Raw genomic sequence first — 72,089 nt, 5'->3', positions numbered from 1 at the left:
ATAGTGCCCAAGGTGAAAGTGCTCATGGTGACAGTGCCCATGGTGATAGTGCTCATGGTGACAGTGCCCATGGTGACAGTGCTCACGGTGACACTGCCCATGGTGATAGTGCTCACGGTGACAGTGCCCATGGTGACAGTGCCCACGGTGGCAGTGCCCACTGTGACAGTGCCCACGGTGACAGTGCCCACGGTGATAGTGCTCACGGTGACCGTACTCACGGTGACAGTTCCCATGGTGATAGTGCCCAAGGTGAAAGTGCTCATGGTGACAGTGCTCATGGTGATAGTGCTCATGGTGACAGTGCCCATGGTGACAGTGCTCATGGTGACACTGCCCATGGTGATAGTGCTCACGGTGACAGTGCCCATGGTGACAGTGCCCATGGTGACAGTGCCTATGGTGACATTGCTCACGGTGACAGTGCTCATGGTGACAGTGCTCACAGTGACAGTGCCTATGGTGACAGTGCTCATGGTGACAGTGGCCATGGTGATAGTGCTCACAGTGACAGTGCCCATGGTGATAGTGCCTATGGTGATAGTGCTCATGGTGACAGTGCCCATGGTGATAGTGTTCACGGTGACAGTGCTCATGGTGGCAGTGCCCATGGTGACAGTGCCCACGGTGGCAGTGCCCACGGTGACAGTGCCCACGGTGACAGTGCCCACGGTGATAGTGCTCACGGTGACCGTACTCACGGTGACAGTGCCCATGGTGATAGTGCCTATGGTGATAGTGCCCATGGTGACAGTGCCTATGGTGATAGTGCTCACGGTGACAGTTCCCATGGTGATAGTGCCCAAGGTGAAAGTGCTCATGGTGACAGTGCCCATGGTGATAGTGCTCATGGTGACAGTGCCCATGGTGACAGTGCTCACGGTGACACTGCCCATGGTGATAGTGCTCACGGTGACAGTGCCCATGGTGACAGTGCCCATGGTGACAGTGCCTATGGTGACAGTGCCCATGGTGATACTGCTCAAGGTGACAGTGCTCACGGTGACAGTGCCCATGGTGATAGTGCCCATGGTGACAGTGCTCATGGTGACAGTGCCCATGGTGATAGTGCTCACGGTGACAGTGCCCATGGTGACAGTGCCCATGGTGATAGTGCTCACGGTGACAGTGCCCATGGTGACAGTGCCCATGGTGACAGTGCCCATGGTGGCAGTGCCCATGGTGATAGTGCCCATGGTGACAGTACCCATGGTGACATTGCTCACGGTGACAGTGCTCATGGTGACAGTGCTCACAGTGACAGTGCCTATGGTGACAGTGCTCACGGTGACAGTGCCCATGATGATAGTGCTCACGGTGACAGTGCCCATGGTGACAGTGCTCACGGTGACAGTGCCCATGATGATAGTGCTCACGGTGACAGTGCCCATGGTGACAGTGCTCACGGTGACAGTGGCCATGGTGATAGTGCTCACGGTGACAGTGCCCATGGTGATAGTGCCTATGGTGACAGTGCTCATGGTGACAGTGCCCATGGTGATAGTGCTCATGGTGACAGTGCTCATGGTGACAGTGCTCATGGTGATACTGCTCAAGGTGACAGTGCTCATGGTGACAGTGCCCACGGTTATAGTGCCCACGGTGAGAGGGCTCATGGTGACAGTACCCATGGTGATAGTGCTCACGGTGACAGTGCCCATGGTGACAGTGCCCATGGTGATAGTGCTCACGGTGACAGTGCCCATGGTGACAGTGCCCATGGTGGCAGTGCCCATGGTGGCAGTGCCCATGGTGATAGTGCCCATGGTGACAGTGCCCATGGTGACATTGCTCATGGTGACAATGCTCATGGTAACAGTGCTCACAGTGACACTGCCTTTGGTGACAGTGCTCACGGTGACAGTGCCCATGGTGACAGTGCTCACGGTGACAGTGCCCATGGTGATATTGTTCACGGTGACAGTGCTCATGGTGGCAGTGCCCATGGTTACAGTGCCCACGGTGGCAGTGCCCACTGTGACAGTGCCCACGGTGACAGTGCCCACGGTGATAGTGCTCACGGTGACCGTACTCACGGTGACAGTTCCCATGGTGATAGTGCCCAAGGTGAAAGTGCTCATGGTGACAGTGCTCATGGTGATAGTGCTCATGGTGACAGTGCCCATGGTGACATTGCTCATGGTGACACTGCCCATGGTGATAGTGCTCACGGTGACAGTGCCCATGGTGACAGTGCCCATGGTGACAGTGCCTATGGTGACAGTGCTCACGGTGACAGTGCTCATGGTGACAGTGCTCACAGTGACAGTGCCTATGGTGACAGTGCTCATGGTGACAGTGGCCATGGTGATAGTGCTCACAGTGACAGTGCCCATGGTGATAGTGCCTATGGTGATAGTGCTCATGATGACAGTGCCCATGGTGATAGTGTTCACGGTGACAGTGCTCATGGTGGCAGTGCCCATGGTGACAGTGCCCACGGTGGCAGTGCCCACGGTGACAGTGCCCACGGTGACAGTGCCCACGGTGATAGTGCTCACGGTGACCATACTCACGGTGACAGTGCCCATGGTGATAGTGCCTATGGTGATAGTGCCCATGGTGACAGTGCCTATGGTGATAGTGCTCACGGTGACAGTTCCCATGGTGATAGTGCCCAAGGTGAAAGTGCTCATGGTGACAGTGCCCATGGTGATAGTGCTCATGGTGACAGTGCCCATGGTGACAGTGCTCACGGTGACACTGCCCATGATGATAGTGCTCACGGTGACAGTGCCCATGGTGACAGTGCCCATGGTGACAGTGCCTATGGTGACAGTGCCCATGGTGATACTGCTCAAGGTGACAGTGCTCACGGTGACAGTGCCCATGGTGATAGTGCCCATGGTGACAGTGCTCATGGTGACAGTGCCCATGGTGATAGTGCTCACGGTGACAGTGCCCATGGTGACAGTGCCCATGGTGATAGTGCTCACGGTGACAGTGCCCATGGTGACAGTGCCCATGGTGACAGTGCCCATGGTGGCAGTGCCCATGGTGATAGTGCCCATGGTGACAGTACCCATGGTGACATTGCTCACGGTGACAGTGCTCATGGTGACAGTGCTCACAGTGACAGTGCCTATGGTGACAGTGCTCACGGTGACAGTGCCCATGATGATAGTGCTCACGGTGACAGTGCCCATGGTGACAGTGCTCACGGTGACAGTGCCCATGATGATAGTGCTCACGGTGACAGTGCCCATGGTGACAGTGCTCACGGTGACAGTGGCCATGGTGATAGTGCTCACGGTGACAGTGCCCATGGTGATAGTGCCTATGGTGACAGTGCTCATGGTGACAGTGCCCATGGTGATAGTGCTCATGGTGACAGTGCTCATGGTGACAGTGCCCATGGTGGCAGTGCCCATGGTGATAGTGCCCATGGTGACAGTACCCATGGTGACATTGCTCACGGTGACAGTGCTCATGGTGACAGTGCTCACAGTGACAGTGCCTATGGTGACAGTGCTCACGGTGACAGTGCCCATGATGATAGTGCTCACGGTGACAGTGCCCATGGTGACAGTGCTCACGGTGACAGTGCCCATGATGATAGTGCTCACGGTGACAGTGCCCATGGTGACAGTGCTCACGGTGACAGTGGCCATGGTGATAGTGCTCACGGTGACAGTGCCCATGGTGATAGTGCCTATGGTGACAGTGCTCATGGTGACAGTGCCCATGGTGATAGTGCTCATGGTGACAGTGCTCATGGTGACAGTGCTCATGGTGATACTGCTCAAGGTGACAGTGCTCATGGTGACAGTGCCCACGGTTATAGTGCCCACGGTGAGAGGGCTCATGGTGACAGTACCCATGGTGATAGTGCTCACGGTGACAGTGCCCATGGTGACAGTGCCCATGGTGATAGTGCTCACGGTGACAGTGCCCATGGTGACAGTGCCCATGGTGGCAGTGCCCATGGTGGCAGTGCCCATGGTGATAGTGCCCATGGTGACAGTGCCCATGGTGACATTGCTCATGGTGACAATGCTCATGGTAACAGTGCTCACAGTGACACTGCCTTTGGTGACAGTGCTCACGGTGACAGTGCCCATGGTGACAGTGCTCACGGTGACAGTGCCCATGGTGATATTGTTCACGGTGACAGTGCTCATGGTGGCAGTGCCCATGGTTACAGTGCCCACGGTGGCAGTGCCCACTGTGACAGTGCCCACGGTGACAGTGCCCACGGTGATAGTGCTCACGGTGACCGTACTCACGGTGACAGTTCCCATGGTGATAGTGCCCAAGGTGAAAGTGCTCATGGTGACAGTGCTCATGGTGATAGTGCTCATGGTGACAGTGCCCATGGTGACAGTGCTCATGGTGACACTGCCCATGGTGATAGTGCTCACGGTGACAGTGCCCATGGTGACAGTGCCCATGGTGACAGTGCCTATGGTGACAGTGCTCACGGTGACAGTGCTCATGGTGACAGTGCTCACAGTGACAGTGCCTATGGTGACAGTGCTCATGGTGACAGTGGCCATGGTGATAGTGCTCACAGTGACAGTGCCCATGGTGATAGTGCCTATGGTGATAGTGCTCATGGTGACAGTGCCCATGGTGATAGTGTTCACGGTGACAGTGCTCATGGTGGCATTGCCCATGGTGACAGTGCCCACGGTGGCAGTGCCCCCGGTGACAGTGCCCACGGTGACAGTGCCCACGGTGATAGTGCCTATGGTGATAGTGCCCATGGTGACAGTGCCTATGGTGATAGTGCCTATGGTGATAGTGCCCATGGTGACAGTGCCTATGGTGATAGTGCTCACGGTGACAGTTCCCATGGTGATAGTGCCCAAGGTGAAAGTGCTCATGGTGACAGTGCCCATGGTGATAGTGCTCATGGTGACAGTGCCCATGGTGACAGTGCTCACGGTGACACTGCCCATGGTGATAGTGCTCACGGTGACAGTGCCCATGGTGACAGTGCCCATGGTGACAGTGCCTATGGTGACAGTGCCCATGGTGATACTGCTCAAGGTGACAGTGCTCACGGTGACAGTGCCCATGGTGATAGTGCCCATGGTGACAGTGCTCATGGTGACAGTGCCCATGGTGATAGTGCTCACGGTGACAGTGCCCATGGTGACAGTGCCCATGGTGATAGTGCTCACGGTGACAGTGCCCATGGTGACAGTGCCCATGGTGACAGTGCCCATGGTGGCAGTGCCCATGGTGATAGTGCCCATGGTGACAGTACCCATGGTGACATTGCTCACGGTGACAGTGCTCATGGTGACAGTGCTCACAGTGACAGTGCCTATGGTGACAGTGCTCACGGTGACAGTGCCCATGATGATAGTGCTCACGGTGACAGTGCCCATGGTGACAGTGCTCACGGTGACAGTGGCCATGGTGATAGTGCTCACGGTGACAGTGCCCATGGTGATAGTGCCTATGGTGACAGTGCTCATGGTGACAGTGCCCATGGTGATAGTGCTCATGGTGACAGTGCTCATGGTGACAGTGCTCATGGTGATACTGCTCAAGGTGACAGTGCTCATGGTGACAGTGCCCACGGTTATAGTGCCCACGGTGAGAGGGCTCATGGTGACAGTACCCATGGTGATAGTGCTCACGGTGACAGTGCCCATGGTGACAGTGCCCATGGTGATAGTGCTCACGGTGACAGTGCCCATGGTGACAGTGCCCATGGTGGCAGTGCCCATGGTGGCAGTGCCCATGGTGATAGTGCCCATGGTGACAGTGCCCATGGTGACATTGCTCATGGTGACAATGCTCATGGTAACAGTGCTCACAGTGACACTGCCTTTGGTGACAGTGCTCACGGTGACAGTGCCCATGGTGACAGTGCTCACGGTGACAGTGCCCATGGTGATATTGTTCATGGTGACAGTGCTCATGGTGGCAGTGCCCATGGTTACAGTGCCCACGGTGGCAGTGCCCACTGTGACAGTGCCCACGGTGACAGTGCCCACGGTGATAGTGCTCACGGTGACCGTACTCACGGTGACAGTTCCCATGGTGATAGTGCCCAAGGTGAAAGTGCTCATGGTGACAGTGCTCATGGTGATAGTGCTCATGGTGACAGTGCCCATGGTGACAGTGCTCATGGTGACACTGCCCATGGTGATAGTGCTCACGGTGACAGTGCCCATGGTGACAGTGCCCATGGTGACAGTGCCTATGGTGACAGTGCTCACGGTGACAGTGCTCATGGTGACAGTGCTCACAGTGACAGTGCCTATGGTGACAGTGCTCATGGTGACAGTGGCCATGGTGATAGTGCTCACAGTGACAGTGCCCATGGTGATAGTGCCTATGGTGATAGTGCTCATGGTGACAGTGCCCATGGTGATAGTGTTCACGGTGACAGTGCTCATGGTGGCAGTGCCCATGGTGACAGTGCCCACGGTGGCAGTGCCCACGGTGACAGTGCCCACGGTGACTGTGCCCACGGTGATAGTGCTCACGGTGACCGTACTCACGGTGACAGTGCCCATGGTGATAGTGACTATGGTGATAGTGCTCATGGTGACAGTGCCCATGGTGATAGTGTTCACGGTGACCGTACTCACGGTGACAGTTCCCATGGTGATAGTGCCCAAGGTGAAAGTGCTCATGGTGACAGTGCCCATGGTGATAGTGCTCATGGTGACAGTGCCCATGGTGACAGTGCTCACGGTGACACTGCCCATGGTGATAGTGCTCACGGTGACAGTGCCCATGGTGACAGTGCCCATGGTGACAGTGCCTATGGTGACAGTGCCCATGGTGATACTGCTCAAGGTGACAGTGCTCACGGTGACAGTGCCCATGGTGATAGTGCCCATGGTGAAAGTGCTCATGGTGACAGTGCCCATGGTGATAGTGCTCATGGTGACAGTGCCCATGGTGACAGTGCTCACGGTGACACTGCCCATGGTGATAGTGCTCACGGTGACAGTGCCCATGGTGACAGTGCCCATGGTGACAGTGCCTATGGTGACAGTTCCCATGGTGATAGTGCCCATGGTGACAGTGCCCATGGTGGCAGTGCCCACGGTGTTAGTGCCCATGGTGACAGTGCCCATGGTGACATTGCTCACGGTGACAGTGCTCATGGTGACAGTGCTCACGGTGACAGTGCCTATGGTGACAGTGCTCATGGTGACAGTGGCCATGGTGATAGTGCTCACAGTGACAGTGCCCATGGTGATAGTGCCTATGGTGATAGTGCTCATGGTGACAGTGCCCATGGTGATAGTGCCCATGGTGGCAGTGCCCATGGTGGCAGTGCCCACGGTGATAGTGCCCATGGTGACAGTGCCCATGGTGACATTGCTCACAGTGACAGTGCTAATGGTGACAGTGCTTACAGTGACAGTGCCTATGGTGACAGTGCCCATGGTGATACTGCTCAAGGTGACAGTGCTCACGGTGACAGTGCCCACGGTGATAGTGCCTACGGTGACAGTGCTCATGGTGACAGTACCCATGGTGATAGTGCTCACGTTGACAGTGCCCACGGTGACAGTGCCCATGGTGATAGTGCTCACGGTGACAGTGCCCATGGTGGCAGTGCCCATGGTGATAGTGCTCATGGTGACAGTGCCCATGGTGACGGTGCCCATGGTGGCAGTGCCCATGGTGACAGTGCCCATGGTGACAGTGCCTATGGTGACAGTGCCCATGGTGATACTGCTCAATGTGACAGTGCTCACGGTGACAGTGCCCACGGTGACAGTGCCCATGGTGACAGTGCCCACGGTGATAGTGCTCACAGTGACAGTGCTCACGGTGACAGTTCCCATGGAGACAGTGCTCACGGTGACAGTTCCCATGGTGATAGTGCCCATGGTGAAAGTGCTCATGGTGACAGTGCCCATGGTGATAGTGCTCATGGTGACAGTGCCCATGGTGACAGTGCTCACGGTGACACTGCCCATGGTGATAGTGCTCACGGTGACAGTGCCCACGGTGACAGTGTCTATGGTGACAGTTCCCATGGTGATAGTGCCCATGGTGACAGTGCCCATGGTGACAGTGCCCATGGTGGCAGTGCCCACGGTGATAGTGCCCATGGTGACAGTGCCCATGGTGACATTGCTCATGGTGACAGTGCTCATGGTGACAGTGGCTATGGTGATAGTGCTCACGATGACAGTGCCCATGGTGAAAGTGCTCACGGTGACAGAGCCCATGGTGATAGTGTTCACGGTGACAGTGCTCATGGTGGCAGTGCCCACGGTGACAGTGCCCACGGTGATAGTGCTCACGGTGACCATACTCACGGTGACAGTTCCCACGGTGATAGTGCTCACGGTGACCATACTCACGGTGACAGTTCCCATGGTGATAGTGCCCATGGTGAAAGTGCTCATGGTGACAGTGCCCATGGTGATAGTGCTCATGGTGACAGTGCCCATGGTGACAGTGCTCACGGTGACACTGCCCATGGTGATAGTGCTCATGGTGACAGTGCCCATGGTTACAGTGCCCATGGTGACAGTGCCTATGGTGACAGTGCCCATGGTGATACTGCTCAATGTGACAGTGCTCACGGTGACAGTGCCCATGGTGACAGTGCCCACGGTGACAGTGCTCATGGTGACAGTACCCACGGTGATAGTGCCCACGGTGACAGTGCCCACGGTGACAGTGCCCATGGTGACAGTGCCCACGGTGATAGTGCTCACAGTGACAGTGCTCACGGTGACAGTTCCCATGGTGACAGTGACCACGGTGACAGTGCCCATGGTGACAGTGCCCACGGTGATAGTGCTCACAGTGACAGTGCTCACGGTGACAGTTCCCATGGAGACAGTGCTCACGGTGACAGTTCCCATGGTGATAGTGCCCATGGTGAAAGTGCTCATGGTGACAGTGCCCATGGTGATAGTGCTCACGGTGACAGTGCCCACGGTGACCGTGCCCACGGTGACAGTGCCTATGGTGACAGTGCCCATGGTGATACTGCTCAAGGTGACAGTGCTCACGGTGACAGTGCCCATGGTGATAGTGCCCACGGTGACAGTGCTCATGGTGACAGTACCCCTGGTGATAGTGCTCACGGTGACAGTGCCCACGGTGACAGTGCCCACGGTGATAGTGCTCATGGTGATAGTGCTCATGGTGACAGTGCCCATGGTGACGGTGCCCATGGTGGCAGTGCCCATGGTGGCAGTGCCCACGGTGATAGTGCTCATGGTGACAGTGCCCATGGTGACATTGCTCACGGTGACACTACCCATGGTGACAGTGCTCATGGTGATAGTGCTCATGGTGACAGTACTCATGGTGGCAGTGCTCACGGTGACAGTGCCCATGGTGACAGTGCTCACGGTGACAGTGCCCATGGTGACAGTGCTCACGGTGACAGTACCCATGGTTATAGTGCTCACGGTGATATTACCCTTGGTGACAGTGTCCATGGTGACAGTTCCCATGGTGACAGTGCCCATGGTGACAGTGCCCATGGTGACAGTTCCCACGGTGACAGTGCCCATGGTGACAGTGCCCATGGTGATAGTGCTCACGGTGATAGTGCTCACGGTGACAGTGCCCATGGTGACAGTGCCCATGGTGATAGTGCTCACGGTGATAGTGCTCACGGTGACAGTGCCCATGGTGACAGTGCTCACGGTGACAGTGCCCATAGTGATAGTGCCCATGGTGATAGTGCCCATGGTGATGGTGCTTACGGTGACAGTGCCCATGGTGATAGTGCTCATGGTGACAGTGGCCTTGGTGACAGTGCTCATGGTGATAGTGCCCACGGTGACAATGTTCATGGTGACAGTGTTCATGTTGACAGTGCTCATGGTGTCATAGCCCATGGTGATAGTGCCCATGGTGATAGTGCTCATGGTGACAGTACCCATGGTGATAGTGCCCATGGTGACTGTTCCCATGGTGACAGTGCCCATGGTGACAGTGCCAATGGTTGATGTTCGTGCCATTTGATGAGATGGGAACCACGTTAGTAAGAATTGGTTTCCAGTACATTTGTGTCATCACTATCTTCCTGTTCCCTCTGTTAGGAGTTTCCTTTGATCTCTGCCTTTTCCTCACTGATCACAGCCAACCATTGATCCTTCTCTGCTCTAATTCCCCAGAGAATTATCATCTGACTATATCATTTGACTATTTGGTATATCTAATTTGGGTAAGCTCTACCAACCATTTGGGGCACTGGAGAGGTTTGTGCTTTGGGGATCATGGACATTTGATTCCTTCTTTTCCATCCAGTTATGACTATCGAGGAGAGAGCTAGAACTTGGGGTTAGAGAGAGTATCTATCCATAGGCCTAGGATGATCTGACTCAAGTAGAGATAATTCTTGGTTTGCTCTGATAATGCCCTTTACCACCATTCTCAAAAACCCAGCCAACCTTTGTATTTCTCTTTCCTATATCTGTACAATACACTTACTTCCGAAACACACACATACACCTATCATACTCTATTACCTCCCTTCTTATTTTTCCTTACTTTCCAGAATGTGTCCTTCACTCCGTGATCCCTGGATCTTTGCTAAAGTTCTTTAACAAGAGTACCACCACTCTCCCCACTTCCACGTATTGAATTCTATTCATCCTTTCCACATGAACTTTGATCGTAGTTGCTCTAAGAATCCTTGCAGATCTCCCCATCATAATTAACCTTCATTCTATAGTAATTTGTTTACATATCTCTTGGAGCACTTATCTCAATGTTCTCAGTCATTTGTGTGTGGGCTATGTAGTCTGATAGTTTGGGACCTAATAGAGGACAACAGCCAAGTCAAACATATCTGTACATTTGAGAACTAGCCCTTTGATACAGCCATGATTGGCATTCAATCAAATAGTGTGAAATTTAAATGACTATCTCCCAAATGACAGTAAAAGCACATATTAAGTGTTCACTATTTTTTTATTAAGTGAAATTTCACTTTTATCCTTATCATCTTGGAAAATTTATTATTTTATTTTCTAACTCAATATATTATTGCCCCGGAAAATGGCAAATGTAATGCATTGACTCCTTCCCTTGGAAGAGGCTACATTGTGCTGTAGTAAATACTGATGAGTGTAAATATCTGTAATAAACAAGGATAAATGGTACTGCTTGGAATCAAGTCCACAACTTTGGTTGTCTAAAGTAAGCAACAGGAAAAAGGATATGGCAGGGAATAAAACTATATGTGCTCTTCATCTAACACACGTAATCCCTCTCAGAGTCGCTATTTTTCCTACTTAACAACAATTAAACAACACAGAAAAGTGTGTGTGTGTGTGTGTGTGTGTGTGTGTGTGTGTGGTGTTGGCACAAGGCTTAGACTAGAATGCTAAGTTCCCTGTCGCCATTAACATGCTATTTTAATCTTATTCATGGAAAGTAGGGTTCTGCATCTTGTCTCACTTCAGTATCTGCTTTGTGACATTAACAATTCCAATAACATTGAATCTCTGAGGCAAAGTTTTTATTTAACATTTTATAATCATCTCCTGCAGTTGGTGTCTTCTCATATCCATACACTTTCTGAGTTGCCAATAAATACTAAATGCCTAGGAGTAAGGACATGTCAAAATCTGTTTGGAATGTAAATAGCACAAACATAGTGATGTCAACTTGACATAATGCACTAGCTATGATTGCCCCTCATTTTTCAACAAATTCAAATATTTGTTTCTTCTCACTCTCTTATTTTGGTAGCATCCCATATCAAAAGGTTTTAAAACATCTAAAAGTGCTGGGTAGGAGGACTGGATTACTCTGAGAAGCCCATCCAAATAAGAATCCACTTTCCTTACCCATGACGAGCTGGTGAATACAGGTAGTTCACATTCGTGTGGAAGGAAAAGGCTCTTTGAACTTTATTTCACATGGCCTCCCTGCTCCATGTGTGAAGTGATTTAATACCACTGCAGCAGGCAAACAAACACAGCATCTTCAGTTGTTACAAATTGATCATCCAACAGATTTTGATAAATCACTATAACCTATGTGTCATGGAAATACTGAATGCTGAATATGTTTAAGCTACTACATAATTCACTGAAATATATCTGGTATGCTAATGCTAATATGAATTTTGAATTAGCTCTAATGAAAGAACAATTATTTGTTCTTTTTCATCTTTTGCAACTTGTCTCCATGTGATGCATTGTCAAAGTAAACCTTGCAAGACAAAGAGTGTAGAAGACTGCCTAGTTTTCTTCATTTTAAGAAACAAAATAATTTAGAAAATATTTAAGCCCATAGCACTTAGATAATCAAGGTTATGTCAAGCAATTAAGTACCATTTAGAATTTAAGCCACTAGTAAACATCTTTAGTGTCACTATAGTGATGCCCATACCCTAGGCTCTCAGATAATGGTGACAATTTAGGAAAGATGGCACTTACAGGAGCCTTGCATTGTCCATTTTTGAATGGGTAAATTTAATGGGAAAAATTAATGTAACGTCAAAAGTGCTGTGTAAGAAGGTAGGTCATTGTTTTCCTGAAAAACACTAAGGTAGTTATGATTGGGATTTTTAAATAAAATCCTAACATAATCTCTGGCACTTTGAATGTCATGAAACTGCCTTAACAGAAAGAAAGTGGATGGAGAAACTTGTGGGAAATGGCAGATGTATGATCAATCTTTTTTTAAAAATTTTTATTTTATATTGGAGTAGGGTTGATTTATAATGTTGTGTTAGTTTCAGGTATACAGCAAAGTGATTCAGTTATACATACACATATATCTATTCTTTTTCAGATTCTTTTCCCATATAGGTTATTACAGAATATTGAGTAGAGTTCCCTGTGCTATACAATAGGTCCTTGTTGATTATCTATTTTATGTAGAGTAGTGTGTATATATTAATCCCGACCTCCTAATTTATCCCTCCCCCCCACCTTTCCCCTTTGGTAACCAAAAGTTTGTTTTCTAAGTCTGTGAGTCTGTTTCTGTTTTGTAAATAAGTTCACTTGTATCATGTTTTAGATTCCACATATAAGTGATATCATATGATATTTGTCTTTCTCTGTCTGCCTTACTTAGTATAATAATCTCTAGGTCCATCCATGTTGCTGCAAATGGCATTATTTCATTCTTTTTTATGGCTGAGTAGTATTCCATTGTATACATGTACCACATCTTCTTCATCCATTCATCTGTCGATGGACATTTAGGTTGCTTCAATGTCTTGGCTATTGTAAACAGCGCTGCATCGAACATTGGGGTGCATGTATCCTTTCGAACCATGGTTTTCTCCAGATATATGCCCAGGAGCGGGATTACTGGATCATATGGTAGCTCTATTTTTAGTTTTTTAAGAAAGCTCCAACATTGTATAGAGGATATTTTACCATTATTTTGAAAAATGAGCCACATGGCACAGAGGGGAAATATATATTCTCATTTTTAGTTAAATAAAGCTGTAGGCTTGGGTTTGAATATATAGTTATGAACAATTTGGGCACCCTTGACTTAATTTGTAGTAGAACTAAGGAACTCCCTTCATCCAATATCAGTAATTTTCAGGATAGATAGCTGGGATATTGTCTATAGAATATAAGTTTGGTGAGTAAGTAGAGTACTAAAGAGATTAATTTCCCTGAAGCACTCCCATCTGTGATATACACTTTGGGATATAGGATGAAAATAAATAGATGGATGATAGATAGATAATCTCTAACACTTTGATAGATAGCCCAAGGATTAGTTGTTTATCACTGATCCTTACAATCATCTCAGGATAGGCTTGAACAACAGTCTATATATACCTAGTGAAAAGACCCATGGTTTCCCGAAGATGTCTGTGGTTTCCCCTGACTTTGTATTCCTCCTTATTACTGAGTTGGTTCTGCTTCAAGACCATCTTACCATACCCCTTTTTCTGTCTTTGATCTATACTGGGACATCCCAGATGTGGAATTTAGTCCTGTAATTTCCACACAGAGCTTTTGTGTGATTTAGCAGATTTTCCTAGACATCTGGGGAAGTCACAAGATGTTTCAATTGTAACAAAGCAAACAACCTAACATGGTGTATTTAAACATCGCTGTTCTTAAACGTCCTTTGGCCACTCTGTTTTGGGGTATAATGTAAGTGATTTTTTTTTTTTTTACTGACTTCAAGCCAGAGAAAGGTGACAAACAGGGACATTTGGTTTACTCCCCACCAGTTAAATAACAGTTACTCCTCATCAGTGGGGCAGAGCATGACAGGCCTCAGCAGCTCCCTATGTGAACACCAGAGCAAGCAATTCATAGTAACCTGCAACAGCTAGCTTTCTGAAAAGGATGTGATAATGCCTTTTACAGTTATTTCATAAGGGAAAATTGCTTTGATATACATGTTTTTAGATTACATTTGTTTTTCCAAGTGTGCAATCTTTTCATAAGTCATTGTATGTACGTGTATTTATATGTGTGTTTAGAAAACATAACCTGTTAAAACTGAAGCAAAACAATGTAAATAGCTCGTGAAGATAAGATTTAAGACTTAAGAGCAGGCATCTTTGCTTTTTTCCCTCTCCTTTGATGATTAGACTAGCTAGAAATTTTTCTGTTGTTGTGGTTTTCAATAAATAGCTCTTGCACTTATTTATTATTCAATTTTGTATTTTCATAGCCACTAATTTTGGCTTTTTTTAAACCTTATTATTTACTCATTCTCATCTTAGATATAGACTCCTTTTTTCTCACCTTAGTTAAATGCTTATTTATTTTCATCCAGTTTCTCTTAATTAATAAGAAAAACATTAAATTCCATCAATTTTAATATAAAGTATTTTCACATATTTTTAAATATTACATAATTGTAGCTTTCATTAACTCTGACATGTTTTCAATTGTATCTTTAAAACTCAGGAAGTTTTGTGTTGTTTATTTGCTTGAATCTTTATTAATTTCTATTTGTATTATATTGTGGTCAGATAATATGACCTATACAGTTTCTGAATTTAGGTATTTATTGAAGTGAGGTATTTTTCTAGCTTAATGTTGATCTTTTTTTATAAATGATCCTTGAGGGTTTGGGAAAGAAGCTATATTTTCTATTTATTTGGCAGTGTTCTATGCAGCTATTAAATTAACCTTATTAACTTTATTTCTTGTATCTTCTATAATTTTTTTTTTTTGCCTAATTGGTCAGAAAATGACTGAGATAGATATGTTAAAGTCTTATACCATAGTTAGGTTTTCATCAATTTCTCATATTTTTGACATAATTTTGTCTTACATATTTCAGTGCAATCAAATTCAACTGTGTAAAAGATTCATGGTTTTTATCTTTTCATTAATATATTTGCTCATTCACTGCTTTGACATTGAATTCTAATTTTCCTTTTCACAATAATGTGACCCCTACTGTTTCAGGGCCTGTGCAGGAAAAAGGTAGTGACACAGAAGCAGAAGCTGAAAAACCCAGCTTTACTGAAGTAAGGAAGGATATGCAGGATTTCTTGACATTGAAATGCTATTATTTTATTCAGACAATTTATGTCAGGTCCCTGACATTGAAGCCCCCAGGGATGGGGGAAAGTAGAGATCTTAATAGTCTGAGGGAACCTAAGGAAAAGGCCAGGTTATTTGTAGGCCAACACACCCACTGTCAAAGTGTGGAGAAGACAGGTGTATTAGTCAGTTTTCTGGAGAAACAGAACCAAAAGGAGGTATATGTATATATACATATATATATATATCATGGCTCATATGATTGTGGAGGCTGAGAAGTCCTGACATCTGCAGAGTGAGTTGGCAAGCTGGAGACCCTAGAAAAACAATGATGTAGATCTGTTCCAAGTCCAAATGCCTGAGAATCAGAAGAGTCAATGGTGTAGTTCCAATCAGAAGGTTGGCAGGCTTGAGAAACAAGGAGCGCCAATATTTCACTTTGAATCCAAGGCAGGAAACAGTAGATGTCCCAGTTCAATGGAAGTCACATAGGAAGAATTCTCACTTACTTGGGGGAGGGTTAGCCTTTTTGTTCTACTCAGACCTTTAACTGATTGGATGATGCCCACCCACATGAGGGAGGGCAATCTGCTTTACTCAGTTTATCAATTTAAATGTTGATTTTGTCCAAAAAACACCCTCATAGGCACACCCAGAAATAATATTTGACCAAATATCTGAGCACCCTATGGTCCATTCAAGTTGACACATGAAGTTAACACAATAGGTATAAGCAGGATAGCAGTAACTTCTAAAGGAACCCCTTCTGGTTCCCAGGAAATTGCAGTATATATGGGGTGAAACCTGAAAAGAAACAGAAATGTAGCGGTCATGTTACCCAAGAATTCAGAAGTTTAAGCAGTATCCAAATAATTAAGTCACAAAGATTAAGTTGTATAGATGATAACAGTCACAGCTCTTTATCAAAGCCTTTATCACTGCCCTTTATCACAACTTGGGGACTCAAAGTATAGTCTGTAGTTCACCATTGAGATTGTTGTAAGAATAGCCACGTCATGGTTTAATGTATCAGGAAGGAGAAGCTCTCCTTGGTTTTGCAGAGACTAAAAGCTGCACAGGTGGGGCTGGCAAATGCCACAACATAGGATACATGTAATGTGCTACTTTGCCATGTGCAGATTTTGCTTCTCCCCTCCCTTCCTTGTTTTTCTTTCTTTATTGTGCCAACTGAGTTACTTGAAGAATCCATAAGACAGCATCCATGTGGTCTTTTTTTAAAATGATAATGAGAATGATAAAATTGGGAAATGTAATATCAAAATATTTTGCAAATCCCAAAAAAGAAAAAAAAAAAAAAAGACAGCATCCAAAGTGTAGTGCCTCTTGCAAAGAAAGAACTCAAAACTTACTAGTTTTCTTTTTCTTCACTACTCTCCCTCCCTTCACTGGCCATCTAGCAGTGCCTCCTGTTATTCCCTGCCTCTTCATTCCCAGGCTAATGTGGTGAGAGATTGCAACAAGGGTATGATATATCTGAACTGAAATACATTTTCCTTTGGTGAACTCTTGCCATGACCTGAATTTTCTCAAACTACCCATTTAGCTGTATCTGTGTTTTAAATGTTATTTTCTTGAGGGAACTTACAACAATTTTCCCTGTTCTCTAGCAATCAACAGTATTTGTTCAGTGCACATGTATGAAGTACTCTGGGCCATATTTCATTGTAGATGCTGAGAATACAAAGATGAATAAATTGGATCCCTGCCAATAGGGAACTGGGTCTTGTGAAAGTTTAAAGACATTCCTTTCCAATATTGTCTTTGGAAGCCAGAATTTATTTTTAACAGTTGACATCACCAAAATCTTAGTTTTCCAGCTTCACTTAAAAGTTCTTACCAAATGAAATCATACATGACCATGGAAATCCTGAAAATGTACTTGAAAGTTTCAGAACAATCTTTCTTTCTCAAACAAGATTGTGAGCATTTCTTCAACTGGAGACTAATCCAGAATCCAAATTTTAGAGGCCCAGAATTTTAATTATTACAAACCAAAATGTGTTGCTCTCCCAATATTGTCTTTATCAAATCTTTTGGTACTTTTGCTTCCAAAATATTGGTAGTTTAATTATGAACTAAATTGAAACATTACAGATGTGGCCTTTCATGTTTAGAAATTCACTTTGGATTGGGAAATTTAAAGAAACATAGTTAGATATATTTAAGGAGAAGTCATGAATTACTGTTAATTTGCAACACATGCATGATATAACAATACTCTTAAATAGCTGCCATATTTGTACTGTATGCCAAATACCATCCCGGGTGTACGTCATCCCATTGAATTATCACAGGTAGCCTGCCAGACATCCCAATTTTACAGATTGAACAGCTGTGAGGGAAATTTGTTCAAGCTGTGTCATTTTTCACTGAAGAAGTTATTTTATTCTGTATTGTCTCTTATGTAATGATGACCATATTATTGATATTGATATACTATATTCAAGGTAATGTCAAATTTTATGAGACATGTGGAAAAATGCTATTTGGATATAAGAGACTTTTTTCACTCTCATGGTGAGTGAAATAGCCACTGAGGAAATCTTATGGGGTCTTATGGGGCCCTGAAATATCTAAGCAGAGAAAACAAATGCTTGATAGAGTACTATAAGTGTATTTTTTTCCTGTGAATTACATAACAAGATTTAGCAGCTTGTTTAAATCTGAAAGACATTTGAAGCCATTTTCAACAACTGTAATGTGATCTTAAATACCTGTGATTCCTGTTGGTGACAAAGTCACAGCTACTCCATTTATAATGTAAGGAAAGACTGAATTTCAGTTAAAGTTTAATGAAAAGAAAGATGGAATTGTTCCTGTCTAAATTCATAAACACCAGGTAAAGAACCCCTACTCTAACAGAAGTCATTGCAATGAGGTGATATAAAGGAAGAATTGGGAAAGAAGGCAACTTTGGAGCCACTGAGGGTGTTGTAGCGGCCTGGGTGTATTATCAATACCTCGAGGAAGACACAGAAAAATGGCAGCTTGATGACATTGAGCTCATCCTTTTACAAATGCGTAAGTTCTTTCAAACATGGATAGCATCTGCATATTTTTTATATTTAGGGTTACTAGTTCTGAGATATTTGTAGACTTCATCTATTCTAATTGTCTTTTTAATTTACAGGATAGTACTATAATGAACTTCAACAACTTGTATGTATCTGATTCATACTATCAATATGAATTGAAAATATTAAACTGAACAATATAAATTCATTTTCATGAAGTTTGAAATTAGAGAATTAAAAAATTTAGTCTTCACATCCACATTTATATCTGGAAATGGAAGACCTCACACATCATTTAACATTTCATATACCTTTCCTATAAGTTCTCAGTCATGTTATTTAACATGCTGAGCAGCAGTGTTACTGGTGAAACTGAAATTTGCAACAGCTTATTTTTGTTGAAGACATAATTTCCACTACGCTTGATAGGTACTCCTTCGTAAACTTGCCATCTGTATGTTTTGATGCCTGTGATTTTATTTTTTCACTTAACAGCCTTTCACAGAGGCATTATTTATTTTAGTTGCATTAAAGAAAGTTTAAATCGCAGTCCCTTTTTCCAGTTCACCAAGTTTTCCATCACGCATCTCTTCTGTACACCAGTCATATTTCTTAAAATGGTTTGATTCTGAAGATGTCTTAAGCCATATTCTTTGAACACAGATTTAGTTTATTTCCATAGTAAAAGCTTATGCCCAGCCCCTTATAGCTTATCATTCTGTCATTCTCAACATGAGGCTTCTATCTTGTGGTCCATGATGGCTGCTCCAGGTCTGTATTCATCTCTTAGGGCTACCATAATAAATTACCACAAACTAGGTGGCTTAAACAATAGAAGTTTATCCTGTCACAGTTCTGGAGGCTGGAAGCCTGAAATCAAGGTGCAGCCACCCATCCTTCCTCTGAAGACTCTAGAGAAGAATCCTTTTTAGCCTCTTTATGGCTTCTGGTGGTTTTCAGCAATTTTTGGCATTTCCTGGCTTGCCACTTGAGCTACTCTGATCTCTGCCTCACTTGTAACATGGCCTTCTTCTTGTGTCTATATCCAAATTTCTCTCCTTTTATAAGGACACCAACCATTGGTTAGGGCTCACACAAGCTAGCATGACCTCATTTTAACTTGGTTACATCTTTAAAGACCCTATTTCCAAATAACGTCACATTCGCAGGTACCAGGGGTTAGAACTTAAATATTTCATTTAAAAAGTTTAAAAAAATATTTTAATGAGGTGAATGTCACATAACATAAAATGAACCATTTTAAAGTGAACAATTCAGTGGCATTTAGTACATTCAGGATGTGCAACCACTATCTCTGTTTAGTTCGAAAACATTTCCATCACTCCAAAGTAAAGCCCCTTACCCTTTAAGCAGTTTCTCCCAATTCCTCCTAGCCCCTGGCAACCACTAATCTGCATTCTGTTTCTATGGATTTATCTATTCTGGATATTTCATATAAATGGAATCACAAAGCATGTGATCTTTTGCATCTGGCGTGTTTCACTTAGCAAAATCTTTTCAAGGTTCATCTACCTATATAGCATGTATCAATACCTGCTTTTAATGGCTGAAAAATATCCATTGTACAGATATAGTTTTGTTTATTCATCTGATGGATATCTGGGCTGTTTCTACTTCTTGGCTATTAAGGACAGTGCTGCTATGAACATACATGTAGATATAATTGAGTTTTCTGTTTTCAGTTCTTTTGAGTGGATTTCAGGGTCGTATGGTATATTCTATGTTTAACTTTTTGAGAAACTGCCAAACTGTTTTCCACAGCAGCTGAACCATTTTATATTCTCACCACCAGTGAACTAGGGGTCCCATTTCTCTCTGTCCTTGTCAGTATTGGTTATTTTCTGTTCTTTTTTATAGCCACCCTAGTGGGAATGAAGTAGTACTTCATTGTTCTGATTTGCATATCCTTGGCTATTAACTCAAATACTTGTGTCAGTTCTGAGTTGGTCTCCATATCATTTATTAACTTGAATTTCTATTTAGTGAGATTAAACATCATTTCAGATGGTTAATGGTCAGTTCTATATCTGTCTTGTAAATTTTCTGTCCATGTATTTTTCACATTTTTCTATCAGATTTGGGGTCTTTTGTCCCACCATTTTTTAAAGTCTTTATGTATTAGTGATATTAGCCTATTATTTAGGATATATGCTACAAATATTTTTCCAAGTTTGTCAGTTATCTCTGAGTTTGAGTTTGTTATGTTGTGTTATGCCTTAAATTTTTAAAGTAGTATAATATATCAATGTACCTTGCGTGAGTAAGCCACTAGTAACTTCCAGGAAGTTACCGGTCCATAAGAAACCTAGGAAAAACCCACTAAGGCAAAAGGACACGTGCTAAGGTGAAGAGCATAAACTAGGCAGCCCTCTATTAGAGTTAGGAACCTAGGCCAAAATCTGGAATGAGAGACCCTTTACCTAGTGAGCTAAATGGATAGGACTTATTCACAAACTGTCTTCCAAGAAGCTGGAAGTTTGTTGTATAGCTATTCATGAAAATGACCCCCCAGTGTCCCTCCTCACAAGAGTGAGATAGGCTCTGTTTCTCCAGGAGAAGAGGGAGGTAGTGTGTTCACAGTACCAGCAGTAAAATAAGGTGGGAAGTGTGTCTGGTGGCTGAGGAACCATACTGAGACGTGCTTTTCACAGAAGGCTCCCATGCCTCTGGTTAAGCCAAGCCCTTCCCTGGGTTTGTTCCTAAGTCTTACGTTGTAGTTTCCTGTAAGAAAACACCCAGTACAACTTCCAACATGGGCATATTTTCCTCTACTCACCTATAGTGGTAAAATCCAAGTCTCAGTATTACACCTCTGAGATGAACTCAATCCCCTAGATTTGAAACAAGATGAGGATACCCAGTAGAACCAGTTTATTCACTAAGAACTTTGATAACCTAAAGAGATTTCAGTCTGGAAATAGAAAACTGGGGAGAACTACGTGAACAGAGGGAAAAGGAGGTGGGACAGAAAAGTTCCCTGGTAGGAGCTGAGAAGTGTAAGTTCTTCAAGGTGTATAAAAGGGAGTCATAGAAGGGAAGTAGGGTGATTCAAATTTCCACTTAAATATGGCCACTTTGTCTTAGAGGGATTTTAGATAAGACATCCAAAATAATAGACAATGGTGAAGGGTGGGAGAGAACAGCATGAACCACTAGTGGAGGTGGCCAGTGGGGAAAGGCATGGGGGAAACATTCTCTCCCTGCCATGTGCACTACCAGAATGGAACCAGGGGAGATAAGAAGAGATGGCAAGTCGCTTTGGGATGCATCTTTAGAGGGTGCTAAAGAAACGCCCTCTCCATCCAACCAGAGCATTTTGGCTTCCCCGACACCTCAACCCCTCCACCACCAGCACCATGGAGGTGTTGGGAGCAGTGCTTTGAGATGTCTAGCCACCCCAGGGCTACCACTGGCTGGAGCAATGACTTGATGACCAAACAAAGGGTAAGGGTAATTGATCCTCTTTGACTTGGGAGGGGTATATATAGGAAAGATAGGAGCCCTGGGATAGATCACTGCTTGCCTTCAACATGGATGAGGTGTGTTGCAAATTGGAGGAACCTAGCACAGATACTGAACAGCCAACCACAAGCACAGAACAACCAGCCTCTAGCATGGAACAACCAACCAACCACATGTGTGAAACAACTAAGTGCAAGCTCAAAACAACCAGCCCCTAGCATGGAACAACCAACCACAAGTGGAGAACAACCAGCCACAAGCCCTCAAGAGGTGAAGGAGAGGATGATCCCCTGTCATTCCAAGTGCAGAGAAAGTGCCAAGGTCAGATGACCCTACCTATGTTCCTCCTCTTCCTTGCATCCCCTACCCCAGACGCCTACGCTGTCCGTGCCAGGCACAAACCCCCTCCTCAGCCTGCACTCCATGTGAAGCCCCCTCCGCACCCAGACTCCATCTTCTTCCCCCAAACTACTGCTGTGCTCCGTGCTCACCTGTTGCCCCCCGCCCCCCGCCCAGTGCGGAAGGTAGCCAGGTGGGTAGAAATGTCCCTGCAAGAGTGTGCAGTCCCCAGATCCCCTGCACCATCTATCACCTGTTCGAGAAAGCGCACGAGAGAAACAAGGGCAACGACATCCGACTGTTACCTCCAGCTGATGAGCAGAGGAATCAAAATCAGAGAGCACAGCTCCAGCCGGAGCAGAACCGAGACGCCGCGGACAGCCCGGCCCGGCCCAGAGCCGCCCTGTGTGTAGAGACGCCTGGACACCGTCCCAGAGCCGCCGTGTGTGTAGAGAGGCCTGGACACCGGCAGCCGTCTGCTGCGTCCCCAGAGGAGCCCGCGGAGAAGCGGCCACCCCTGCAGACACCAGAGTGTGCGCCAACAGCGTACACAGGTGGCGATGGTTGAAATAACATCAACAAGATCTGAAAAAGAGATGTGTGTGTGTGTGTGTGTGTGTGTGTGTGTGTACGTGTACGTGTGCCAGTTCTCTGTTTTGGTGGGGAGGGGGGAGGGAAGGGAGGGGCAGGTGTGTCTGAGGGCTGGGAGAAGGGTCCTGCCGAGTCAGGGGCCAGACCTGCAGGCCCACAGTTAGCCAGACATGGGGGATAAAGATGAGGTGAGGACTGAAAACTGCAGACAGATTCCTCCCGGACACTTTATCCCATGGGCAGGAAGAAAAGGATTTGGAGTTTGCATGAATGAGTGTATGTGTGTGGGAGGAGGCGCAAATATGGAATGGGATGGAGGTTTGGGAAGGCATCAGAGTTCAGATTGCCAGAACCCAGATAAAGAAGACTGTGATGTGTGTGCGTGGCATTCCCACCCACAAATGTCACATTGTCTCCAGGCCATCTACCTCATAGTGGTATTTGTTGCTTCCCACCCTGTGCTGTAAGCAAGGACTAAAAAACTCATCCCACTGAAAGTTACCAACGGCACAGCATCCTCATTGACTAAAGGTATTTGGAGACCACAAACCCAACACTGATGGGGCCACTTTCTTGCTAAGATACCTGGGGTGATCAGTAGCCTCCCAGGAAAGGGCAGAGTGGTTTGCCCCTGGAGCCGGGGAACAGTCTGCAAAGAATTTTAATATAAGAATTAAACCAAGTAAAAGCTGGTCCTGTTTTTATCATCACCTCCATACCATGACATTTATAAATAATGTCAGTTACTAAATACTCTTCTTCCCCCAAGTCTTTACTTTTGGGGGATGGTGGTGAAGGGGTTTTAATATCAAGTGTACCCGCTTGGCTGCCTTCTGCATGGACAGCGTAGGCGTCTGGGGCGGGGGATCCATGAGGAAGAGGAGGAGCATGGGTGGGGTCATCTGACCTTGGCACTGTCTCTGCACTTGGATTGACAGGGGGTCATCCTCTCCATTTCTTGAGTCCTTGGGGCTGGTTGTTCCCCACCTGTGGTTGGTTGTTCCGCACTTTGAAGGGGTTTTGTTTTGACTCATATCTGGATTGAGGATTGAGTTAATCATGTTCCTCGAGTTAATTGTTCAGGACCCTCTCCTGTTTCTTCACTATCTGTTGCCCTTTATTTCCACTCCTCAGCCCCATTCTCCTAGGCAGTCATTCTAATTTATTTGATGCATATTCTTTCCTGTGCATAGGAAACTAAACCAGATGCCACAAACCTGGCAGTGATAAGACTGCTTTCTTGCTAAGAAACTTTGGAGGAGAGTGGTGGCCTCCCAAGGGTGAGGAGTGGGAGTGGTCCACCCCCCTCCATGCAGGCAATAAAGGAGAGCATTGTAGAGAATTTTAAAGCAAGACTAAAACCAAGTAAAAACCAGTCTTCTTTATCATTACCATACTCCAGCATTTCTAAGTAATGCCAGTGATGAAATAATCTCCTCCTCCAAAATATTTTAAAACCAGCTTTATTAAAATACAACTGGCATACAATAAACTGCACAAAGTATACAATTTGATTAGTTTTGACCTATGTATTCACCTGTGAAACCTTCACCAAAATCCAGATAGTGAACATATCTGGGTGTTTCACAAGTGCAGGTGCCACTGGGAAAGGACCAGAGAGAGTTTCAGGGAAAGTCCAGTGTATTCCAAGTCATATCTAAGCTCCAGGCACACCTGGAGAAGAGTTGCTACTCTCACATCCCGAATTTCTGTCCACACCTTGCATGTGTGGTGCTACACACACCTGATACTGTGGTTCACTATCAGTTCTCCAGTTTTCAAGAGCATTTAACGTTGCCTGAATGTGTAAGATTTTTCTATTTTTTTTAGTAACACATAAGTATTTGAGAATTGTTTTTCTCATATCCCATTTTGTGAGTGCCCCAATTTTTTCTATGTTGATCAGATTTTGTTTGAAATTTTGCTTTCATATGAACACTCAGCAGAAAACTACTTTTTTCCAATTATCTAGTAACAAAAATCTTTGATTTGTAGTTTTAAAGATTAACGCTCAAAGTTCTCCTCGTAACTGCCTTGATGTTTAGGGTTGTTCTCTTAATTTTCATTTGCTTTTTTGTGTTTTTTGTTTTTACTTTTGCACTGAAGACCATTAAATTTGATTTTGTTTTGCTCAGGAAAAAAAAAAACTCAGAAGTTTCCTCATGACTCCTGGTAATCCTCTTCTGCCTCTCTCTCCAACTCTATCTTTAAGCATCCACTGATCTGCTTTCTGTCACCATGTAATAGTTTTTATTTTATGAAACTTTATGTCAGTGAATCAGATAGTATTTACTATTTTTGTCTGGCTTCTTTCACTTGACATAATTACTTATGTAATTCATCCATATTGTTGTGTGTATCAATAGTTTACTCTTTTGTCTGCTGAGAATTCCACTGTAGGGATATATGAAAACCTGTTAATGGATATTTGGGTTGCTTCTATTTGGGGGCCCCAAAATGAAAAGATGAAAATATGAGTATTTGACTATCACAAAAAATGACTGCTAGTGGGAATGGGGTTTCTTTTTTGTAGAGATGAAAGTGTTCCAGAATTAAATAGTGGGATGGTATCACAACCATGTGACCATACTGAAACCCACTGAATTATACATTGTAAAAGGATGAATTTCATGGTGTATGAATTATATGTCAAAAAAATGAATACTCTTTGAATTAAATATTTCACTTACAGATGTTTTTAAAGAAGATAACTATTCATGTGTCCAAAAATTATGTGCAGGGATGATCACTGCAGTCTTTCTTCAATACTGAAATATTTGAAGCAAATAATTGGGACTGGTTTAATATAATCTGTATGTATCTATAATATGAATGTATACAGCATTAAAAAAAATAGACACTAAATTTAGTTGCCATTTATGGATCATTTGTTAGTGGCAAGCCAACAGAAATTCATCAAAATGACCATTTTAGTGTTCTTACCAGTTTATGGTCACAGTGGTTTCTATTCTAAGTAAGCAGATATTGGCTGTGACTCTGGATTCGCCTGTCTTTCCAGACTTCTGGATGACTCTCACCTCAGTTTTCTGATGGATCCAAGAGAAAAATCATTGATTTTCAGTTTGTCCAACTTTCTTCTTGCTGTAAATACAGGTCCATTTGGGCTGCTGTAAGAAAAATGCCATGGACTAGGTAGCTTGTAAACAACAGAAAATTTATTTCTTATAGTTCTGGAGGCCGGAAGTCTGAGATCAGAGTGCCAGCATGGCTAGGTTTGAGTGAAGGTCCTGTTCCGGGTTGCAGACTGCTGACTTACTGAATCTTCACCTGGTGGAGAGCAGAGAGGGGAAGCAAACTCTAGTAACTCTTTTAAAGGGCACTAATCCCATTCATGAGGGCTCTGCCCTCATCTAATACTAATTACCTCCCAAAGGCCTCACCTCCTAATGCTATTACACTGGGGTGTAGTGTTTCAACATATGAGTTGGAGGACACTCAAACATTCAGTTTGTAACATTCTGCCCCTGTCCTCCCCAAATTCATGTGCTTGTGGCATGCAAAATACATTGATTCCACCCCCCAACCCCCAAAAGTCTTAACTTGTTCCAGTATCAACTCTAAAGTCTGAAGTTCAAAGGCCCATCAAAATGTCATTTAAATCAGATATGGGTGAGATTCAAGGTAAGAGTCATCCTGAGACAAAATTCCTCTCCAGCTGTGAATATAAGAAACCAAACAAATTATATGTTTCCAAAATACAATGCCGGGGCAGGCATAAGATAGACAGTCCCATCTCAAAAGGGAGAAATAAGAAAGAAGGAAGGAGTGATGGGTCCTAAGCAAGTCCAAAATCTAGCAAGACAAACTCCATGAGATCTTAAGGCTCTAGAATAATTTTCTTTGGCTCCATGCTTTGCCCTTCAGGCCCACTGGGGCAGCAATCCTGCCTTCTGGGCACACTGGAACAGTTGTTTTGCCTTTTTCGTATAAGCAAAGCAATGCCCCTTCCCCCCTTTTGAAACTGAGGAGGCAGACCTAATGATCTCTGAATCATTTTCAGGGTCATTCTCTTTTTTTGAAGAATAGCACACATGTTCAGCCATATAGCTCTATGGTCCTATCCTGTAAAAGCCAAGAAGTTCAACAGTCTTCCTTCATTCCTTCTCATCTCCTTCCCTTTCAGTTCAAAAATGGCAGATTTCCTCCTGGGGTAGCTGATAAAGTATGCAATTTATACTCAGACTGATTTTCCTGTCAAATGGTCACTTGGCCACACCCTTAGTGTTCTCATTTTTTGCAACATGGATAGGCTGAGAATTTTCCAAATCTTTACATTCTGCTTCCTTTTTAAAAAAATTGACGTATAGTTGATTTACAATATTGTGTTAGTTTCAGGTGTACAGCAAAGAGATTCAGTTATTTTTTTCTGATTATAAAAACCATTACAGGTTATTACAAGGTACTGAATATAATTCCCTGTGTTATACAGTAAATCCTTGTTGCTTATCTATTTTATGTATAGTCGTTTTTATCTGTTAATCCCATACCCCTAATTTGTCTGCTGCCACTCCCTCTCCCTTTTGGTAACCATAAGTGTGTTTTCTATGTCTGTGAGTCTATTTTGTTTTATATATAGATTCATTTGTATTATTTTTAGATTCCTTATATAAGTGATATCATACAGTATTTGTCTTTCTCTGTCTGACATACATCACTAAGTATAATATTCTCTAGGTCTATCCGTGTTGCTGCAAATGGCAGTCTTTCATCTTTTTATGGCTGAGTAATATTCCATTGTGTGTGTGTGTGTGTGTGTGTGTGTGTGTGTGTGTGTGTGTGTGTACACTACATCTTCTTAAGCCAGTCGTCTGTTGATGGGCACTTGGGTTGCTTCCATATCTTGGCTATTGTAAATAGTGCTGCTATGAACACTGGGGTGCATGTATCTTTTTGAATTAGAGTTTTCATTTTTTCTAGATATATACCCAGGAGTGGGATTGCTGGCTCACATTTTCAGGTTTTTAAAGGAACCTCCATACTGTTCTCCACAGTGGCCACACCAATTTCCATTCTCACCAACAGTGCAGCAGGGTTCCCTTTTCTCCACATCCTCTCCAATATTTATTACTTGTAGGTTTTTTGATGATAGCCATTCTGACTTGTGTGAGGTGAAATTCTGCTTCCTTTTTGTTTAACAATTCTATCTTTAAGTCATTTCTCTTTTCTCAATTTTTGCTATAAGCAGTCAGGAGGAGCCAAAGCAAATGAATATATTTCAATAATAATAATAATAATCTTCCTCTGGTGTTTTCAAGACAAAGCTTTGCAAGTTTGCTTTCACTTAGTATTTATTTTTGGTAATTAATAAAAACTTTATTTTTATGCTAGCAAATGTTATATATTGTGATTTGCAAACTCTTAAAAATCACATGAAACAATCTTGCAAACTATTACATTTGAGATAGTTTGTCAAACATGTTAACCTAAGTGTGCTTACTTGCTGTAGGCATAATCTGTAAATGGTTTAATTTGTATGCAATATTCAGCATAGTTTAGAGGAGAATCAACTAATTGTAGTTTGTAATGGATTAAAGTCACAAATATTAATGTTTTCTCTTTTATTATTGAAATATACTCATTTGATTTCATTAGCATGATTTCTATTTTCTCCTTCACTGACAGTTGTGTAAATTAAAACATTAATTAAAAGAGATGGGGACTTCCCTGGTGGCACAGTGGTTAAGACTCCATGGTCCCAATGCAGGGGGCCTGGGTTCGATCCCTGGCAGGGGAACTAGATCCCACATGCGTGCTGCAATTAAGACCCGGTGCAACCAACCAACCAACCAACCAAATAAATAAATAAATAAATAAATAAATAAATAAATAAATAAAAGAGATGTAACAGCAGTTTTGAATTTATTAGAGTTTTAAGGGCATTCGTTCTCTCCCTGAAAACAAAACATACACCTGGAATTCTAGAACAATTTGTTCTGATTTCACAGTTGCACTTATGGAATTCAATACTTTAGAAAATTTGGCAATTTCCATAATATTTGGATTTGCTTTAATAATATATTTTTAATAATTTTTTTTTTTTTGCCATAAATGTCCTTTCATGCAAATCCATGAGAAAGTAATCCTGGGGAGAAATATTCTTAAGAAATAGTCTTTTGTTAATTATACTTCAACCATTCTTCTAAATCTCAGAAGCCAAACAGTGTTCCAGCATTACCCCTGAACATATATTTTATTTAAATAATTAGTTTACTTTTTAACAATTTATAGTATTGACTTGACAAGCCAATAATTGCACTCTGGCAAATAACTGTTTTATGAATGGAGAAGTTGAGTTCTGCAGAGGTCAGTTGCTAGTAACGGAGTTTGTCCATTTTTTTCTTCTGAATACTGAAGCAGGAGTTAGATTGCACCTGTGTGTGAGGATTTTGAGTGAAGCAGGATGATTAAATGAATTTTTTGAGCACCATTTAGCAAGATTGACTTCAGTTATAGTCACCTCTTCTCAGATGACAGGGGCTGGTTTTGGAGAACTAGGAGTCTAACAGAAATCATTGCAGGCATCTGGCATACATATAAGTACAAATTAATATGTGCCATACAAATTATTTTGCTATATGGAGTTAATATTTTGAGTTGCAAATTTTGCAATTTTGTTGATTTATGCTCTTATTTTTATTATTTACTGCCTTCTGCTTATCTGGGTTTAATTTGTTCTTACTTTTGTAGTTTCTTAAGGTGGAACTTTTGATCAAGTTTTCAGATATTTTTATGTAGGACTTTAATGCTTTAAAATTTTAAATTAATTACTGCCTTGGGTGAATCGCTCACAAATGTTATGTTGTGTTTTCCTTTTCATTCATTCCCAAAATGCTTTCTAATTTTCCTTTTGATTTATTCTTTGACTCTGGTTATTTTGAGGTGTGTCGCTTATTTTTCCAAGTATCTGAGTATTTTCTTGATTTTTGTCCATTTCGGAATTCTATTTTCATTCTTTTGTTGTCAGTAATAATATTTCGCATGACTTGAATTCTTTTAAATTCATTGAGCTTTTCTTATGGCCCAGAATATTATCTATACTGGCAAATGTTCTGTGTACACGTGAGTAAATGTATGTTCTGATGTCGTTGGCTGAAGTGTTCTATAAATGTCAATTAGAGAAAAGTGGTTGAGTGTCATTCAGGTCGTCTACATCCTTACTGATTTTCCTTCTAACTGTTGCATCTATAACTAGAAAAGGAATGTTGAAGTCTCCAAATAAAATTGTGGATCTGCCTATTTCTTCTATCGGATCTATTATTTGAAGCACACACACGTAGAATGACGTCTTGGAGAACTAATCCTTTTATAAATAGGTTAATATCCCTTTTTATCTCTGGTAATATTCCTCATTCTGAAGTCTACTTTGTCTGATATTAATATAGCTACTGCATCATTCTTTAGATTTTTAGTGCTATATATTTTCCATCCTTTTACTTTTAATGTATCTATCTTTATTTGAAAAGGATTTCTTGTATAGAACATATATCTGTGTCTTGCCTTTTGAAATCTAGCCTATATTTTACTTTGTGTTTTAGGAGCTTTATACTTAATGACATTATCATTATGGTTGGATTAAAATCTACCATCTTGCTAGCAGCTGTCTTTTTATTACACCTACTCTATGTATTATTTTTACTCTCTTTATGCTTTCTTTTGGACTGAGTATTTTTTATTCTATTTAATCTCCACCTTTAAGCAGAGGTCAACAAGCTGTGACCCATGGACCAGCTGTCTGTTTCTACATAAATAAGGTTTTATTGGAACACAGTTAAGCCCGTTCCTTTACATATATAACACTACAAAGGCAGAGTATGTAGTTGAACAGAATTATATGGCCCGGAAGTCTAAAATATTTAGTATCTGGCCTTTTAAAGAAAGTTTGCCAAGCCATACACTACTGAGTTGTTGCCCTAGGGTTTAAAATGTGTCCCCATGATTAATCTTCCCTTCCAATTATACCTTAAAATTATATTCAAATAATATTTGACTTCGGTAAGGAAAGACCTTCGCCCGCGGGTGGAGGCTGTCTGGAGCGAGCCGTGACCCCAAGGCCAGTAGTGCAGGGCACCAAATACACCGGCGTGCGGCGGCTCCATGTCCACATGGTCCTGATGTCTCATCAGCTCAGGCCGCTGGGGCCCATGGCATCACCTACTGCGTGATCCTTGGCAAGCTCTGTGGGGGGTTCTCAGCTGCTGCCGGGGAGGCAGGGGTCCACCGCAGTACCTCCAGGTCCCAAGGCTAAGTGGTGGCCAGAGCTGGTGGGGAGCAGGGGTTGGGGTGGGGGCAGCTGCAGGCTCCTGTGTAGCGGGAGGGCAGGCTGCACCCACACACACACGCACACACACACGCACAGTGTGTATACCCACCAAGTGGTGAGGGCTGTGGCTAGTGGCAGGGCTGGGTCCCTCTGCAGTGATGCAGGCGGCCGGCAGAGCGCAGGTGCACAGCCGCAGCTGCTGGCTTCAGGTGAGCCCAACGGTGCAGGCCAGGGATGGGACCCAGGGCGGGACCCAGGTCCACAAGCAGCTCTGTGACCTTGGCTCTCAGCCCGGGGGCTAGGCTGACCTTTTGCACACTCATTGCTGTGGAGGCTGCACCTGGCTGCCGGCGTGGATCCCGGGCTCCAGCGGAAGGGGAGGGAAGGGAGCGGGAGGGCTTCCGGCAGCTGGTTCTGCAAATGCCAATCCGGTTGGTGCGGTGAAAACCTCAGTGGCTAATCGGCAGGGGTTCCACGGCTGCTGTGCTGGCCATTGGTTTCTACAGTGGTGAAGGCTGCTGGCGTCTTCTGCAGAACGGTCGGCTGGGGTCTGTGGTGAGGTCCTCAGTGATGAAGGCTGAGTGGGTCTGCAACGTCCACAAGGGCTGTCGAGGTGCGTAGCAGCACAGGCTGCCGGGGTCGTCTGCAGAGCAGGGCATTGGGAACCACCCTCCCACTGCCTGGCTGATACAGGTTACCCCCGCCCTTCTTCCTTGTTCCTAAATGTCTCAGCTTTGCTGGTCTCTGGGTGAGGGGACACTGAAGTGAGTCCTTTGACCAGTGCCATGAAAGGCTGGGGAAGTGGGTCACTCACCCGCTGTCCTTTTCCCAGCAGGGGAACTGTTGAGCCCGGGGGTTCATTCTTGGTGCTGGGCACTGCTGACCTGGGAAATAGGAAGATGCAGGCAAAATGAAGCTGTTCTTACCCTTATTGTGCAGTTCTTCTCAGATTTTTTTGTTCCACTTTGTTGCTGAATTGTTCCACTTTGTTGCTTAAATTCACTCCTGATCTCTCCCACGTGTATTTTCTTTCACGGGATAGCTGTCTAGTGTTGATCTTTGTGGGAGGATGGAGGCTGGGGTCTCCTACTCCACCATCTTGGTGACATCACTCCCTGGTTCCTAGAGATCTTGATCACCTTTCTTCTCTAGACAGTATCATACTGGACCATTACATTGATGACATTATGCCAACTGGAACTTGTGGGCAAGAAATGCAACTACACTAGACTTACTGTTAAGATAGTTGCATGTCAGAGAGTGGAGGATAAATCTGGCTGAAATTCAGGGGCCTTCTACTTCAGTGAAATTTCTAAGGAGCCAGTGGTGTGGACCATGTGAGAAATCCCTTCTAAGGTGAAAGATAAGTTGTCGCATCTGGCCCCTCATGCAACCAAAGAGGAGGCACAATGCCTCGTGAGCCTCCTTGGGCTTGGAGGCGACATTTTCCTCTCGTGGGTGTGCCGTTCCAGCCTATTACAGTAGGGCCAGAAGAGCTGCTCATTTTGAGTAGGGCCCAGAGCAAGAGAAGGTTCTGCACCAGGTCCGGACTGCTCTGCCACTTGGGCCACATGATCCAGAAGATGCAATGGCCCTTGAAGTATCAGTGCAGAGAGGGATGTTGTTTGGAGCCTTTGACAGGCCCCTAAAGGTCAGTCACAGTGCAGGCCTTTAGAATCTTACAACAAGGCCCTAGCATCATCCACAGGTAACTCCTTTTGAGAAACAGCTCTTGGTTTGCTACTGGGCCTAAGTAGAGACTGAATTCTTGACACTGGGACACCAATTTACCAGGCAGCCTGAGCTGCACAAAACTGTATGCTCTCGGACCCACCAAGCTATAAATCTGGGCGGACACAGCAGCACTCCATTATCAAATGGAAGTGGAATTTATGTGATTGTGTCTGAGCAGGTCACGAAGGTACAAGTCAGTTACATAAAGAGAAGTGAACCAAAAGCCCATGGTCCCTACTCTGAGTATAACGCCTTCTCTCTCCCAGCCTGTGCCTGTGACCTCATCAAAGAAAACTAAACAAAATCAGTGATACCAGGTCAACAATTGGTATCACTACCTCAAAGCTTCTGCTCTGAGCCACCAATAGGGTAAGGTTATGTAGGGCAAGACCCTCCCCAGTTTTTCCACAACTAAGTCTTGTTCTCCAAGACTTGGTCTATTTCTTTGATTTAGAAGAACACCTAGATGTTGCCTTACATCAGTATGGAATCGCAAAGATACCCATATCCAGAGGTGAGAAGAAACCCAGTTGTTGCATCTCCTAACAGCTCCTTGGTCTGCCTTTTTATTCAGTCACATATAGTGTCAGCCATAACTATAAGTTACAGAATACTGGTGTCAGTTCTGAAAGGGACTCCTACAACTTAGTTCCTGGAAATATCACTTTCTGTCAAAATAGGTTACTTCTCTGGGTTCCTTCCATGTATTCCATGGCTCTCTAATAGGACCTTCTACTGTGGAATACCTACTCGGTTTTCATTGTTGATGAAGTTTGTTTTTCCTATTTGTATATTTATGTAGTTGATCAACGATCATTTCAGGAGTAGGGAGTTGTGTAATTATGCTCATGCTTATACTGCTATCTTAACTCAGAAATAATGTTGCCCTTTGTTATTTGAATCAGCATGCCATTTAACTTCTCTGTTTGTGTGCTTTGGTGTGTACCTTCTAATCCATAGGATTAGATGAATGTTTTTTCCATGCTCCATGACAGTGTTCAGTCTATGTCCAATTATATAAGTACTAGTAGAGTGGACAAGAACTTATCTGTTAGTCTCCAGATGAAAATCAATGAGGGAGCCCACTAGCAAATACTCACTAACTCTTTTCGTCCTATTTGAAAATTGCAGTATCTCCAGGGCAAAAATGTATCTCGCTTTTGTTTTTGAATGTTGAATGGTACTATTTGTCCTTAATGTAAGGAAGATTGATGATCTAATAATGTGGATAATTTTTACATATATAAATTTTCTCTTGTTCCATTTTCCTTTGTTTTTTAAAAGTATATTTGTCCCAGTTTAAAATTAAGCACATATTTTAAATGTTAGAAAAATAGAGAGTAAAAATAAACAAATCCATAGCCCCACCACCCAAAGACAACCCAATTGATTTGATATGTACATTTTTCTTCATGTTGAAATATATTTGTGATCAACCTTCCATAAAATTTGGTGTCTTGCCTCCATTTTCAGGTACTTTAATTATTCAATCAAACTTCTTGCCAATTTTGGAATATAATTTTGAAGGGATAACTATACATGTGCACTTTGCCTTAAACTTTAAAAAAATATTGAAAATAATTTTTCCTAATTTTGATCTTTATAGTTTGAGCAGTAGAAACCATGGAAATTCCCCTCCAGGCAGGGAGAATGATTATGCCATGTGTGAGTGTTTACTTGGATTCTCCAGCCCTAGTTCTGAACTATTTTCAGACCTAGAAGTCCTTAGCCCAACAGTGCTTGTCAATTCTTCTATGAGAGGGAATATTTAGGTCTTTTCCCTTAGTTCCTACACAGGGGATCAATAAACACATAAAGAAGTTGATGCCTTTGGCGAAGACCATTTGCTACTATCTCAGGAAGCTGCTAAATATGCTTATGGTCAACGCTAGTAATGTTTCAATTGAATTTTCTCAAAGATTATGATTTAATGAAAACAGTTTTATCTCAACCAGTCTAATAAATCTGGTCACTGACACAAATAATTAGGAATTATTAATTATTCCTTAAATTGGTCCAAAGTTACTTCTTTGACTTTAGAGCTTCTTAGAGGAGAACCGATTGATTCTCATCTCATTTCCTCAGTGAGCTATGGACAAAACACTGAGTGACATGCTTTGAGGTAAGGGAATTTCTAACTCATGCTTTATATGACAAAGGAGAAAATTAAATGTCTTTTCAGAGCCTAGTTAAGCAGGTCTGGAAATAAAACATCTAGAGGCAAAGCAATGCATGTATATAAGACAACTATCAAGTTTTCAATAGATTTAGTGGCTCTTGTTTACTACATTAATATCACAGCTCTACCTAGTGGTCAAAAGGAAAACTTCTAGTTTCTGTATAAATCAATTATAATAAGCAACTAACAACAACAAAAAAAGAATTCAGTTTTAAATGTATGAATATTAATGAGAATGCTGCATTTCAATTATGGAGTTTATTTTCTTTGCATATAATGCAATGATACAGTTTATGAAATTTCCTTTACTGGGTTTGAATTTATCATTACAGGTGTAATAACAAAGTACAAGAGTAATTGCATTATAATGATACATTCATTTTCCATTTCGTGGATACACAAAAATAGATTCATTTTGAGATAACCAACTTTATTTTGCAAGAAAAGCTACATCATGTGTTTTTTAAAACTATTTGGTATTTGACAGTACAAATGTTAACATTGTCTAATGGGTTTTTTTAATGTATATAGGTGTAATATATAAGAAAATTATAACATAAAGGGGCAATAGCAAAGGTAGCTACATGGTGGCAAAGATTCTACATTCCACGTGAAATGATAAAACGTTGATTCTAAGTAAAAAGTTAATTATTTGAAAAGTTAATTATGTGTATGGTAATCCTGAGTCTGTCTATTAAAAATATATATATACACACAGAGATACAGCCAAAAACAATAGATCATTTAAAATGGAATATTAAAATATGTTCAAATAACCCAAAAGAAGGCATGAAATGGTATGGATATGAAGAACGAAGAGAACGATCTGACTAACTGATTTTTCACCAGAGTGCCAAGTCCATTTGATGGGGGAAAAAGCAATCTTTTCAATAAATGGTGTTGCAACAACTGGATTTCCACATGCAAAAGAATGAAGTTAAACAACTATCTCATACCATATACCAAAATTAACTCAAAATGGATCAAAATATAAATATGAATGCTAAAGCCATGAAACTCTTAGAAGAAAACATAAGGGTAACATCCATGAGTTTGGATTTGGCAATAGATTCTTAGATACAATACAAAGAGCATGAGCAACAAAAGAAAAAATAAACTTGCCTTCATCAACATCAAAAAATGTTTTTACATTCAAGGACACTATCAAGAAAGTGAAAAGACAATCTAAAGAATGGGAGAAAATATTTGCAAATCATATATCTAATAAAAGTTTAATATCCAGATTATATAAAGAACTAAAACTCAACAACAAAAAAACACCACAATTTAAAAAAACAGGCAAAGAACTTGAAATAGGTATTTCTACAAAGAAGATATGCACATGGAAAACAAGCACATGAAAAGATGCTCAAAATCTTTAGTAATTATGGAAATGCAAATCAAAATCATAGTACATACCACTTCATACTTATTAGGATGACTATAACAAAAAAATTGAAAATAATAAGTGTTAGCAAGAATGTGGAGAAATTGAAACCCTTGTACATTGCTGGAGGGAGTGTAAAATGATGCAGACACTGCAGAAACAGTTTGACAGTTCCTCAAAAAACTTAACATAGATTCCTGTGTCACTCAGCAATTTCACACCTACATATATATCGAAAATGAATGAAAACAGAGACTCGAAGAGATACTTGTATGCCAATGCTCATTGCAGCATTTTTCACAAGACCTAAAAGGTAAAAACAAGGCAAATATCCATCAACAGAAGAATGGATAAACAAAATGTGGTATAAACAAACAAGGGAATATCACTCAGGCATAAAAAGGAGTGAAGTTCTGATACATGCTACTACATGGTCGAACCTTGAAAACTTTATACTAGGTGAAATAAGCCAGTCAAAAAAGGACAAATGTTATACGATTCCACTTACATGAAATATGTAAAATAGGCAAATTCATGGAGACAGAAAGTAGATTAGATGTTATCAGGGGATGGAAAGAGGAAGGAGTGGCAGTTATTCCTTAATGGTTATTACAGAGTTTATCATTTTTGTTGATAAAAATGTTTTAGAAACAAATAGGACAGCTGTACAACAGTGTAAATGTAGCAAATGCTGCTGAATTGTACATTTAAAATAGTTAAAATCCCAAATTTATGCTATATATATTTTATCACAATAAAAAAAGCAAACTGGAAGCAAATAATATAGTGGTAGAACTAAATTCAAATATATCATTAATGACATGAAATGTAAATTATGTAACTATACCAATGAAAAGACAGAGATTATCAGAACGAATTTAAAAATCACCCAGCTATATGCTGTCTACAAGGAGACCACTTCAAATATAATAACATAGGTAGGGGCTTCCCTGGTGGCGCAGTGGTTGAGAATCTGCCTGCCGGTGCAGGGGACACGGGTTCGAGCCCTGGTCTGGGAGGATCCCACATGCCGCGGAGCAACTAGGCCCGTGAGCCACAACTACTGAGCCTGCGCGTCTGGAGCCTGTGCTCCGCAACAAGAGAGGCCGCGATAATGAGAGGCCCGCGCACCGCGATGAAGAGTGGCCTCCACTTGCTGCAACTAGAGAAAGCCCTCGCACAGAAACGAAGACCCAACACAGCCATAAATAAAAAAAAATAAGTAGAGAACCTATTAAAGTCTATGAAACGGTCTTCAGAAAAAAAAAAAAAAAATAGGTAGATTAAAAGGTATACTAATCAAAAGAAAGTTAGAGTGCCTATATTAATTTCAGACAGTAGCATTCAGAGCAAAGAAAATTGCTAGGAATATAGAGGGTTGCTACAAAATAATAAAAGTTTCAGTCAACAAAGAAAATGATCCTAAATGTATATGCAAATTATGAAAGTGATGGAAATTTATGAAATAAAATCTGAAAGAGGTAAATTAGACAAATCCACAGTTATAGTTGGAGACTCCAACACTCCTCCCTCAGTAACTGATGTAAATAGTAGAGAAAAAACCTAGAAATATATAGGAGAACTAAAAAATACTAGCAACTGACTGGATCTGATTAGGTCTGATGTTTATAGAACATTCCACCCAACAACAGCAGAATATACCTTCTTTTCAAGTTCACATTTGGCATTTGCCAAGATAGACCATACTCTGTTCTATCTTAAACCTAACAAAAAGATAATGGGAAAATCTCCAAACACATGGAAATTTTAAAAATAAATGTATCAAAGAGGAAGTTTTGAGTAAAATCAGAAAATATTATGCATTGAATGACAATAAAATACAACATACCAAGTTTGTGGATTGCAGGTAAAACAGTGCTTTATTTTATTTAGCATTTAATTTATATAATTAAATGCTAATATTTGCAAAGTAGAAAGGTTCCAAACATTACTTTAAGCTTCTATCTTAAGAAACTAGGAAAAGAAGAGCAAAATAAATCCAAAACAATACAAGGAAGGAAATAATAAAGATAAGAACAAATCCATTAAATCTGTAGCAAAAAATAGAGAAAACAATGAAGCCCAAAGCTTTCTCTTGTAAAATATCAAAGAAATCAATAAACATCTAGCAAGACCTAAAAATTTTAAAATGGGAGAAGACACAGATAATATCAGGAATAAAAGAAAGGGTAACATCATGGATCTCACATAAAATAAAATGATAATAAGGCAATATTATTAACAGCTCCACACGTATAAATTTGACACAGATGAAATGGACCAATTCCTTAAAAAAATCACAAACTACTAGAACCATTCTATTATGAGAGAAATAATCTTAATAGTCATCAGTAAACCATAAATTGAATTGAACTCTCTCAAGCTCATAAAGAACATCTACAAAAACCTACTGCAAGCATTATATATATGTGCATTCTTTCCCCCTTAATAACAGGAACAAGGCAATGGTGTCCACAATCAACATTCCAATTCTTCCCAGTTCTTCCCAGTGTAATACGCAAGAAGAGAAATAAAATGGACATACATTTATCGGGAAGAAATAAAACTGTCTCTATTTGTAAATGGCATGAATTCTACATAGAAAATCTCAAGGAATCTACAAAAAACAAAAACCCTAGAACTAAAAAGTGTGTTTAGTAGTATCATAAGATACAAAGGCAACACACAAAAAATCAAAAGTATTCCTATATTCCAGCAAGAAAAATACCATTTATAAATCCAAGAGAACATACATAGGATCTATATGCTGAAAATTACAAAACACTGAACAAAGAAATTAAAGATAACAAATAAATGGAGAGACATACCATGCTCACGTACTACAATACTCAACATAAGAGACATCTGTTCTCCAGGTTTAACATAATTAGTCTACAGGTTTAACATAATTATACTACAGGTTTAACATCAGTCTACAGGTTTAACATAATTACACTAAAAATTTCATCAAGGTTTTTTGTAGATATTGCCAAACTGATCCTAAAATTTATGTGGAAAGGCAAAGGGACTACAATAGTTAAGACTTTTTTAAATGAAGAATAAATTTGGAGAAATAATACTATACAATTTTGTCTTAATATAAAGCTGCAATATTCAAGTTAGTGTGGTTGTGGTGAAGGTATAAAAACATGGACTAATGAAACAGCATGGTGTCACAAGACTGATTCATAGATATATGACCAGTTGTGTGTGAGCAAATTCAAAGGCAATTCATTGGAGAAATGACAGTCTTTTAAACATGGCTTTGGAACATTTGGAATCCATATGCAGAAATAAGAACTTTGATTCATATCTCATATGTACAAATATGAACTCAAAATTGATCATAAATCTCAATGTAAAATGAAAACCATAAACCTTTTACAAGAAGACATAGAAGAAAAATTTAACATGGACTTCGACAAAACTAAAAATTTTGTTTTGCATCAGACACACTGAAAGAATAAAAAGGCAAGCTAGAGAAAAAAAATTGCAAATCATGCATGTATCTGACAATTTTTTTTCCTTTGGGTATTTATCCTGATTATTGTTCTCTGAGTTTCTTGGGTCTGTGGTTTGCTGTCTTGTCATTAATTTTTAAAAATTCTCAGCCAGTCTTCTGCCTCTTTTGTCTCTCCCTCTCTCTCTGTGCGTGTGTGTGCATGTGTGTGTGTGTGTCTGTCTTTCTCTTTCATTTCATTCTAGAATCCCAATAATGCCTATGTTACACTGTTAGATATGTCCCATAGCTCTTGGATGTTTTTGTCAGTTCCAATGTCTGTGTTGTGTCATATCTGAGTTTGGCTCTGATGATTGTTTTGTCTCCTAGGAGGTTTTTTTCCTCTTATCTTTCCTTATGCCTTAGAAAATGGTTTTTGAAAGCTGGAAATGATGTGTGACAGTAGAGACTAAGATAAATAGTTTTTATGTTTGGAAATAGGTATTGTTTTCCTTTTTAAGGGTGATTTGAGTTAATCTAATTAGGAATTGGGCTGGGCTTGTGGTTTGTTGATATTGTCGCCATCACTGCACTACAGGCTTCAATTTCCTCAAGAAATACCTTGTGTTTTGGGTAGGGGCTGGTTTGCCAAGAGATCTTTGTTTTAATGTCTGCTTGGCATCAGAGAACTTTCCTTTCTCTCAGTTCCCCAGCAGAATGCCACTGTTACTTCTAACTGATGCCTGTTAGCCTGGTGGTGGGGCAGGTGAGGGACCATTCTTTATTTAATGTGCAGATTAAGGCTCACTTTTAGGCCAGTTTAGTTCCCTGGGTCTCTGGGTTGTGACTTTCAGGCTGTCACAGGTGCCCTTCCTCCAGCGGATTTTGGTCCAGCAATTATGCCCGTCCCTCCCCTATGATAAGTGTTTTCTTGTTTGTTCCCTTCCCCAAACTGCATTAGGTTTTTGTTTTTTTTTAAATTTTTATTGGAGTATAGTTGATTTACAATGTTGTATTAGTTTCAGATGTACAGCAAAGTGAATCAGTTATACATATAGAAAACAGTATGGAGGTTCATTAAAAAACTAAAAATAGAGCTACCATGTGATCCAGCAATCCCACCCCTAGACATATATCCGGAGAAAACCATAATTCTAAAAGATACATGCATTAGGTTTTGACAGTGCCCCAGGCCAGCAGATTTTGTTCTTCCACAAACAGATTGGGGCTTTTGTTATGTAGAATGAGGGAAGAGGCCTGGAGGGTTCTGGGCCCCTCCTGCAGCAGCTACTCTTTTCTCCTAGGCTCCCTCCACAAAGGAAGCTCTTTCTGGACTCTCCTCAGCCTTCCTTATGAGCACCCATTAAGATCCAGAGACAATAACGCTTCAGGAGTATGACCAGCCCCCAGGAGCTTCACATGTTCTTGCCTGCCTGAATCTACCTGTCTGTCAACTGTTACAGCTGAATTTCTCTTACCGGTGTTCAGTAGCTTCTGTCCCAGGTAAGCCAGCATTCATACTCAATCTGTTTCTGCATGTGGTTCTCTCCAGATTGTGGCTTATTTGGGTTTCCTGCAACCTCACCTGTATTATACAGTCAAAAAAGTTGAAAAGTCACAAATTAGCGATTTGTCTATTTTTCTTTCTTGTAAGGATGGGAGCTGTGTGCTTTCCAGATGTGTCTATACCCAAGCAGAAACTGGAACTTCTGTAAAGATTTCTAAATACTGCTTCAGTTTCTTTAATAGCTGTGGGCCTGTTAAGGTATTTTATTTGTCTCTGAGTCAATGTGGTTAGCTATATTTCTTCTATTTTTTGGAAGACTTTGAGAAAAATTGGTGGTAATTCTTTAAATGTTTCGTAGAATTCATCGGTGAGGCCATTTGGTCCTGAGTTCTTCTTTACTGGGAGGTTTTTTGATTCCTGATTCAATATCCTTACTCATTATTGGTCTGCAGATGCCTCTTTCTGGTTTGAAAAGGTCACGTGGGTCAGAGTCAATGAATGGACTACCGATTGGTTTAAAAGTTGAGAGTCATAAGTAAAATTCTAAGCCCAGATTCCCTTTGGTCCCAAACTCTAATACTATCCTCACTTCCATACAATTTGAAGCCACTGATTTTACTATTATTGACTTAAATTCTCTACTTTCTTCGGTATACCCTTTCTCCCTAACTCCCACTACCTATTTGCCTTTACACTGTAAAATCAGTGGTTTCCAGAAAGGTCTGGGTCTGACCTCCCTCCCCAGCCCACAGAGGAGAAAGACCATCTTGGACTCCTGTGCCCAAGGAGAGGTCTAAGCACCCACAGGGGCAGGCCCTGGCTCCCACTGATGTCCTGCCACTGCCGCCATCACCACCCATCCAGCATGGGCAGCAGCGACTACTTGTTCCTGGCTGCCTGGTCTTGTGTGTCCTGGATCCTGCTCAGGCGCTTCTTCCAAACAGGGAGAAAGATTAGCAGTCGTGACCCCTGCACCTGCCCTCTCCCTCCACCCACCCCAACCTCAGAGCCCCCGGTTGCTCCTCACTTTAGTATACTTTCCCTTTAGGTTTTCACAAGACTCTGTTCTGGATACAGTGATTTTATACTGTCAGGCATGAAATGGAGAATGTATTTGGCAAAGAGATTTAGTGCATTCCTTGAAGGTGAGAGAGTCCTTAATAGCAAGGCTTGACTTAGAAGTTGGTAGTAATTATGTCAGTTCACCATCATTTTTTGCATCTACATCATCATGGTATATTGGACTTGAGATCAAACTACCTTCTTTCATTCAAGAAATTAAAACTTCTTCCAGCTCTTTACTTAAAGTATTATTAAAAGAATGTTTCTAGAAGTAACTGTAATTAAGTTTTAATAGTGTTTGGTTTGTACAGTTGGTAAATCCTGTCCAATGGGTAATGCCATGTTACAGGAGATGCTTCACTATGAAACAGTAGATTGTATCAGTGAGGGTCCAATCCAGAGACAGAAACCGTAACAGTAATTTGAACAGTGAAAAGGCAATATTAAAATTACTAGCTAGCCTCTAAATAGGAATAGCACATGTAGGGGGCAGCTACCACCTCTAGAGCTTGGGAGAATACCAAAGGAAGGAACAGACTTGGAAGAGCCTCCTACCCCAAGGCTGAAATTTAAACATCATTGGAGAGTGTGTGGCTGCAGCCTACTGGATGGTGGAGGAGTTTGCTTTGGTGTCACAGACGAGAACTTGTTCACAAGAAGCCGTTGGATGGGGTTCCAGTGAAGTTCTCAGGGGTGCCATGGGCTGGTGCTGGCATGCAGGATGCCACGTGCTGGGATACTAGCAGGCTGAAGCTGGTCCACAAGAATCTTCCCACTGAGGTGCCAATAAAAACCTTGAGGGTGAGTAACGTTGGGTCTGGAACATGCTGCTGGCAACCGCAACCATAGATCACCAGTTGATTCTAAAAGGATATAACTCAGGGGCAAGCAGATGGAAGACATGCGTAGGGCCAGGTATGTGGGAAAGGGCATGGAACTCCCATGCCTTCTCCAGCTGCACCACCCTCCCAGCACCTCCACGTGTTAACCAACAGCTCCACCAGCTGTATTTCAACGTTATTTTTACTTACTGCTTATTAGCATTGCAGTGGGGTGGGTGAAGGAAGTAAACTCTGAAGTCTGATTAAACCTTAGTTTTAGGCATTGTATAAGTCAGTTGCGTGTGTGTGATCTTCACGAGTCTTTCTGCCCGTCCACCAGACATAATGCTGGTTCTAATAGCCGTTCATGTCTTTCTCCTAGGAATAGTGTTTTTCTCCCTTCCCTCCAGCTGCACTACAGTATTACATTATTCTTAGTGATGATAATACTTTCCCAAATTGAACCATTTCCACATTTTCACTTTTTCCCCCTATTCTGTAATTCTAATATAAGGTGGAAAAGTAAGCATGGTGATAGTTATGCAGTACGCTCAGAGAGGTAGTCGATGTGGATAAAAGAGCCTGAAATTTGGAGTCAGGCAGACCTGCCTTCAAAGCTTTGGGAACCTTGCCAAGTAGCAAAGATTCTAGCTTCTGTGTCACTAACATAGCTAGCTAATCTCTCCCCTTTGTGTTCTTAGTGTTAAGGGCAGCAGAGAGCTAGACCCATGGATTGTAAATTGGCAGAATTTATGTTATCTCAATAATTTGGTTTCCCACGACTAAAAGGTGTTAAATTCAATTATACCAGTATATACATTTAATATGGGGGCCGTAATACATTACCACAAACTTAGTGGCTTAAAACAATAAACATTTATTATCGTATAGTTCTGGATGTCAGAAGTCCAAAATGTGTCTTACTGGGCTAAAATAAAGGTGCCAGCAAGATGTGTTCTTCTGGAAACTCTAGGAGGAAATCTGTTTCCTTGCTTTTTTTCCAGGTTCTAGAGGCTGCCTACAATCCCTGGTTCATGGCCCCTCCTCCAACATCAAAGAGCAGTGTGGCATCTTTAAACCTCTCTCTCTCTGACTGACTCTCCTGCTTCTACTTATAATCACCTTGTGATTACAGCGGGCCCAGATAATACAGGATCATCTTCTCATCTCAAAATCCTTAATTTAATCAAATCTACAAAATCTCTTTTGCTATGTAAATTAACATATTCAAAGGTTTGGGGGATTAAAACGTAGCCATCATTGGGGGGCATTATTGTGTCTATCACAGTATATATAAAATTGGGGGGAGGTGCTGTAAATATGCCCTAGGCTATGAAACAACGGTATTTCCATTATGCAATCGTTCTAAAATCTAGCTTTGCTTCACAGACAAAAGGAAAGATGCCTCCTCCAAGCCAAATATAGGATCCTGAATTTATCCCAGATTTCCAGGTGTAGAACCGAGGAAAATGCATTTCCAAGAAACCTCCTTCTCACATCTCCTCTCTAAAATGAATTTCTAACAGCAAATCTATAAGTCAGCATTTGGGGTGTTTTTAAACCCTCTTTCAGTTTTAATGACTTACCATGTCACAACATTGATGCCCCAAAACTGTTTGTGAAGTAATTTTCCCACATTGACATGCTACAGAGAAAAAAGGTTGTGGTCAAAAATTTCTGAAGCTTTCTTCATGTTTGATTCTGCTCTTAGAGATTAATGATGGATATTAATATACAAAGGCTCTGAAGATCCTGCAGTACAGAAGCCTGGTTAACTTCGTGTAACCCAGTTCCTTCAAAATTTGTCTACAAAATACTTTTCTATTCTTAACACTTATCAATATCCCACAGAATACACCTTGATAAATGTTCCCCTAGGATCCAGTGAAAGAGAGATCAAAATTCTTGGTTCAAAGGAGGAAGAGAATAAAGTATGGTTTTTCTTTGGCAAATGGGATGTGGACATTTCTGAGAAAGCTAGTAATATCAAGTTATATCTGTCTATGCTCTATCTAAAATATACCGTGTAAGTAAAACGTTCAACTCAGAACTTGCAGATAAAAATTGTCTGTTGCTAATCTTTTGCCTCATTTATTTCAACTCTCAGCTTCTTAACTTGTTTAATATTAATTTGAGTCGTGTCAAGCAAGCAACAGGCTGCTTTTCTCGTGGTAAGAGACAGTATGTATCTTTCCAGGTGGTTTTTAGAGAAAACAGATTGCTTCAGTCTTAAAACATGTATTGGCACTGGACACATACTTATGTTGTTTTATGTTTGTCTCCGGAAGATTTTTGATAAAAATTGGAATTGAGATGAGCTGAATATTGAGGTTTTCCAGAATGTAGACCAAAGAAACGTGTTCTTAAAATACAAACTAATGAATATTGACTAGTAAAATATTGGGACTAACTGGAAAGTGGTATTCTGAATTAGACCAATATCAGGGTATAAAATATTTCCAGTAGGTGTAATTCCTACTAAACTATGAGAATAAAGGCAATCAATGTGCAGTGGATAAAAGTTACAAATACTGGAGCTACCCTGTCTGGGTTAAAATACCCCAGTTCTTTTATTGCTAGTTGTATGGCCTTAAGTAAGTGACAATCTTTCTTTGTTTTAGTTTGTTCATATGTAAAATGGGGTAGCAATAGTATCCACTTCATAGGATTTTTTTGAAGATTCAATTAGTTAATATACACACAACAGTTAGAGCCGGTCCTGGTTTATATTATACCCTAAGCTCTGCTATTATGACTATTACTACATTGAAAAGCATACACCAAATAACAGTGTATCCCCATGAAGTTACGTAAAAATTTTATCCTGGTCTTTGTCTCAGAGAATTATAAATTCCAAATAAGTAAAGCTCAATCTGATGGGGTTTTGTTAAAACTGGTTATTAACTACATCTCAAAAAGTCAATAGCATTTTCTTCCTTCGATCAACGCATTTAATAATTTATGAAGTCTAATTTTCAAAATTGTATTTTTTTCAAAATCTTTTAAAATGGATAAAATATGTAAATAAGAACATCTTGCAGTTTTCATATAGAAATGTTTACAGAAAGGAAAGTCAACATCCTGAGTATCTTAATTTGTACCAGCTACATCACCACTGCTTTTATGCTTGCTTCCAGACATCCTGGGCTTGAAATAAAGATACTGTACTACTGTACTCTATACAGTACTTACAGTAAAATACACAAAAGCACAACCAGTTGTAGAGGATGCACACACGTGACAATGTATGCCAGACACGTGAACTGACTTACATGATTGGACATGAGAACACACGTTTGCATCTTTGGAAGTCCGTAACTTGAAGGTTCGTATGCAGGGGATTTACTGTAATCATTATTGTAAGGAGTTCTTTAATGCCTATCTCATCCTCTATTGGATGCCCAACAAGAGCAGGAATTGTGTCTGTTTTGTGTGACTTTTCTTCCTGTTTTTTCATGTAGGATCCCCTCACATGGGTCGATTTCACGCCTGTTTCCCTTTGTCTTTAACTAATCACTCTTGACACTACTTTCTGGTTTTCCTTCACTTCTGTTCAACCTAATGCATCCTTTATCAATTTCATTTGATTAAAAAAAAAAGAATAGGGCAGAAAGGCATCCTGTTTGGAAAGAGGAGAGTCAATTATCAAATAGGAGAAGACATTATTTATTGTCAAATTTAATTAACCCACAAAACTAATACTGAAGGGGCAAGTCTGGGAAAAATTTGAATTGAGTTTTAAAAGAGTATTTTAAAAGAAAATAGATGGCTATTTTTTAGCAGGCTTCTATTTAAGTCTGCTATTCTATTTAAGACATTTAAGTTATCTGTAGTTTAACAATGTTTCTATTTTCATGTTTATTCATATGTCTTTACCTATATGTACAAGCATGTCTCTAGAATGAATTACAGGTAACAGATTCACTGGGTCAAAAAGGAGATACATTATACGTTTTGAAACATATTGCCGAATTACATTTGATGAATGTACATCAATTTATACTCACATAATCGGGGTATAAACATGTCTGTTTATTATGAATTTTCTACAATATCCTCTTTATTATTACAATAAAATAAATACATGTACAGATAAGAAAATTTCATTTGATTCATCAAGTACTTAGTCTATATAAGGCTTGCCCTCAAGAAACTTTAAGTCTAAAGGAAAAGACAAGTACAAGAATCCCAAGAGTAAGAGGTATCCTGTGGTAAATGCTGAGGTGTATTTTTATCTGAGTTTGGAGAGTTTAGAAAATGGACTAACACGTTGGACCTCCACAGTTACACTGCAATGTGTGTAGTTAATCCTCCAAATGCCCTCAATAGTTTTCTGTAAAAACATCAAGAGGAAGAAAGTAAAAGTACACCTTGGAGCCTATTTTAACCTATGATAGCTCTCTCTAAAACAGTTTCTAACTAGACTACTCCTCCCCCTGCTCAGGAAATGGCCACAAAGCATCTATTTCCTTTTTAGTTTTTCTTCCATTACTTAAGCACAGGTTTCAACCTTGGCAGGATGAAGCAGGTTGTTTGTGAAAACAAAAGAAGAATCAGTGTTTTCTCAAATATAACTTCAGTCTAAAAAATAGATACTAGCTATTTTATCTGTAGTTTGAAACTACCAGCCTTTCTTCTTGTTTGTCAAGCTCCATTCTGCCTTTGTGATACAGGAGAGAAAAGTGCTGGGTGAGTGAAGGGCAAGACCTCCATGCTGTCAACCCAGCCGCTAGTGCAGAGTAGTACAGCCTCTACCCCATCTTTAGCGGGATCAGTTAGCCCCACAAGGGACAGACAGTGTCTCAGCAGTTTCTGACAAACCCCTCCTTGGCTTCCTGTCCTCCCACAGGAGTCCTAGATACGGGATGATGAAGATGATGAAGGTGCGGGGTCAGGCCCTAGATTCTCTTTTCAACACTCCTAAGCGACCCAGGGATACTGGGACCTGCCTGCCTCTGAATTAGGACTCTACCATTGGTGAATCATGAATTATCCTTTGGGGAAATTCTGTATTTCCTTTGCTGCTTCTAAAGAATAGACTGTTCCTTGTCCTCATGTGAAATACAAATTAACCTGTTAGAGAACATGTCTTCAGGGAGTGTGCTCTTTGAGCCTCATAAAAATGCTGAGTGAGGCCTGGCAAGGTTCTCAATTGCATGGTACACGGGAGGAAACAGAGGCGCCGGGAATCGTCACACCCTCCCTGCTCTTACCCTTTCAGCCAGTGAAATTCTCAGCCACTTTCAAAGGTGATTGAGTCCTACTGACTTGGACTGTCAACTTCCTTCTTTCCCACCTCAAAATGTCCCCAATCTTTCTTTTCTACCTCAGAAAAATGAGTGCATTTTCTGTTCCAAGAATGACCCCTACACTTGTGATTAATTTTGCTTTTTCTTTTCTTTTTTTTTTTTTTTTGGCTCTCTCACCAAAGAGATAGAGAGAAGACCTCTGACCAAGTCTAAATCTTCTGTTTTGTAGACTGTAAAAGTCTATTATTTTATTTTGCTCTTTTGATTTACTCCTGAAAAAAAATGTTACTTCTGGTAAATTTCCTGGCAAAGGCTCTTTCATGGGCTGTTGTCAATGTCAAGTTTGGTTCAGTTCATCACACTACTAGATCCAAGTGCAGGACATCCCTTTAGTGTGCTTTCCACAAAGCCTTGCCCAGGGGATGGGGCTGGGGGGGGGGTGGTGCATCAAGAAAGGCACACTGTCTTTGCTGGGCTCTTGATTTCAGTTGCTGGATCTCATTCCTTTTATAAGTGCTTAGGGGATAGAATAAGGAAAATAATTCCTTCTGTGTATGTGCTAAGGTTCAGAGTAATAACTACCACTTCCCTGCCTCTTTAAAATCCAGTATGTCAAATAAGGAGATCGTAGTTAAATATACACACTAACTTCTACTGCTGCTCGAGTCCCTCCTGGTTCCTGGATCCCTGTCCACATCTTCAAGGAATACTTATCTCGACTCTATGTGTCAGGCACTGCCCCATAGATTGATCTTGTAGAGGAGGGAGACAGACAATGAATGGAATAAATGAGTGAATTATAGTAATTTAGATGCTAAGTTCTATGGATAAAAATAAATAAGGGGAAAGGAAAGGGTGTGCTGTGGGGTGTGGTAGCGAAGGCCTCACCAAGGTGTTATTTGATTACAATCATGAAAAAGGTGAGGAAACTGTGTCACCTCTTGTTTATCTGTGTACTCTTGAGCAGGTTATTAACTTCTCTGTGCCTCAGTTTCCTCATTTGTGATTGGAGGATAAGAGCTACCTGGCAGAGTTATTTTAGGATTAAATGAGAGGGTGTTAGTAAAGTACCTGCCACACAGTAGATGATTTATAGATGGTAGCTTTATTAATAATGAATCCCTTTCAGTAAGTCTTCTGGGGTTCAGTGTTTCCTAAAATGAATTAAGGTCAGTTATTGTTTTCTTTATATTCCTTTTGATATTAGTTAACTTTTCAGTTAACTTTCTCTCTTGGCTTCTGAATTTGAAAGTTGCCAAGTTGTTAAGAAGCATTCAAAATGTGATCTCCAATAATCAGTTACATTGTCTGCTGAGGTAAGGGACTTAATGAGTGGATTAGAATTGTCAGCCAGCTCCCTCGAGTTCATTACTTCCTATGGAACAATGGTGAAAGAAGCAGCCAATAGAAACCTTACAAAAAGTTTCTATGAGATAGAAAGAGCCTCTAACACGAACATGGCTTCAAGGAGATGAAACATGACCCAGGTATAAATATATGTTTACAAATTCAATCTAGGGTAATAAAATGAACACACAGCTTTTTGTTCTAAATGCCAGAGTTACTTTGCACAGTGCCAACAGGAAAAGAAAATTGAAATGCTCCAAAAAAAATAGTCAAACATAATTATGAGTAGGAAATGAATCAAATAGAAATATTTCCCAGTCTGAAAATTGATATGTTAAACAGTAATAATGCATTCATGTCCAAGGGGGCGAATCATCAAGTTAAAGAGCCAGATTTTCCTGGGAGAATTTTCAGAGTGATTTAGATGTGCGGTTTTTCTCTGAAGTCTTTCAAAATTTTAACTGTTACTAAATACCTGGCATTTGTCTTAGTAACTTGACCTGAAAATGTGACATTTACTGTTATTCAGGAAAATCGACGGTAGGAATAAAAGTTTGTAATGAAAGTGGAGGGGAAAAAAGAAAAAAGCAAGTGGAGGGGGAATGGTCACAGGACAGTGAAACATCAGGCTCCAATCACATTGATCCCATTTTTCATTCGCTCCCTTTTTGGTCAGAATCATGACTGTAGACTTAATGTACCATGGAAATTATTTCCCACAAGATAGCTTTGGAGCCATCAATGAAAGAATGCGGTTTTCCAGCAGGGCAAACTTGTGTATACTGGAAGAATTAACCTCTAGATCTGGTTGACTACTTTTATGCAATTTGCGTATTCCCACTTTCCTGAAACAGTTTTAGCTTCCCAGGACATCAGTCTCCCTTATATTTCCTCCTACCACAATGAGCATTGTTTCCTAGCATCATCTGTTACCTCTGTGTCCTCATCCAAACCTCTTAATGCTGAGGACATCAAGGCAGTCCTTGGACTTACACTGTCCTCTATCTACACTTAATCCTAGGTGACTTATTCAGCCCCATGATTGAAATTACATCTATAAACTTAGGTCTCCGAAATGTATGTATCTCTCACCCAAATTCTCTCCTGAGTCCAGACATTCACATACAGCTGTCTACATCTCCACGTAGATGTCTAATTGGCATCTCAAGCTTAGTATATCTAAACTAAGCTCCCAGTCCCTTCTCTAAACCTTCTCCATCTCAATAAATGCCAACTCCATGTTTCCAGGTGCATAGGCAAAAAAAGTGTTATTTTTGCCTTCTCTCATTCTCTCACACCTCATAATAAATCCAACAAATTTTACAACTTATACTTTCAAAATATATCCAGATTATGACCACTTCTCACCACTACACCACTGACACCCTTGTCTAAATCACTACCTATGAAAGTGTGTGGTAGCCACCTAATTGCTTTTTCTCCATCTATTCTCATCCCACAAAGTAGAGAAAGTGATCCTTTGAAAATATAAAACAGCGCATGTCACATCTTTACTTTCAACTCTCCAATGGCTTCCCATCTCATTCAGAGCAAAATCCCATGGCCTTACTCTATTCGCATGGTACCTGGCTTCTTACATCTCTGACCTTATCTCCTCCCACTGCCCACCTTGTTCATTTCACTTACAGCCATAATAGTTTCCTTCCTGCAACTCAAACATGCCTAACAATTTCCTTTCTCAAAGATTTTATATTATTTTCATCTGGAATGCTTTCCCTTCAGATATGTGCAAAGATTAAACTACCAGTGTATTCATCAGATCTCTTGTCAGATTTTGTCTTACCAGAGAGACTTTATCCACCTCATGAAAAACAGTAACCCCTGTAGACACTCCCTATCCTGTTATCCTGCTTTATTTTTCTTCAGAGCACTTACACTCTCTGACATATTATAGAATGCATTCACTTATTTTTAATCACTTACACATCATTTAGTTATATGTATTAATGCATGTGTACACGCACACACACGCACACACACACACCATTAGAAGCTATGGGAGAGGCATGAAACAGATTCTTCCTCACGGCACTCAGAACGAACCAACTCTGCTGACGCCTTGAGCTTGGACTTCTGGCCTCCAGAACTATGAGACAGTACTTTGCTAAGGCAGCCTTAGTGAACTAATACAATGCCTTTTGTCATGATGAGAAAGTTCCTGTCTATTCTTGTTTCCCAGTCTTTTTTTTATCATGAAAGAGCGATAAACTTTGTCAAATGCCTTTTCTACATCATATGAGATAATCGTGTGCTTTTATCCCTCTTTGGTGTATCACATTGGTTGATTTTTCTTATGTTGACCCATCCTTGCATCCCTGGGATCAATTGCACCTGATCATGGTATATAATCCTTTTAATTTGCTGTTGGATTTGGTTTGCTAATATTTTGTTGAGGATTTTTGCATCTTTATTCATAAGGGATATTTGGTCTGTGATTTTCTTTTCTTGTGATATCTTTATCTGCCTTTAGGATCAGAGTAATATTGGCCTTGTAGAATGAGTTAGGAAGTATTCTCTCCTCTTCTATTTCTTGGAAGAGTTTGAGAAAGATTGTTGATAATTCTGCTTTGTTTGGTAGAATTCAACAGTGAAGCCATCTGGTCCTATACTTTTCTTTGTTGGGAGGTTTTTGATTACTGATTTAATCTCTTGTTGCAGGTCTGTTGAGATTTTCTATTATCTTCTTGAATCAATTTAGATAATTTGTATATTTTAGGAATTTGTCTGTTTCAGCCAGGTTATCTAATTTTTTGATGTACAATTATTCATAGTCTTCTCTTATAATCCTTTTTATATCTGTAAGGTTGGTAGTTATGTCCCTACAACATTTCTGACTTTAGTTATTTTCACCTTCTTTCTCTTATTTTTTTCTTTGTCAGCCTGACTAAAGGTTTCTCAATTTTGTTGATCTTTTCAAAGAATCAACTTTTGGTTTTGTTGATTCTCTTTATTGTTTTACTCTTCTCTATTTTATTTATCTCCACCCTAATGTTTATTATTTTCTTCCTTCTGCTAGCTTTGGGTTTAGTTTGCTCTTCTTTTTAGTTTTCTTCTTCTTTTTCTAGTTCCTCAAGATGTAAAATTAGTTTATAGATTTGCATTTACAGCTGTAAAATTTCCTTTGATCACTACCCTTGCTGCATTCCATAAATTTCGGCATGTTGTGTTGTCATTTTCATTCATCTCTAAGTACTTTCTAATTTCCCTCGTGATTTCTACTTTGATCCATTGGTTATTTAAGAGCATATTGTTCTTATTACACTAGCTAGACTGTAACTCTTTGTGTCTTATACTTCTCAGCAGCCAGTACAGTTCTCAGTGCAACAATAAATACCCAATATTCATTAAAAAAAAAAACGTATTGTTCAAATTCCACACACTGTGGATATTCAAAGTTTTTTGTTTTCTTTGCAGTGGACTCTAATTTCATTCCACTGGGGTCAGAGAAGATACTTTGTATGATTTCAGTCTTTTTAAATGTACTGAGATTTGTTTTGTGGACTAATATATGGTTGATTCTAGAGAATATTCCATGTGCACATCCAAGGAATGTGTATTCTGCTGTTAAGTAATTTTGCTTCATTTTCTAAAGTTCTCTTACAGGTCTTCAAATGGTTTATTCATAAAAAGTAACAAGTTCAAAATTTTTGAGTCCTTATAAGTGTGAAGTTTCCATTCATTCGCCTTTTCCAATGAAGAACCATATACAGGATCTAGAATGTATTTGTCTTTAGAGTTCTTTGAGTGTTGCTCCATTGTCATTTAGTTTGGGGATTTGTAGAGAATTTTGATTTAATTCATTCACCACATTTATTTTAACCCCACTTCATTGCAATAACACAGCCCCCTCAGGGACAGTAACAGTTACTTTGATTTTCATTTCACACTTACGTTACGGATGGTCTGGATGCATACTGTTTGCCATAGCTATGTTCTCCCCTATTTTTAAAGTAGACTATTTTTTAGAATAGTTTTAGTTTTAGTTTCACAGCAAGATTGAGCAGAAAGTACAGAGATTTCCTATATGCCCCCTGCCCCGACACAAGCATAGCCTCTCCCACTATCAACACCCCCACCAGAGTGATACCTTTGTTACAATTGATGACCCTACTTTGACACATCATTATCAACTAGAGCACATAGTTTACATTTGGGCTCACTCATGGTATTGTATGTTCTATAGGTTTGGACAGATTTATAATGACACGACTGATAAGACATCCACCATTAGAATTATCATACAGAGTAGTTTGACTGCCCTAAAGATCCTCTGTTCTCCACCTACATATCCCTTCCTCCCCCCAACCCCTGGCAACCGCTGATATTTTCACTGTATGTATCAGTTTTACTTTTTCCAGAATGCCATATAGTTGGAATCTTAGAGTATGTAGGCTTTTCATAAGGACTTCTTTCACATAGTAATATATATTTAAGATTCCTCCTTGTCTTTTCATGGCTTGATAGCTTATTTCTTTTTAGTGCCAAATAATATTCCATTGTTTGGATGGACCACAGTTTGTTTATCCATTTACCTACTGAGGGACATCTTAATTGCTTCCAAGTTTTGACAGTTATGAATAAAACTGCTATAAATATCTGAGTGCAGGGTTTTGGGTGGACATAAGTTATCAACTCCTTTGGCTAAATACCAAGGCACATGATTGTTGGATCATGTGTTTAGTATGTTTAATTTCCTAAAACATGGACAAACTGTCTTCCAAAGTGGCTGTATCACTTTGCATTCCCACCAGCCATGAAAGAGATTTCTTGTTGTTCCACATCCTCACTAGTATTGGCTGTTGTCAGTGTTCCAGATTTTAGCCATTTTAATAGGTATGTAGTGGTATCTCATTGTTTTAATTTGCAATGATGATGATATATGATGTGAAGCAGCTTTTCATGTGCTTATTTGACATCTCTATATCTTCTTCAGTGAAGTGCCTGTTAAGGTCTTTGGCTCCCTTTTAAACTGGATTGTCTGTTTTCCTATTATTGAGTTTTAAGGGTTTCATGTGTTTTGGATAACAATCTTTATCAGATATGTCTTTCAAAATATTTTCTCCCAGTCTGTGGCTTATCTTTTTATTCTGTTGACAGTGTCTTTCACAGAGCAGAACTTTAAAATTTTAATGATGTCTAGCTTATCGAATCTTTCTTTCATGGACTGTACCTTTGGTGTTGTATCTAAAAATCATTGCCATATCCAAGGTCATGTAGGCTTTCTCCTATGTTATCTTCTAGAAGTTTTATAGTTCTGTGTTTTACATTTAGGTCTGTGATCCATTTTGAGCTAAGTTTTGTGTAAGGTGTAAGGTCTGTGTCTAGATTTATTTTTTTGCATATGGATGTCTAGTTGTTCCAGCATCATTGTTGAAAAGACAGTCTTTGCTCCATTGTACTGCCTTTGCTCCTTCATCAAGGATCAGTTGACTATATTCATGTAGGTCTATTTCTGGGCTCTCTGTTTTGTTCCATTGATCTAGTTGTCTATTCCTTTACTGGTACTACACTGTCTTGATTACTGTAGCAAGTATACATACCTTCTCCTGTTGCCTCTCCAAGCTGATGGGATTACCTCTGGAATTGCAATTTTGCTGGGTTTGAGGCAGGTTATGAGGCTGTTGCTGGGTCCACAGGGGAGTCTGCGGTTGGCAGGCCTATTACCAGGGGCTTAGGCATGGATCTTATCAGGTCTTTGGGTGGATGGGACTGCCTCCAGGACCTTATTCAGTAGGGTGGCACTGGGACAAGGGTCAATTCCCATGTTCACAGTTAGGTCCTCAGACAGTGAGCCTGTAACAAATTGTTAAGTTGGGAGTGGTCCTGCTGAGTCCGTAGGTGGGTTCCTAGGCAGGCAGGATTTCTTGCTGACTATGGCTAGAAGGGGCTGTGGACTACTTCTAGGGCCCTTTTAGGATCTCCAGGGGTACAGACAGGAGTGTCTTCTGCCGGGACCCTGGGTGGGCAGGACTGCTTCGTGGACTGCAGCTGCGAGGGGCCAGAGCCCAGTTATAGGACTGTTTCAAAATCTACAGTCAGACGGAGTTTGGCAGGCTTACCTCTAGGGGCTCCCAGCCTATGCCTGAGTAATGCTGGAGACGGGTCACAGGCCACTTCAGTGTCCACAGCCAAGACCAAGGTCTGTGGGCCTTTTACCTGAGACACAAGTGGGCATGACTCCTCACGGGTCTCCTGTTGTAGGGTGCTGGTGGCAGAACCAAGGACAAATGGGGCTGAGGTGTGAGTCCACAGGGGCTATGAAGCTGTTTCTGGGTCTGTAGCCAGGATCATGGTTGGCAAGTCTGCTGCCTGGGGGTGTCTGCCTTCTAAAAACAACTCCGCTGGGTTGGACCCCATCAGGGATTCGCAACCTCCTACCTGGATCCCAGAGTTCCCACAAAGGCACTTTTGTCCATGGATGGCTGCCAAGTTATTGTTGTGGAGGGAGGATATGAGCGGGACCTCCTATTCCACCATCTGGCTGATGTCACTCCTGTTATTATTTTTAAATAACAGCTTTGTTGAGATGTATTTCACATACCTTAAAGGTTATGACTCAGTGATTTTTAAAATATTTTACAGAGTTGTGAAACCATTACCACATTTTAATTCCAGACCATTGTTATTATGCCCAGAAGAAACTCCATAACTATTAGCAATTATCTCCTGTCTCCCCCTTCACCCAGTGATCCCTTTTGACTGACTTATTTCACTTAGTAAATATTTTCAAAATTGATCCATGTTGTAGCATCCATCAGTACTTCATTCTATTTTTACCACAGAATAATATTACATTGTATGGGTATATGACATTTTATTTATCCATTCATCCACTGATGGACATTTGGGTTGTTTCCACTTTGGGGATATTATAAATAATGCTGCTATGAACATTTGTTATAAGTTTCTGTGTGAACGTATGGTTTTAATTCTCATGGGTATATACTTAGGAGGGGAATTGCTGAACCATATAGTAGATGTATGTTTAATATTTTAAGGAAATAACCAAATATTTTTGGAACCATACATATTAGAGATTAAATATTTTTGCGAAAAAAATCACTTATCTTTAACTATAAATTAATATTGACTTGTAAAGTTGATACTCAATCTGGCAGGTAATTTCACAGTGCTAGGTTTGCATTTGCTGGCCCCTTAAAATACATAGTCTAATCATTTGCAGCTACTCTCTCCTTTTGTGTTGGTATACACCATTTTTGGCTCAGTCTTGTTAGCAATGGTAGAAGATCAAAGTTTTGTATAATCCCTATGATTTTTTGTTAGTGTAATACCCATGCTTTCTATATATTACTTCGTATGCCCTGTTGAAACAAGTGTTACGTTAATCTCTAGTATTTTGAATTTTCCATTACTCTCTAAAATTTAGGTGTATCCATATCTATATGGCACCATTGCAAATCAATTCAGTCAAATCCTTTAAATTTATTAGAAGAATAAAAAATGGATTTTATTTTTTGTTGATATTCTTATACACTGAACAAAAATGATTTGGCCACATGTTTGTCTTTAACCTCCTGTGCTGGTATCTTTAAGTGTATTAACAGAGAACATGAAGAGTTAGTTAATTCTGGAGTAGATTTTAGAGGGTGGGTTCTTTTTGGTTCTCTACTTAATTTTGTAAAGTGAGAACATGATATATGTAAATTTATGGCATTTTGATCAATGATGAATAACGATATATAACAGGGTATTCAATATGCCTAAAGATGTTAGGCCTTTAAATATAACATTTTGATAATTATTACTAGAAATATGCATTATTTATATATAATAACAAATAGAAATAGAATATACTAATTAAACTTTGAAAAAGGAAAAAAAATCTACTTGTTATGTCTTGATGAATTCAGTCAATTAAAGGCCTTTGTAAATTAATGTTTATTGTTTCACACTTTGTTTCCTATTTGTCTGACCTGCTTCACTGAAAACAAATTTACATTACAGTTTCCTCTTATTAAAACTTTTCACCAGAGATAAAAGTAGAATAACTTTATGGCAGCAGTAAGTGGGCCAATATTTGAGAAAATGGTAATGGCATTAAATAGCATAATTCTTCTGATGTATACTGTAGGATATACTTTTTCTACAGAGAGGTAAATATCTCTTTTTAAAAGCCCCCTCTAAGTAATATTACTTCTTTCTCAGGATTTACTCTCTCAAATCTTCTTTAATATATTCTGGAACCTGAATGAAGCATTGTATCTTTCATGTTTTGTTTTGTTCCAATTTTACTTCCTAGCCATTTTTCAATGGGTTTTTCTATTACCTAATCAATCTCAAATAACAACTGGATAATTGCTCAGTATATCTTGAAGTATAAGCTCATCTACAAACAAACAAACTGTTTTGCCATTGTCTGGGATTATATATGTGTATTTGTATATATAAAAGGCAACACTGAGTAAAAGAGTTGAATATCAAGACTTGTTTCAAAAAAAGATCAAAACTTTTGAAAATATTATTAATAACTTTCAGGAACTATATATCTAGGCTGAGAAAAATTATAACATCAATTATTAGAAAATTTGATATATGAAATATTCTGAAGTGTTAAGTATTGACATGACATGGTCCAGTGATTTGCTATTTTGTGGAAATAATCTTACCCTAGACGCAAATGAAAAGAAAGTTTCAGAAACATAAGGTCTTTGGGAAAGAACAGGTTGAAAACTACTCCCTTGATCCATGATACACGCTCCAGATGGGACATGAGTCTGGATGAGTCCCATATCCCAGGAAAAAAAAGATTGCTGACTTTGTATTAATATTGGATTTAGAATCATTGGGCCCATTGCCTTTGATGAACTGCGTTAACTTCATTGTTACCAGAGCCCTCAATCTGCTTCATCTGAATTTCAGAATTATTCGTTCTTCCATGTATCTATGCATCCATTCATACAATCTTACAACAGATATTTATTAAGTTTTTATAAGTTCCAGGCACTATTGTAGGTGCTGAGCATAAAATGAAGAGCAAGAAGATTGTATACACTGGCCTCAAGGAGATTACATTCTTTTGAGAGAGGGGAGCAGAAAATAGAGTAAGCACTAATAAATCTATTGAAAATAATTTTAGATGGTAATGAATAGCAAGAAGAAAAGAAATAAGATGTCACAAACCTACTTTTACTCAAGGTGTTCTTAATACACATAGAAAAATAATGCCTTAGCAGCTGTTTTCTATTTAAACAGTTTTATGCTTTTCCCAAAGTTCAATAAAATTAACATTAGAGAAAATTTGTCTTCCTTATATAAAGCTTATGTATCAACATTTATTGTATATAATCCTCATAAGGGTAGTGGAAATATGATTATAACTATTCAGCAAACTGAATGAATTAAACAGAATAACTCCTATGTAATCCTTAAAATATGTAATTTAATATTGTAAGAAACATTTTTCACTGATCAAAAAATATAAATGTAAATATAGCCTCCACTAAAATTCTCACTAATTCTAAGTTATAGAGATGAAATGTAACATGGTTTTGTTGTATATCCATTTAAATTTTTCAAAAGGTCGTTATTGCATAAAGAAAACCATCTCTATTCATAATCTATTTGTGGAAACTCTACTGGTATTTCATTGCTCATCTGTTAATAATATCTAATAGGTATATGACAACTGCTATGTTCAGGCACTCTTCTCACCACTTGACATGTATTAAGTTCTATAATACTTAGAATGACACTACGAAGTAGGTCCTACTATTATCCATATTTTAAAGGTGAGGAAACTGAAGCCTTCAGAGATTAGGTAACTTGCTCCAAGTCACAATTAAGAAGTGTTGGAGCTGGGATGCTACATCCTGCTTGGGGTGTTTCCTAATTCTGTCATTCATAATTAACTTCTCTTTTATCTGTTCTCTTACAAGCTGTTTGTGTTTGTATCATTGCTTGGCAAGGGAGAAGCAGGGAGCCTCATTAAAAGAGGTTATTATAGCAATATAGGCTATAGAAGAAATCCAGGCAAGAGATGATGGGGTATTGAACCAGGGTGATAGGAGTGTGGGTAGTTAGAAATAATCAGATATAAATAAAATTAGAGCCAACAAGACCTTCTGACAAGGGGGAGGCAGGGAATAAGAGAAAAAGGGAATGAAAGATGATATCAAAATATTTGTCCTTGAGCACTGTATGCACAGAGTTGCCATTAATTAAGATGAGAATGCCTGTTGAAGGAGCAGGTTTGAGGGAGAAGAAAAGAAGATCAGATCTGCGTATTCGTAGGCATCCAGGTGGGGGTGTTGAGTAGGCCATTTGGTGTATGAGTCAAGAGTTCAATAGAGTCAAGAGTTCATATATCCTGAGATATATGCTCAGGATAGGTGGTATTCAAAACTATAATACTTGCTGTGATTACTAATGGAATGAGTATAACTAGAAAAGAGAAAAGATCCAAGGACTGAGCCCTGGAGCACTCCAAAGTTTAGAGATCAGGAAGATGAGGAAAAAGCAGTACAAAGTAATGAGAAGGATTTTACAGTAAACCAAAAGAGAGTTTTTTGGAAGCCTGAGTGATTCATTGTGTTAATTGCTGCTAATATTTAAAGTAAGATAGACATCACATTGGGCTTAGCAATTTAGGGGTCATTGGTGAGCTTTATAAAAGCAGTTTTGGTCAAGGGAATGGAGATGAGAATGGATTCAAGGAGAATGAGAAGAGAAGAATGAAGAAAGTGATACAGACCGCAATTTTGACGTGTTTGCTGTAAAAAGAGACACAGATTAACAGCTACACAGAGAACTGTGTGTCAAGAGTTTTTATATGAATTTGGAAAAGAGGTAGAATAAAGGGGGAAAATGGTGATGCAGGATAGAGAGGTGAGAATTGCTAAAAATAGGCAAGAAGTGATAATCCAGTGCCCAATAGGAGTGATTGGCCTTAGCTAGGCACACCATTATTTCATGTACTGTAACAGGAGACAGGATGGAGAGTAATGGGTTCAGATGTAGGTAGCAAGTTGTGATGGTGGGAGCTTTTGGAAATTCTCTTCTAATTTCTTTAATTTTCTTAGTTAATAGGAAGCAAGGGAAGGAAATAAGCATTATAAGCAGATAATGAGGATGGGGGATGGTGTTGGGGGTTTTAAGAGAAAGATGACCTAAAATAGTTTCCTATGAGCAACGATTATGAATAGTATCACTGCTAAGTTGCAATACATGCCCACTTGAGATAGTGATTCTCAACTTAAAGTGAGACTGCTCAGCATAATTCTGTGTCCACCAGGGTAAGCTTCATGGGGAAACGTGAGGGTAGACAGAGTTCAATTTAACCAGGGTATGGGTTTTGCCCAATGTGTAAGAAAAAGAAAGAAGATGAAGCAAGTGAAGTCCAGGAGAGTTGAGAACATATGTAGCCAAATGATTATACTGATGGATCATGAATTTGAAATGGATTAACGATTAAAATGGTGACATAAGGATGATGAGGGACAGTGAAAATGTAATCGTTTCAGTGGAATGTATGTCCTGATGGAATCAAAAGATTGTTGGACTTTGGGTACTAATTTGTGTGAGCTGCAACTGTGTAGGTGGTGGTTGCAGAATGGGTTGCTCTAAAATGAGGTGATGGAGGGAGTCCAGATGTTGGGAATTCTAAGGTCTAGGGTATGACCATCGAAATAGGTGGTCACAGTAGGGAGGAACAAAGGACACCCAGGAGAGGTTAAAGTGTTGGAAATGTTTGAAGGATCATCTGTGTAGATGATGAAATAACCATTATTCATTACAAGAATAGTGTTAGAATACATGTCAGTGAGACTGCAATTAAAGCCTCAAGAAATGAGGAGGAGTGCCCAGGGATATGGAGACTGCTGCAACAGGGAGGAAGAGTGGGTGGCAGCGTCTAGTTGTTGGGTGTATGGATATTTGTTTTACTATTTTTAATAGCTTTTATACATATAAAATATTTTATAATAAATTATTTTTTTAAAAGAAGCTTGTTGCTGAGGAAATCGATATGTCATTTGCAGAATATTCTTTTGAGGACCTTGAGTGTGGAACAAAGACGAGAGAGGAGAGCAGTAATTTAAAGGGTTATGTAGTCCAAGAAGACTTACTCTGTGTTTTATTTTTTACTTATTTATTTATTTATTAATTTTGGCTGCGTCGGGTCTTCCTTGTGGCATGCATGATCTTTGTTGCGTCATGTGGGATCTTTTTGTTGCGGCACGCGGGCTTCTCTCTAGTTGTGGCATGCGGGTTTTCTCTCTCTAGTTGTGGCGTGCAGGCTCCACAGTGCGTGGGCTCTGTAGTTAGCAGCATGCAGGCTCTCTCACTGAGGCGCACGTGGGCTCAGTAGTTGTGGCGCGAGGGCTTAGTTGCCCCACGGCGTGTGGGATCTTAGTTTCCGAACCAGGGATCAAAACTGCGTCCCCTGCATTGGAAGGCGGATTCTTTACCACTGGACCTCCAGGGAAGTTCCTATTTTTTTTACAATAGGAGGTTCTTGAGCATGTTTAACTTTTATAGGGAAAAGCTAAATAAATGGAGAATTAAAAAATACATAGGGAAAGTCATCCAGCATCCTGGAAGAGATGGAACAATACTGAACAATGAGGGATTTTTCTCAAAACAGGGGAATGGGAACGTTATACTCTGAAGCTGGGGAAATTAATAGGGAATTGAATAAGAAATTAAAGAAGTGTATGTCTAATATGCTCAAATTTCTCTATGAAGTCGAAGGCGTCTACATTATAAGACAGTCCTTAACCTCTGCTCAAATCACCTGCAGTGATTAAATGGTACTCACTACTTCCTGAGCGATTTAATCAATCTTTAGATACTTCTGGGTCCTGAACCTGTTTGCTTACTTGTTTGTTTGTATTTTTGTTTTAAGGTGTAGCATCTAATAGTGGTTCTATATCTGTTCTTTGGAACATCACATAAGAACAGGCCATCACTTTCTGCAAACTAGTATCTTACTTGTCACATCTTAAAATATTCATATTTTCTTTGTCCAATAACTCTTTGTAGTGAACAAAGAAATGAACGTTTCCTCGCATTAACTTTAATCACCTTAAACGTGAAAGATTCCTTAGTCTTTTTATATCTCTAGAACTTACATTGAATTTTATAGTTTGATATGAATTACATATTCCAAGTATTTTATCTTAGTTGCATCTATAATAAAATTATCATTTAGTTTTGAAATTCCTTGAACTATAATGGTTAATTATGTTTGGAATGCTTTTATGGCTTTCAGTTAACAGAACTAAAATGTTTAAATTTGTTGAAATAATTTTTAAGTGATTTCAAAGCTATTACATACAATAGAAATGACTTTAAATGAAAAACAAATATCTGGCATTTTTAACATATTCAAGTACTAAGTGCTGGTACTATATTATATATATTGACTGTCACCACATTTCTGCATAGTTTTGTTGTTCCTTTAAAAAACTTAGAAACAACTGCGTTTCCAGTCTGTAGTTTACATTCATTTTATTACTTGCTACTTTTTGTCGGGATGATATTCTGAGATCTCTAAGATTATTCTCTTAATCTTTTCCTTAGAAAACTAATTCAGAGCCCTGAAAAACCTTTTGGCTCCTATGAAATCTAAATGAAATTTATAGGAGGCAATAAAATAATAGATTAACAGAAAAAAAGTACAAGACCATTTTCGCTCAAATATCATTGTGTTTATTTGAATATACACATTTATTTCCCTAAAATTAACCTTTACATTTATTTCCTTCCACATCATTATCTCCCTCTGTCTTACTCCATATCCTATCTGTTCTTTTGCTGTGCAATTGCTTACATCTATTGCCTCATTGCCATTTTCACTGTCACTGCCCTATTTCAGAATATTAGTACTTGAGACCTGGACTACTGATAAAAATCTCCTAAAGGATCTCTCTGTCTTTAATCACCTTCTTCCTCCTCAATAATCTACCTTTCTTACAACACCAGGGATGCCTTCTTTAAAAACAGGTAGGTGATAACATTCCATTGCTCAAAAACCTTCAAGAAAAAGTCCTCAATCTTTCAGTCAAGGTTCTTTACTATTTTGCCCAAGCCGGCTTTCTCAGCTTTACCATCTGTTACTTCTTCCCATGCAGTATACTTTCTGTTTAACCTGGTGTATCAGTTTTTCTCCCAAATCAACTGTAACACTCTGATTTCTGTGACTTTGCTCAAGCTTTACTCCTCTTGTTTCTCACAGATTCCTGTCAAGTCATACTATCTTTTTTAAGGCACAGCTCTGATTCTGTTTCCCCTAGAAAGACCATAAAGTATAAACAGTATACATATAGCTACTGGTGTCAGATTGACTGGATTTACGCTGGGCTCTACCATCTTCTACCTGTATAATTTTAGATAAATCACTTACTTATTGCCTATGATGGTTAGTGAGACTCATCTAAATTGCTCTCGCTCAAGGACAACTTGGGAAAAAAACAAAACAAAATTTAAGAACACTTCATCACACATGTGTTGAATTTTCCTTATAAAGCAGTAATTTGGAAAAAACAACTTATTTAAACGAGTGCAAAAACACTATTCGGGAATCTAGTAGGAAATTGCAATTTATGGATGTATGGTAATATTCATGGTTAAAATCATACTATTTAGCATCTAGTCAAAAGTTGCAAGTCATAATGAGGAGAAAAAAAAATAATTAAAAACAATTCAGAAACGACAGTCTTGTTTGGGGAGGTCAGTTTTGGGGAGCCAGAAATTGACACACTTGTTCTAAAGTTCATATGGAAATTGAAAGGACCTAGAGTAACCAAAACAAGTTTGCTAAAGTAAAACAAAGATTACGTACACCACCTGATTTCAAGACTCAGAAAGATACATTGTGGTAGTGGTATAAAGATAGACACATAGATTGGTAGAACAGAATAGAAAACCCAGGAAAAACACTACACATATGGTTAACTGGTTTTCTACAAATGTTCCAAGGCAACATAATGAATACGATTATTATTTTCAGCAAATTGTGCCATAATGATTGCCTACCCCTATGCAAAAAATGAACCACAGCCCCACATAAAAATTAACTCAAAATGGGTCAAGACATAAACATAAAACCTAAAAATTTTAAACTTTTAGGAGAAAGTTTATATGACCTTAATTAAGGGAAAGATTATTTCTACACAAAAGCATAAAAGAAATCCATAAAAGTTAAATTTAATAAATTGGGCTTCATGAAAATTAATTTCTGCTCTTTGAAAGACACAGTTAGAGAATGAAAAGAGAAGCCATGCACTGGAGGAAATTTTTTGAGATAAAATATCATCTCCAAATGCAAGCACATGAAAAGATGCTCAACATCATTAGTCATTATGGAAATGCAGATCAAAACCACAGTGAGATATTCCTATATACCTCTTAACATGGCTAAAATTAAAAAGACAGACATACCAAGTGTTTGTAGGATGTAGAGCAACTGGAACTCTTATACATTGCTGAAGGGAATACAAAACAGAACAGTCACTTTGGAAAACAATTTATCAGTTTGTTAAAAAGTTAAACATGCACTTATGATTTCACACAGCCATTCCACTCCCAGGTATTTACTCAGTAGAAATAATATACACACTACACACACACATACCCCAAATTTCTATCAACAGGTGAATAAACAGACACAAAAATGAATGAACCATTGATACGTGCAACAATACTGATGAGTTTCAAAATAATTATACAGAGTGAAAGAAGTAAGACACAGAGTACATACTGATTCCATTATGATTCCACTAATATAAAGTTCTAGTCATGCAAATTAATCTATAGGGTCATAAAGCAGATCAGTGTTTGGTTATGTGGGGTTAGGCTAGGTTGGGCATGAAGGAGGGACTACAAAGGAGTATGAGGAAACTTTTGAGGATAATGGTTATGCATGTTATCTTTATGGTGGTCGTGGTTTCAGAGGTATATACATATTTCAAAACTTATATCAAATTGTGTGCTTTAATTATGTGCATTTTATTTTATATCAATTGTACCTCAATAGAGTGTTTAAAACAAGTATCTGATTCTGAAGTACCATTAACCACTGTGATGTATACTCTGTTAAAGGCAGTGGCCATGTTCTTTTTTCCATTTGAATCCTTACTCTCTGGTATAATGTCTTACATATAGTAAGTATGGAATAATTCCTCTTCAAATTGAGTTAAGTTAACTACAGTCTTTTGGATCACAAACTGACAAAAAATGAAAAAAACAATAAAGTATTTGATATTCAGAAATTATGGTAGATTTCATTACTGATATTTTACCTCAGAGTATTAACATTATTGGGGTTAGGAAACCAAAAACATAGGTCATGCCACTTTACAAGTGCCAAGTGGGTCTTTCATGGCCACAGGTTAAACCCATACTTCTAAACAATTTCTTTGTGAAAGAGGGTTCTCAACCACATGGCTAATGGGGCATAAAGGGAAGAATGGTGCAATCAACTCACACAAGCTATTGGGAACACACCACAGAATACATCCTGTTAACAGTCCATCTGTGGCCTTATTTTTAATGTACGGTAAAGAGCATGTTTTTGTTTGGTTTTATTTTCTGTCTGTTGGTTGTGTTTTATTTTGCTTTGCTTTGATCTGGGAGCAATCGGCAGATAGATAGTCATTTACCATTTTAACCGAACAATCTAATAGGTGTAAACACTACCCTAAGATCAGAATGTAGAGAAGATTTGCTGATTAGCTAATAAATATGAACATTATAAATACCCCAAGTTAGGGACTTCCCTGGTGGTCCAGTGGTTAAGACTCCGTGCTTCCACTTCAGGGGGAACAAGTGTGATCCCTGGTCAGGGAACTAAGATCCCACGTGCCACGTAGCACAGCCATACATGAATGAATGAATGAATGAATGAATGAATGAATAAATAATAAATAATAAAAATACATAATAAATAAATAAATAATAAAAATAATTAATAAATGATAAATAAATAATAAATAATGAATAAAATAATAAATAACACATAATAAATAATAAATAAATAAATAATAATAAATATATAAATAAATAATAATTAATAGATAATAGATAAATAATACATACATACATACGTACATACATACCCCAGGTTAAACCATTTTGGGAAGAAATATATAACTTTATTGTACCAATGGGCCCTAAGTCTGAAATAACTGATAGGCTTCCCAAAGACTCCAACAGATCTCTGAACTTTACATTGAGCCAGTTCCCACACTGTACAATCTACTTGGGGAAGGAAATGTGGCCTATTTAATATTAATTTGTACCTATTAGTTGTTTGCAAACCAGAAGCTGTAGATGGGTGATGAACACCATGTGCTGAGCTAATAACACGGCTCTAGTTCCTTGGTTCTGAAACTAACATTAAACCATTAGTTCAATCACTTTTCTGAGTATAATATACTAGCCACTGAGTTGGGGGTTCTTGATGTGCATCAGGGATGAATCAGAAAGAGTTTCTTTTTTTCAGTTTGCAATAGAATCAGAAAGAGTTTCTTTTTTTCAGTTTGCAATAAAATAGATGAGACAAGTACGTAAACAACTAGGAAAAATGCAGAGCAGAATCAAATAACACACTAAGCAATACAAGCAATTTTCTGTGGGAATATAGAAGGAATAAGTCTCATAAGATCACAGTAGTTCATGAAGCCCAAGAAAATATTTTTCTCATTAAATGTGGCTATTATTTTATTTAACGAGTCATGAAACGAAGATAGCTGTTAGGTGAATAAAATGGCATGATTCTTTCCTTTCTCCACTATTGCCACTGGCATAATATTCATCAACTCTGCCCCTAAGTTCTTTATCTTTAATAGGGAACAATAATATCAGTACATTTCAAAGAGCTTTTATGATGTGACTCTTTACCACAGAAAGGACCACTGAATACCAGAGCACAAAGGACGATTGCTAGGGAAAGTTAAACATCTGTAACCATGGAAAAATGACTTTCAAGTATCCCTACCCTCATAACGGAAATTAATCATGTAAATCACATAAGAAAATCCGTTTTATTAATTCCATCTTGTATCCTTATTACCAGTAATTGATAAGATCCTATCATTAGAATAAAATAAAAACACAATAATTTTATGGATGTATCACAAATTATGATATTTGTTTATGGACAAAATATAGCTCATTATGTTATTTTAAATTTATATATATATTTTTTAAATTAAAGAAGTCACTGAGTAGAACATGGAAAAATTTGACCTATGGAGTGATAGATAAAACATCATTTGGCATTTCAAGATGTGATGTGCAAGATAGTACTAGAAGTTCTAGCCTGTGCAATAAGGCAAAAAAAAAAAAAAAAAAGGTAAATAAAAAGAAAAGGCATACAGATTGGAGAGGAAGGAGTAATATTGTCCCTATTTGTAGAGGACATAATTGTCTACATAGAAAATCTAAAGGAATCTACAATTCTCCTACAAGTAATAAGAATGTTTAGTAGTGCTATAATGTACGAGGCCAACACACAAAAATCAATCGTATTTCTATATATTAACAATGAACTTTTGGAAACCAAAATTAAAAATATAATGCCATTTACAGTCACTCCAAACAAAATAAAATTCTTAGGTATACACTTAATCCAAACTTTAAAAGTTTTTCTGTTAAAGGCATTGTTAAGAAAATGAAAAGAGAAGATATGGACTGGGAGAAAATACTTGTAAGTTGCATATTTGATAGAGGATTTGTATTCAGAATATATAAAGGACTCTCCAAGCTCAGCAGTGGAAAAGCAGCCAACCTAATTAAAGAAACAGACAAAACACTTGAAAAGACATCAAACAAGATATAGAGATGGCAAATAAACACATGAAAAGATATTCAATATCACTTGCTATTAGGGAAATGCAAATTAAGAGCATAATGAAATATTACTATAAACCTATCAGAATGGCTGAAATAAAAACTAGTTGTAACACTACAATGAGATATCACCTCATACCTGTTAGAATGGCTATAATCAAAAAGACAAGAGATAACAGGTATTGGAGAGAATGTAGAGAAAAAGGGAACCCTTGTGCACTGTTGGTGGGGATGTAAAATGATACAGCCACTATGAAAAACAATATGGAGTTTCCTCAAAAAATTAAATATGATCCAACAGTCCCTCTTCTGGGTATATATACAAAGAAAATGAAAATAGGATCTTGAAGAAGTATCTGCGCTCCCTTGTTCATTGCAGCATCATTTACCATAGCTGAGATATGGAAACAACCTAAATGTTTGTCAATGGGGGAATGGATAAAGAAGACACACACACACAATGGGACATTATTCAGCCATGAGAAAGAAGGAAATCCTGCCATTTGTGACAAAAGGGATGGAGCTTGTGGACATCATGCCAATTGAGAGAAGTCAGATAGAGAAAGACCAATACTGTATGATATCACTTACATGTAGAATCTAGACTAGGCAAGCTCATGGAGACAGACTAGAATGGTAGTTACCAGAGGATGGGGAATTGGAGACATGGAAAGATGTTGGTCAAAGGGTACAAACTTTCAGTTATAAGACGAATGAGTTCTGGGTTTCTAATGTACAGCATGGTGATTATAGTTAATAATACTGTGTTATATACTTTAAAGTTTCTAAGAGAGTAGATCTTAAATATTCTCACCACAAAAAAGGAAATGGTAATTATGTAACATGATGGAGGTATTAGCTACATCTATGGTGGAAATCATTTTGCAATATGTAAGTGTATCAAATTAACATGCCGTATACCTTAAACTTACACAATGTTATATGTTAATTATATCTTAATAAACCTGGAAAAAATAGTGATAACACCAAATGATGGCCAGAATGCAGAGAAACTGGCTCACTCATAGATGGCTGTTTGGGATGTAAAATGGTACAGCCGCTTTGGAAAAGAATATGGCAATTTCTACAAAATTAATAATGCACTAATTGTACAGCTCAGCAATTGCAACTCAGACATTTATGCCAGAGAAATGAAAACTTGCACAAAAACCTGTACATGAACCTTCATAGTAGTTCTAATTTAAAGCCAACAAAACAAACAAACCTCAGAACAATCGAAATATCCCTTAAAATATCAATGGCTAAACAAACTGTGATATATCCATACCATGGAATACTAATCAGGAACAAAAAGGAACTAACTATTGACACACACAACAACTTGGATGGATATTAAGGGAAAAAAATCAATGTCAAATGGTCACATACTTTATGACTCCATTTATATAACATTCTTGAAATGAAAAAAATTATACAGATTGAGAACGTATTAGTGATTCCCAGAGACAGGGGCGAATAGGGAGGTGGCTGAGGCTATAAAAGCGTAGCATGAGGAATTCTTGTTATGGAACTGTGGTGATGATCACACAAATCTAGCATGTGTTAAAATTGCATGGAACAAAATACACATACATACAAACACATACACAATCGAGCAAATGGGTGCATGCAAAACTGGTGATATCTGAATGAGGTTGATGGATTTTATCAATGGTTTTCTGGTTGTGATACTGTAGTATAGTTATGCAAGATGTTACTCTTGGGTGACAATGGGTTAAAACTATATGGGATCTCTCTGAATTATTTCTTAAAACTGCATGTGAATCTACAATTATATAAAAATCAAAGTTTTTAAAAACTGTGATTCAATGCAATGTTTTTCTTCATGATGACATTACATGGGCAACTGAACAGGCTTTTAATGAAGACTGTGATGGTCAGTTTATATTTTGTGGTTTCAGGGTTTTGAATTAGGACTCATGGTTGGAAGTTGCAAGGAGAAAGATTTTGGTTTAAATGAATAAGAATTTTCAAGCATGTAATTTAGAAAAGTAAAATCAGAAGCTATGTTAGTTTGTTGTGGTTGTGTTGTAAAGGAGATTCAAACACTGGGTTAGTAGATGAAAACCATAGTTATTGTCTCTTTTAACTTTCAAAAGTTATAAGAAAAACTGGAAATCTGAGAAAGCATCCACCTGAAAATGGACCAAGAAGAAAAGGGATAACGATACCCTTCATGCAGTCAGTGTGCCCAGAGCTGCAGCATTGGTAATGACAAAGCATTTAGAATGGAAAAACCTTCCAACATACTAAAACCTCCTAAGAATTTCAAGGAATCACAGCTGCAGTTCATTTTGAATTGGGGAAAAGGCAAATCAAAGGCATCTATATTCCCAGTATACTATTACTTCTAAACTAGAGAAGTAAAATGCAATATCATCCAGGGTAGCCGTCTTTTTATAAAACTATTACAGTAGAGTAGGGGATACCTGGAGAAAGAGCCTGCAGCTGTTTGGGGTTGAAATTCATTTCCTCAATTGTCACTCAAAGACTGGTGCTGGGAAATTAGATGAATTCATCAAAAAAAAAAGGAAAGAAAAATGTAAAAAATCCCCAATTATCCACTTGTTTCTGATAGAAAGTATAGTATTTTACCGTTTATTCATTTATATTTGAAAATCTCAAAGGACTTAATGTCAAGGGAATTGTTAAGAACAGACGACTAGAGTTAAGCTAAGAAGCAACTGATGGGAAAGACAAAAATGGGTGAAAGTAAAATCAAGTTGTATCTTTGGAATTCTCAGAACAAGTCACCTCCTTGAGAGTCAGTTAGCAGAAGATTCCAGGGAGAGACAACCACACATTGAAGTACAATGTTTAGCTAAAATGAGAATCTCTCTCCAAAGAAAATTCCAGTTAATATGCTGCAAAGTGCCTATGTATGTTTGACCAGAATTATAATTGTCTTTTTAATTCACATTGCAACTTCAAGTTTTTTTCTTTGTAACCATTTTTATTTTGCTTTTCAAGTTGGTTCGTAGTATTAGTTTAATGCTTGAAATTCGTATAAAAATGAAATCATATTGTGCATGCTTATTGAAAGTTAGTGACTTCAATGCTAACTTTTCCCTAGATTGTCAGAGAAAAACTTCTATGATAAACCTTTTTTTTTTGGCTGCGTTGGGTCTTTGTTGCTGCGTGTGGGCTTTCTCTAGTTGTGGAGAGCGAGGGCTACTCTTCGTTGTGGTGCGTGGGCTTCTCATTGCGGTGGCTTCTCTTGTTGCGGAGCTCGTGCTCTAGGCGCGCAGGCTTCAGTAGTTGCAGTGCGTGGGCTCAGCAGTTGTGGCTCACGGGCTTAGTTGCTCCGGCGGCATGTGGGATCCTCCCGGACCAGGGCTCAAACACCTGTCCCCTGCATTGGCTCAAACACCTGTCCCACTGCACCACCAGGGAAGTC

The 72,089-nt window shown here is 39.9% G+C and overlaps 1 long non-coding RNA gene across 1 annotated transcript; it reads left to right on the top strand.

Moving 5' to 3' along the window:
• Window positions 1-35,233: 35,233 nt before the first annotated feature.
• Window positions 35,234-66,833, top strand: LOC309653593. Its single transcript, XR_014259262.1, has 2 exons — window positions 35,234-37,353; window positions 37,694-66,833. It is a non-coding gene; the product is annotated as an uncharacterized lncRNA (long non-coding RNA).
• Window positions 66,834-72,089: the final 5,256 nt, after the last annotated feature.

This window comes from Balaenoptera physalus (genome assembly GCF_965194825.1).
Source record: "Balaenoptera physalus genome assembly, contig: HAP1_SCAFFOLD_634, whole genome shotgun sequence".
Classification (NCBI taxonomy): Eukaryota; Metazoa; Chordata; class Mammalia; order Artiodactyla; family Balaenopteridae; genus Balaenoptera; species Balaenoptera physalus.
Note: the sequence above shows the minus strand (reverse complement) of the source record. Positions and strands in the feature narration are given on the sequence as shown.